The sequence below is a fragment of the Cervus canadensis genome, chromosome 30, assembly GCF_019320065.1.
Source record: "Cervus canadensis isolate Bull #8, Minnesota chromosome 30, ASM1932006v1, whole genome shotgun sequence".
Lineage (NCBI taxonomy): Eukaryota > Metazoa > Chordata > Mammalia > Artiodactyla > Cervidae > Cervus > Cervus canadensis.
The window spans coordinates 12,939,043-13,011,131 of NC_057415.1; the positions used below are offsets into that span (position 1 = coordinate 12,939,043).

Genomic DNA, 72,089 nt, shown 5'->3' on the forward strand with positions numbered 1-72,089 from the left:
ACACAGAAAAATAAAACCTATAAGGGAACAAAAATAAGGTTGGCTGTAGTCTTCTGTGACTACAGCCAGAAGACAACAGAATGGTATCAAATCTTTTCAAAGAAAGTGAAGAGAATTTTATGTCCAGTTGACTTTGCAGAGCCTTGCAGCCAAAAAAAATAAATGGGCGTGCGTGTGTAGGCTCAGTGGCTTCAGTCGTGTCAGACTTTGTGACCCCATGGACCGTAGCCCACCAGGCTCCTCTGTCCATGGGATTCTCCAGGCAAGATTACTGGAGTGGGGTGCCATGCCCTCCTCCAGGGGATCTTCCTGACCCAGGGATCGAACCCGTGTCTCCTGCACTGCAGGCTGATTCTTTACCCAATGAGTCCTCTGGGAAGACCCCCAACCCAAATAAATAAAGTTAATTTTGATATGATTCTTCTTTAGGTGGAAAATGTCTTCAAGGAATTTGTTTAAAAGAAAAGCATACAGGTGTGCTACTTTCGAGCCCTCTTCTATCTGGGAACGCTTGCCCAGCAAGCACCCCCAGCAGCCCTCCCTATGCATTCCTGCCCTTAAGTCTGTGCGGCTCCTCTGCACACTCCCAGGGCTTGGCAGGCGTTGGCTGTCAGTGACCACCAGACAGACGAGCACGTGGAGATGCAGCGTGGGATAAAGGGGCGCAGAGCTGTACCGCCCTTAATCCTTCACCTGGTTTCCTCACGAAACCTAGGACTCTCATTGGAAAGTAAGGTGGATAAAATTACAGGTTGAAATCTTGATTTTATTTCAAAATGATAATCCGAGGCATGGTTCTGACCACTTCTGAAGGGCTCGTGAATTAGAGAAACAGTTCTGTGAAGGCTCCGGTCAGATCTAAATGATACCAATCAAACTTGTGATTGGCAGAGACAGCCTCTTTAATCATCAGGGATTTTAAAAGTCATCCACCCTGATTTCGGAGTATCATAAAAAGTAAAAATTACTTTTGTCATTTTTCCTTTGCAAATGTTTTTAGCAGCAAACAGGACTCTTGTTTTCCTTACTTCATTTTTACGATCATAGTAGTTATATGTCAATTTAAAATTAGAGAGGGAAAAAAACTAAAAGCCCTTCAGTGGCACTGCTCATCCGTAGGAGGCTCACATAATAGGTGGTAATTCATGTCCATGTTATCAATTCTACAAATATCAATAAAATAAGGTTTGTAAATCGTAAATACAGCAGTAGCAGTTCACACGTTTGACACGCTTTCACACAAGGATTCAGTTGACAACAATAAATATAATTTCCCCTCTTCAAAACAAACAAAAAGGATTTATAAAGGAAAAAAAGGATTCATTTACTTGGAGTTTATCAGCCCACTATTTTTAGTGTGCTTTGAAATAATTAAAAAGCTTGAAATTGTATTCAATGAATACTGGCCCATAGTTACATTTTTTTTTTTTTAAAACCTGTCTTAAATACATACATCATGGCTTTCTATTGAAATCCTTAAATCTATAGGGATCTGTAGTAGGTAAGACTGTATTAAACATTTTTTTCCTCATTAACAATTTCATTAAGTTAAAAAAAATCTGACATTTCCCTTAAATGTTAAGTTGAAGCCTGATCTATGCTGCTGTGTCCTGTAAAATGAACCTAATTTTCAAAGTGAATAGGAACGCCTGAGTGGCCATTTAGAATGCGGCATTTTCCTTCCCTCATGATTCCTGCTGGGTCCTCTTCGCTGAGGCTTTTCCCTGAGTCATATATTTACTGGAAAGGCTACCTAGAGGAGGGGAAAAAACAAAACCCAACATAAATGAAACAGGCCTCACTTCATCGTAAACGCTATACAACTACTTCTTACGGTTAGTATTTACAGAAACTTCATACTCGGCACTTGTTTTGAATCAAGTCATCTGGCTAGATATGAAAAGGTATAACAGAAGCCTCGTCATAGTCTTTCTAAATGCAGATGAGCTGCTAGAGTGACGTCACGTTATGACATGCACGCTCACCTCATACTGGCACAGAGGCCAGAACTTTTTAAAGCTCTGCTTTGCATCTGCAACCAAACAGAATAAACTCCAAAGAATTCTTTGGTCAGAAATAAATATCTCGTGTCATTACTCTGCAGACATGAAGCTGTGAGTGGTGACATGGTAGCCATAACTTATTGATTTAAAAGAAAAAAAAAAAAAGGAAATTTATTGTATTTACAGCTGAAGGACAGAAACGAGGACTGCTAATTACATGCACACCACAGAACAGTTAATAGATTTTGTTCTGAAGTCAAAACAAGCAGTTCAATGAAACAAGGAAATTGACAAATTCTTAAGTGATCACTTACAAGAAAGTAGTATCTAGCAAAGGATATACACACATTGATTATACACATTTCAAACCAATGGTGGAAAGTATGGATTGTTCACTAACTGGTATTGTGTCAAACAAGTAATTTTGGAAGGAAAGGGATAGATAAGTTTCCTTCCTCACATCATACCTTTCCTCCTTACCTAATTTCAAATGAATTATAGAATTAAATATGAGAGAGTCAAAGTGTAAGAAGTAGTGAATATTTTGGAGTGGGGAAAGAGTTTCCTAAGTATACTGCATTATGCTTTACTTATTAAAAGGGCTTTCTATTCTTAGCACTAAAGAAATTACAAATTCATAGAAAAAAGACAAACACTAATAGACAGCTGGTGAAAGAAAAAGCAACATATGAAAGAGAAAAAAAAGTATGTAAGTAGATAAAAATTAATCAATATCAGTGGGTAATCAAAGAAATGCAAAGTAAAACAAGGTATCAATTCTTAACCACTAACTGCTGAAGGAAGAGCAGAAGGACAGCTAGGTGTGCAGAAATTTTGCTAACGGAATATTCATATAAACCACAAAAACCTTGTAAAGTATGCAAATAACACAAATGTCCAGAACTTGTGATATGCCTAATTATAAACACAATAACATATTAGGTATGCAGAGAAGGATAATTAATAACATGAAAAATGAAGGTTATAAATCCTCATGAATAGTATTTTCATTAAAACTAAAAATTAATAAAAAAACACATTTGAAAAACACCACTAATCAAATATGTATTGCCTCATTTTGGTTATCTGTAAAATGAAGACAATAATACCTATCCCCTTGGAGTTACTGTGAAGATTAAATAAATTAATATAGGTAAAACAACTGAACAGTACCTGGCACACAGAAAGTGCTCAATCAATGCTAACTATTATCATTACATTGATGTAAAAAGATGAGAAGATTTTATCTCCAAAACTGAAATAATAGTTAATGCTTTAAAATGGGACAAGTATAAATGGCTTTTACTTTCAATTTGTCTAAACTATACTTTCTAAAATGTCCAAAGTCAACTTATTAAGTATGCAAACAAACTTATGCCCCCTCAAAAGCAAACTTTCCAAAGCAAGATATCCTGAGAGTCAACTCACAGTGAAAAATCAGTGATATGGCAGGAAGAATCAAAGCACTCTATGAGTATAAATACTATATTCATACCATGGATTGTCTATTGGTCAAAAATTGTCTATTGGTCAATGTCTTTGACATTCTAAACTTCATGAAATACTGAGGAAAGGCTTTTCACTTAAGGGACAAAAATTTACATCAGTACCTCATATTCTACATACAACCAGATAGAATAAAGATCTAAATAAGAAAAACAAAGCTTTAAAGCTATTAGAAAAAAAATATAGATGGATATCTTTACAACTTCAGGTGAGGGAAAAATTTCTGAAAGACAACCCTAAAATCATGAATCACATATCCATGAAAACTAATCACAGAAAACCAATCATCTAATTATCTCAAAATTAAAAACTAAAGTGGTACAAGGCAAGATATACTGGAAGAAAACATTTAGAATGTATGTAATAATAAATACATGGTATTCACAGCCAGTAAGCATATAAAAAGGTGCTTAGCATCACCAGAGTAAAAAAAAAAAAAATATCCATTAGAACACCACAGTATTTTTTCACTCATCATATTTGTATGAATAAACACTGTTGATGTAAGTGGTAACTGTTTCAGCCAATTAGGGGGTATGTGACAGTATTTAAGTTGAAAAGGCACATATGCACATATGAAAATGCTCAAATACTCAAATCCTATAGAATCTCTCAAATATGCTCAAGAAGACACACACAAGAGTGTTCACTACAACACTGCTTATAACAGCAAAACACCAGACATAATCTAAATGCTCATGTACTAGGTGATGTTTACATAAAATATTCTGTATTCATACGATGCAATACTGTAAAGAGACTAAATCCATATACAACATATATAAATTTCAAAATCATTGTTAGATATAAAAGGCAAGTTGTAAAACATTCATATTACACAGTGTGAGTCATTTAAATTTAAAAATTCACCAAGGATACGTATATTAAAGTATATACATGTTAAAGGATACATATTAAGAGTTTAAAAAAGAACGGGTACCTGAATTCTTATTAATAATAAATGACTGAAAAGAAAATATGAAAAAATAAGGCCAATTCTCTAGTAGATGAGTAGTTGTTATATTATTTAGATCTTTAAAAAATTTTTTGCCCAAATGTTAAGAAACAGTTCTAAGAATACTTTTAGTTTTATTACTTATCACTTAAACATGTAGTCCCCTGTATACACACATACATATATATATATATATATGGGTGTGTGTGTATCTATGTATATAAAAATCTCAACATACCTGAAGAAGCTTCATGTAAAAAAATTCACACACAAAAAGATAAAACTATGGGACTTCCCTGCTTCAGTGGTTGGGACTCTGTGCTTCCACTGCAGGGTTTGATCCCCTGGTTGGGAACTAAGAACTTGCATGCTGCACGGTTCGGTCAAGAAAAAAAGATAAAACTACTATAAATAAAATATGAATTTTTATGTAATCTGGGGGAAGAACATGAAATTCTTAAAAATGTGTAAGCATGACTTGAAACTACCATACAGTTGGCTAGCTCAAACTACTAAAACAAATGTATCCATGGCAAAATAAATCATAAATGAGGTTGAAAATAATAAACTGGTGATGACGATGGATACTATAACATATTTGACAAAGCATGAATAAATTTCTAAGTAGAAAGAACTAAAGACAAAAATGAATACTCAAAAATACCAAGATGTAACATGAAGAAATACAAATGAAAATGTGGAAAATTGTTAGAATTCAATGGCAAGAACAGAACTTCAAGCAGACTGGCAAAAAAGACTATCCTAAATGAAGCAAGGGTATGGGAAAATTGTGACTGACTCTCTGAAACTGTCCACAATCACAATGTGGCATTATTGGTATCGCTGTCAAAATATGGTTACTTTTAAACCTATTATTCTCCTAAGTGGGAATTTATCCTGAGGAAATAACTAGACAAATATGCAAACTGACATTGCAGTGTTTTATATAGACAGTGGTCTTCAACCTTGGGTACATGGTATTAAGCTATTCCTGAATAGCTTAAGAGGACAAGTGAGTAGAGTTTTGAGAGAGTTGACCACAGTGCTTCAATTTTTATCTGAGTTCTTTTTGAGAATGTCTTTGTCGCCCAGGTTTTGGGGTGGTTCTCAGGAATCATACCACTTTCTCTTTACCCTTTCACAAGACAGAGAGAGACACGTGTGTTATAACCATTCACCTCTTAATGTGGCACATTACCCTAAGTGAAAAAGAAAAAGCCTTGGGAGGCAGAGAAGCACACAAAATGCTGGGATCTGTAGCAACATGTGAATACACCTAATAAAAACCCAAATTTTTAGCTTTCATAAAATTAACTGGTAGTTGATAACCATCAGAATAAGTTCTGATGATACGATTTATGTGATTTTTTGGTGATTTGATTAAAAAGGAATGAAAACAACTGAGTGGCACTGTTGTATCTTCCCTTCCCAGACTCCAAGACTTATTTCTATTCCTTGTAATTTGCTATTATAAAGACTAATGAGGTTTCACAATGTTTATGAAGTATAAAACAAAAGATTAGGAAGAGAAATGATTCACTGTTTCATTTGTACATTAAGTAGTACTACTCTGAAAATAAATGAATGCATGGGATAAAAGTCTCATCTAATTAAATGAAAGTCATTTTCAGTAAGTAAACATAGGAAGCAATTTTTAATCAAAATTTGTAACATTGGTTTTGGTCAATTATATTCTTCTAATAACTATAAACAATTTAGAAGACATTTTTACACTTTGAGATTTAACAAAAAGCTGAAAAATTCAATTTATATGAACACTTTTGCGGCCAGTCAATAAAATGCTTGAAATATATATGATAAAAATATATCATCTTAAGATAAAATTCCATGGAAGTGAAACAAAAGAATTCAAGGAGAAAAAAAAAGATGTAAAATTTCTGCAATAATATTTATATTTCATTTGATACATTTAAAAAGACTGATTTAAAAGTTTTGTTTTTAAAATGCCAATATTTTCCAAAAAACCTCCAGAAATTACATGTTTTGCAACTATGACAAAAAACTAAGATGTCAACTTAAACACATACAAGGAGATATATGGGTGGTTCAACATTTTGGGAGCGAGTATGCAAGCAAAAAAGTTTTGAAGACACTGATATAACAAATATTTGAAAAGCACTAGTTCCATTAATAAAGAATGGTTAAATACATAATGTATGTTCATATATTGGAATATCAAGAAGGGTATGAAAAACAATAATCTATATATTCACTGATAATAAGATCTTCCCATATGGTTTTCAAAAAGTGCTTCTATTATTTTAAATTTACTATCATAAAGACCACTGTGCTTTTGTTTTTTAATAAGTAAGCTTTAAAATCCTGGTCAAGGAAAAAAGTATACATTATCATAAAGGAGAAAAGATATTCACCAATCTCTTATAGCATCTCCAATATTTAAGATTTCAAACCCTTGGATTAAAATGGAATAAACAAAGACACAGAGGTAGTTTCTTTTGAAAAGTAATTTTCTTTCCAAAAACAGTAGAGGATTAAGAAATAGACAAATGTTAGTTTCTTGAGATTCTCATACTGAACAGTTTGTGACTATGGTTCTTCAATCTCCACATACTCTTTTGTTAGAAACTTCTGTTATATATTTGTCCTAGAAGTCAGACAGTCAGAGCATAGTTGGAGACTTTCTGTTAACTACAGCAGTAAGAGTAGTATTAATTTATCAAGTGATGTGTGCCAGATACGGTGTTAAGGGCTTTACATATATGAAACTAATCCTTACAGTTGCCCTGTGAGATATTAGCCCCAATTTATGGACAAGGAAACTGAGGCAGAGAGGCTCACTAACTGGACAGAGGTAATGGAGCTAGTAAATGACTGGGTTGGATGTCAAGCCAGAGTAAGTTTGACTTTAAAGCTCATGTTCTTGATCACTCTCCCACTTTTCTTTACTCTGTCAAAATGAGTCCACCTCTCATCAATGAAACTTACTGAACATCGAAGGCACTGTCAGCTGTGTGTATGTGAGGGAGGGAGGAATCGAGAGCAAGGAAACTCGTGGGATTTCCCATCTACTGCTGTCTCATTTGAGAGTCAAGAACTGTATGTAGCTTAGTGGAATGGAGGAAGTATCAGGAGAGGAAAGAGAACTTGGATGAGAACTCGGATGTGGGTGGCTGCTTTAACCTCAGCAGCACAAGACAGATGGTGCTATTGCCAATTTTATAAACGGGACACCCGGAGCTCAGAGGAGCTCACCTCTTTCTTCTAAGGTCAATTCAGCTATTGCCGAAGAGCAGGGGCTGTACACACTAGCAGGTTCTCCTTAGGAAACCACCCACGCATCACAGATAAAGTCTGTGAAAAGGAAGAGCTTTCTGGAAACTTAATCCTACTTAATGTTGAGACATTTCACATAACAACATACATAACTTGCGTAAATTTTTCATGGATAAATTTGACAGTATTAATAGTTGTCATTAACTTCAAGAGTTTATTAGAAAAGATAAGTTTTAACCACCTATAAATTTTTTTTTTCTGGTAGAAAGCAAACTTCATTTATTGCAATAACTTTTTTTTTCTGTAGTAAGCTTAAGTTTTATGGTTATTAAAAAGATTTATAAATATGTAAATCTTTCACTCAGAAGATAATTTACTGAAATCCTAACCTACTGTCAATTGGTATTGCCATTTCTAGGTATATGTCTAACATCTGTACTTTTCCCCCACTTAAAAATTTTACTTTCAAGATGCATAAAATCTTTAGCAGAAGCAATGCTGACAGATGTCCTGCAGGACACCAAATGCCATTGGCGCCCACCAGCAGAGGCTCTCACAGCATCAGGTACTGTTTTAAGTGCTTTTGCATAGATTTTGCAACCGTCCTACAAGGTAAGTATTATTACTATCCCATTTAACAGATGAGGAAACTGAAGCAATGTAGGATAAGATCACAAAGCTACAAATCACACCATGCAATCTGACGGCAAAGCTGGTATTCATAAACATCTTACCTTTGACAAAACAAATCTCAACTAAGCAAGGACCAGTATTTTCTTAAGTAAAGTGTTCTGGAAATGCCTATTCAAGGCTGAAGCTTGTAAAGGCAACAGTCTTTTCGCTTCTTTACATCTGGTAACTATGTGACCTTCAAACTGCCCCACACTCTCCCATCCACTCTCATTTGCTGAAGGAGTCTGTCTCCCATCCACTCTCATTTGCTGAAGGAGCTTCCAGAGCAGCTTGTCAATCTCCTCATCCATGTTTCATGGCCACTCCCACTATCAAATCCTCTCAGAACAGACCCCATTCTCATTTCGCTCCATTTCATTTTGAGGGTTTTCCCAGTAGAACTTTTCTTATTTTTAAGTCCATGCATTCCACTGAGAACAATTACAAAACCTTCCCAGGAAAGAGCTGCTCTTGCCTGTTCTTACAGAATCTCCTATGTCTTCACCTTTCATGGATACCATGATCCCCTTTTGGGTAAGGGTGGTAATTCTTTGAAGATTTCTGTTTCTCTTTGCGACATTCTACCTCAGTCTGATTGTAGAGAAACTTGATGCCATTTCAAATGGTTTTCCCAATCATTAAAAAAACACAACTGTAAAGTATTCACATATTATAAAAATAAAGGCCTATTTCTAAGTAGATCATTTTATATACTTGAGATAATTCATCTTGGTACTAATAGAAACAGAAGTACTTAAATAATTTAATAATTCAATTTATTTTCCTTGTTAACATTCGAAGTAGAGACAGCCAAATGCCCTTCACCTGGAGCTTCGTTAGCTTTCCCAGGGTGAGACCACTGCGCCCTGGCTTGTTACAGCCTGGGCTGGGACAGCAGGGAAGAGGTCTATCTGCTGCGGGGCTGGGGAGGCTGCCAAGGTTCTGGGAGTGCTCTCTCTCAGAAACTGACACCTGATGGGACAGACGGCTTGGCCTCTTCATTCTCTATAGCTAACACAGGCATAGCTCCAATCTACAAGCAAACATTGTTTGCACCTTAGCAATAACATACAACACGTAAAAGCTGACCACAAAATCGGCGGTTTGTTTTACAATATATATGAAACTGTCAGGTTTTATCAATGAAGCTTTAAAATGTCAAAAACTTAACTTTTCTCATCAACTATACAATCAAGTTAAAAAGAGTACACAAGCTCTATTTCTTAAACAATTTCCCTTCTTTAATCCTACTTTATTGAAAATTAGAGCAGAGAAGAGAAAGAGATATTAAACAAAACTAGTTAAGTGTCTAAAGGCCAGCTGTTTGCATCATGTATTATAGTTTCATCCCCTTAAAAAAAAAAAAAAGCTGAAAAAGTGATCCATTATATGTTAGTTACTTTGATTTTTCTTTTACCCCTCAAATTTCTCCCTTCTATTTCAGGATTAAAACACCAAGAAAGGCCTTCATAGCATCCTATTTTCCCCTCCCTTTTAGCATCTATCCTTGGGCCTGGGGGGACTGGGTAGGGATGGGGGCCCTGGCACAGAGCCATAGCTGAGGTCAGGTACCCTACAATTCTTTCAGCACTTCTCAGTACAACTCCCTACAAGCAGATTTTTTGGCCCCCTATTTCAAAGAAATGACTCTTTTCAAAGTCACAGTGAGGGACTTCTGTGTTGCCAAATAAAATGCTGCATTCTCAGTCCTCGTTGAACAGACCTATCAGAAGCAATTTGCACAAAGCCAACTGCCCCCTCTTTGAGGCACTTTCTCCACTAAAGCTCCATTAAAAGATCAAACTTGCTGCTTCTCCATCCCTACTGTTAAACATTTTTTTTCTGAGGGTGTGTGTCTGTCTCCTTGGTTTATTTTGCCTAAGCCTCTACATGCTTTTCTCTTTTCTATCTGCATGTATTTCCTAAGTGATTGCAGTCAGATCCAGGGCTTAACTACCATCAATTACATACTGATCATCCTCAAATTTTTATCTGCAGACTGGACTTCTGCTCTAAATGCCAGGCTCCTTCCTATATCTACTTGGCTATTCAACACCTCTACCACAGTATCTAGCAGGTCTCTTAAAACTTATACATTTAAAGCTGAACTCTACTTCTCCCCATAATCGGTTCTTCCTGATGGTTCCCCAGCACAGGAAATTCAAATTTCACTCTTCTAGCTGCTCAGAACAAAAAAATCAGTGTCACCTCTGAGTCTCAAAATCTCAGCATTTTCTGTCATGCCTTATCATCCAACTTCATCAATGATCATGTCAGTGCGACCTTTAAAGTCTCCAGAACATGAGGAGGCCTCACTTCCTCCATCCCTTCCATCCATGTCCAAGCTGTCCTCATCTCTTCCCTAACTATAGAAGGAGCCTCCTTGTTGGGTTTTCACCCTTGCCTCCTCAGCAGCCATAGTGAACCTTTTAAGGCAATTCAGATGACACCATTCCTTTGCCTCCAACAGCTGCCCATCTCACGTAGAGAAAAAAACCCATCCCTCCCACTGCTGAAGGGGTTGTGTGACCCACCGCCGTGTACCCTGACCTCACCCCCAGTCACCCTCTTCTCCCTCATCCGGCTTAGTGTCGCCACTCGGGACAAAACTGTTTTCAGCTCTGTTGTAAGAGTCTAAATCCAAGTTCTTCTCGACTTGCTTCTCCCTTTCACTTTGATTCTTTGCTGAAATATTACTTTATCAGAGGCTGCCTCCTTCCCAACATTCTCTTTTCCTTTTCCTTCTTTATATTTCTTAACATCCATCGTCGCATGAAATATGTCTGTCTCTTTTCTGACAAGAAGGCAGAGTAAATGAGAGAAGGGGCTTTTATCTTCAGTATTTAGGCCCACACACCGCACTTGGAGGGGGTGGGTGGGTGGGAGGTGTGGCTTAATATTTGTTGAAGGAACCAGTAAATGACATAGTTGAGAGAGAGTGTTCAGGCACACGATTACTTTCTTTCTTTGGTGGCAAATAATCTCCATGAGAAGAATATACTGCTGACAAGACAGTGGCAATTTCAAAGCAGAAACAAAAAGTGTAGAAGAGGAACAAATAATTAGAGACTATGGTTCCTATTCAAGGATGGTGTAGAATCACCTAGAACATTAAAAAAAAAATACAGGCCTAAGCCTAACCCTCGAAGAATCTGATTTAGGAAAGGAAGCTAGGGGCAGGGCAAGTCTATTTTTAAAAGCTCCCCAAGTTATTCTGATGTCCAATCTCTGTTAAAACCACTTATTTAAAGGAAGTGCCTCAAAAGGCATGTGGTACGCTATGCAGTAAATAAAATAACACACATTTGTTTTTTTAAAAACCCACATACCTGACTGGGGACTCAAAAATATAGATGTTTTTTGTTTCTTTTGGTCTTCATGTAAAAGCACTGCCTAAAAAACGAAATAGACTGGTTTACAAAGTCGAAAGAACAGCATCCGAAACAGTCTGAAAACTGTAACCAAATCCAAGGAGAGCTGAAATTAGGCATGTGGGTGGCAGAACTTTGCAAGTTAATCGACAAGCAAGACACACCTGCAGGACCCCGAAAGGCACGCCCGGCAGCTGGCGCACAGCAAGCTCCCCGCACATGGCACCTCGGGCGGGCAGAGGAGCCGCAGGACCTGCCCGGGCCCTCCCGAGCACCTGGCCCAGAGCTGCTCGCACTCACGGAGTGTTTGCGGGAGAGGCAGAGATGGGAGGGTTTCCTGCTCGGGTCTGAGCTAGGTTTACCTGAACAAATGTGCCAGCTGGTCTCAAAGGGTTTTGTGAAGAAGGGGATCCAAATACACAATCTGATTTAGACAGACCTGAGAAAGAAATGAGCACTTTTTGTTCCTACTTTAAATTGAAAACAGTGGCCCTGTTTCAAATTTTCACAGAAAGATTTTCTGTTGAGGTGACAGAGCTCTACTCAAAATATTATGTGGACAAAATTCTAATGTATTAGAAGAAATGGGACGGAAGAACATAATCTTTAGACAGAAGCTGATTATTTTTAATTGCTATTGGAGGAAATTCACCATACTTTAGCCCCCACTCCTCTTTTACTTCAATTTAGTGTGTGTGTCAGTCACTCAGTCGTGTCTGACTGTTTGCGACCCTATAGACTGGAATTCTGTGTGTGTGTGTGTGTGTTAGTCACTCAGTCGTGTCTGACTCTTTGCGACCCTATGGAATTCTCCTGGTGTGTGTGTGTGTGTGTTAGTCACTCAGTCGTGTCTGACTCTTTGCAACCCTATGGACTGGAATTGTGTGTGTGTGTGTGTGTGTGTGTGTGTGTGTGTGGTAGTCACTCAGTCGTGTCTGACTCTTTGCGACCCTATGGACTGGAATTCTGTGTGTGGAATTGTGTGTGGTGTGTGTGTGTGTGTGTGTGTGTGTGTGTGTTAGTCACTCAGTCGTGTCTGACTCTTTGCGACCCTATGGAATTCTCCTGGTGTGTGTGTGTGTGTGTTAGTCACTCAGTCGTGTCTGACTCTTTGCGACCCTATGGACTGGAGTGTGTGTGTGTGTGTGTGTGTGTGTGGTAGTCACTCAGTCGTGTCTGACTCTTTGCGACCCTATGGACTGGAATTCTGTGTGTGTGGGTGTGGGTGGTAGTCACTCAGTCGTGTCTGAGTCTTTGCGACCCTATGGACTGTAGCCTGCCACGCTGTTCTGGAATTCTCCTGGCAAGAATACTGAAGTGAGATCCCTTCTCCAGGGAATCTTCTTGACCCAGGAAATGAACCAAGGTCTCCCGCATTGCAGGCAGAATCTTTATAGTCTGAGATACCAGGGAAGCCCCTCCTCTCTTTGTTTTACACTATGACTACTTGATTTAATACAAAAACATGGCAGTCTGGAGGAACCAAGACTCTAGTATTTTCTGTATGCTTGATAATACCTCATCCCTGTTCCAGGACAGCCCCTGTCCCTCTTGATTGGCTGCTACCCTCTAGATGGCCAGGATTATGGCTCTATGTTTTAAAAATTTTGGTAGGATCTTAGTTCTCTGACCAGTGATTGAACCCGGGCCCACGGCAGTAAAAGTGCCAAATTCAAACCACTTGACCGTCAGGGAATTCCCTACTTTCACTATTTTGAGAGCTTCACTTATTTTGTTTACTCCACTTACTACTGGCAACTTAAAACTTGCTACTAGCTAGAAAGAGAGATCCATCCAAGCTGGGGGAGTGCAGGGGCATCCCTGCACCACTTTGTTGTACCAAAGAAGAAGGCAATGCCCATGTACTTCCTGCTCTGAGTAAAAGCAGACAGTGAGCTGTTCTGAAGGGTAGCCTACAAAAGGAATTTTGATGAGACTGTATTACATCTTATGTATATATACTGTTTACAGTTTCCTCATCTGTAACTGAGGATATCAAAATAATACCACAGTTAACGGGGCTCTGGTGAAAATTAGATGAATTTACCCATGTAAAGTACTTAAATAGTGCCTGACCCACCGAAAGTGCTCAATGCCTGTTAGCTATTGCTTTTATTTTAATTTCTTTTAAACATTTTACCCTTATAATTATAAAACATCATTTTATTCTGCTATATGTCCCTTGTGAGGGCAATAAAAGTTTGAATTCCTTAGAAGTAGGACAAGCTGAAGCAGTATAAACATTTCATAAACATTTACATTCTATTTTAAAATTAATAATAAAACAATTTATGAACTTACTTTTCATATAAAGCTTATTTAAAAAAATAAGGATGGCTGATCTAAAACTTTCCTATCTTAAAAAAAGAGATACTATATTGCTGATATGGTATCATAAAGTGGAAGAGAGGTATCAGTGTTCCAGGAACGACAAGGACTAGAGTGAGTGTTTTAAGGAAGCTTTCAGTGCTGACGTTTTTATGCTGTCCATAAACACTTAACAGTTGAGGACGTGAACAGGGTCACTACTTTAATCAAAAACACTATTTCTCAGGTTTCCATTTTTATGATAAATTTCATCCACTTTCACAGGTTTGTTCTGAGAAAAAAAGTGAGAGTGTATAAACTGCCTTGTAAACGTAACTTACCCTCCCCGCTCCAAGGTACCCTTACTTTTAATAGTCTGTTAAAAATATGCCCCAAACGGATGCTTCACCCATTTCATAGAAAAAGCAAATTAAGATCCGACAAATCACAGGGGCAAGATCTATGGATGACATTCAACTATGGACAGAAACTACATTTTCCCTCATTGTAAGAATAAGCATGCTCACTGAAGAAAATGATGCAATGCAAAGGTAATTCTCTGCAGGCAGAGGCACCGCTAACGGTGTCACCCTTCTTCTACTCCGCTTTTTAGGCCTGTGAGCACATGTGTTTAAACAACAATAGAAGTGGCTCCTGCACACAAAGTGTGGTGTCCTGAGATCACTTCAGCTAAGCCTACCCACGGCTCTTCCATTTCAAAAGTGCACATACTGGGTTGGGAAAGCTCAAGTAAGTGGTAGCTTGTTTTCTGGTCAATTAGGTCAGCGCTAGTCCCTAACCTTTCCGGTACCAGGGACCATTTCATGGAAGACATTTTTTCCATGGACTGGGTGCTGGGGGCAGGGCGGTGGTAGTTCAGGAGGTGATGCAAGCCATGGGGAGTGATGGAGAGCAGCACATGAAGCTTCTCTTGCTCACCCACTGCTCACTTCCCACTGTGCAGCCCGGCTCCTAACAGGTCACAGACCAGGGCTGGTCCATGGCCTGGGGGGTGTTGGGGACCCCTTTCTTAACTTTTTAAGTACTGGGGATTACTAGGTCTTCAATTCATTGATAATCTTATCTGAAAAGTCAACCAAACTTATAAGAGTCAACCAGACTGATAAGCCTCTTAAAAAACCAGGAGTAAGTGTTTAAAAACACATAGAGAATTAGAAGTAAAGGTGGGGGAGGTGGGTTTACTTTCTGAAAAACAAAATCTTATCCAGTAAATAGATCTGTACATATAACTAAAATAGTTAAGAACTCTAAAAAAGAGATTTCCCTTGAGATGTGAGTGCAAACATCAAGGCATGATGGGCATCCATACCTGAAGAGCCTTTAAACTGAGGGCATTCCTTTTTAATGTGCCCTTCTCGTCCACAAATAAAACAACGTTTTTCTCTTAAGTCTTTGTCCTCTGGTCTCTTCCACTTCTCCACTGGTGGCCTGAGGATTTTCTCTCTCCCTGGCTCAGTGGCTGCCCTCGCTGGCTTGGCTTTCTGAGGTGTGCACTGCATGGGTTTATCTTCTTTTGTTGACACCTCTCTCTCTGTGTACTTGTTTTGAATTTCTTTATCTTCTTTGCTTTTTTTGTCTCTGTTCTCAGGGTATCTTTGGTTCAGGGTATCTTCCTGATCTCGCCGTCGCCTCACTCTGTAGAAGATATAATACTAGTAGGAAAAATCTGAACAGAAACCTAACAAACTATTAAGACCCCTCCAGGTTTAGGAGACAACTAGATACAGAAGGCATCAGAGGGAAAAATAAGAATTTAAGTCCATCTTCTCTGTTACCATATTTTTGACTGGGGGATTTCTGCAGAAACTATCATCTGTGGCATTAATACATCTCTGGTCAATAATGTGTTAAGAAACACCCTCAGAGCTTAAGGGTGTAGTTGTTCATTTTCACAATTATTCTAATGCTGTGAAACCAGTTTTTGCAATTAGTGGAACTTCTTAATTTAATACCTACTCTGGTACTGATGTAATAAAACTCAAATTACCTTTGGACTGATTTCTTAAAACTTTCTGGCCCACTAGCATTCTTTACTAGCACTGGAAACTTGAGATATAAAACTTTAGGTTCACAATGGAACAATGGTTACAAGGAGCTTTGTGCTCTTAAACTGTCAAAATTATTTCTTCCTTGCCCTATAGGATCAGTGGCTACTATCTGAATAAAAAATAAAGTAAGAAATAAGAGCCTTGAATTCCAGATGGTGATTTAAGTACCATGTTTTTAAATGAGAATATTATCGTCCACTTAAAAATACCACCACCACAAAACAAGAATATGTCCCAAGCAAGCAACCAAAAACACCTCCCTCTGCCCTCCTGAAAACATTATCAGAAGAAAGCATGATGACCAAATCAAGTAGGTCACCCCAACACACAATAATTATTAAGAATTAAAATGCATACAAGTGAAGGGTCCTATAGTGCAGTATAGTATTACTGAGTCTCAATTCCCACACAGTACACCCCAGTTATTGTACATCAAAAGTATAACTGAGATCCTTAAAAAAACCCCATTTTACTTTTCAATGACTGAAATGATTCTGGACTTCTCATTGCTGTAAAATGGAGGAATTTCAGTTTCCTCTTCTGCTCTTCCAGCCTTGTTGGAAAGCGTAATAACCAAATGGTCACGGGGTGATGAGGGACGTGCCCAAAGTTAGGAAAAGGGACGAGGCCTGGAAGACTGTCTCCTGTACACTCAAGTTAATCCTAGCCATCTGACTTAAAGGCAGGTTTTAAATCACTTCATTTTCCTTGTAAAAAATCTCCAAGTTATCTGAGAACTTCTGGGTTTAATATAAGTTTATTTCCTGGTACAAGAGAATCTCATTTGAAAACTGGTGCAGTAAGAAAATAAAAACAAAACCACCCTTTTGAATGTTCACTTACTTTCTCCTCATAGGACAGTCCTTCATGAAGTGTCCGATTTTCCCACAAATGCGGCAACATCTATCATTTGGGGCCAGCTGTCCTTCAGTTAGCACATCTGGATCAAAAAAGTACTCCTAGCAGAATATAAATACATAAAAACCTAAACTACTAATAACAGATCCAAACACAAAAACTAACCAGTATCAATCAGGGATCTTATATCTCAACATTGATAAATCATTATTTTTAATAATTATTATTTTATTGTTTAAATAAAAAAATCTAAAACCATTAAGAGGTGTAATTCAGGATAGGTTTACCTGAATTCATTTTGGTTCATTTCTTTTCACCGTGCAGAACACTTTAACCCTACCTTTTTCCCCAGCACAACTCTAAATAAGAGCATTACATATGCCTGTGAGTCAGCTTCCTAGGATCTGGGGAAAACTGAGGCCAGGTACAAAAACTTCATTTTCTCATAAAAACAAAAGGCTAAAACCTAAAAAGAAAGAAGCTATGTGTTGTTGCTTTGTTGTGGCTTCTGAAGGAAGTATCAGAGGAAAGGAAAGACAATGCCTGGATTCTAGCCTCCTTACCACTGACATGAAGCTGGGTGCCAGCAGAGGCGGCATCACCTGGGGGTTTGCACGACATGCAGTCTTGGGCCCCACCCCAGACCTCCTGCATTAGAATCTGCATTTTAACAAAATCCCCAGGTGATCTGTTAGAACAAGTTTCAGAAGCAGGGTGTAGAAGACTGCCACAGCAATATCTAGCAAAAACTAGATGCAGAGATGTAATCAAATGCTGAACATGCTTACACACCTGATAACTTAAAGTTCATTTAAAAAGCCTTAATTAGGAAAATTAATGCAGGAGAAAAACCCCTTTATTTTTAACACACAACACTCTAGTTCCTAGCCCTTTCCCCTTTTTTCTCACTAAAATGAATTTTTATAATGTAATTTTGTTTTGCTTTTATTGAGTGTGGTTCCATAAAAACCTGAGTATCAGGTTATATGAGGACAGATTTTTAGCACAGGGAGCACTGTGTCTCTCCTAGCTTCATTAAGGTATTTATTATTCTTTGCAAGCAGACTGGAAAATTTAGATTTTCCTAAATCTAGGAAAATCCACCCAAAGTTCACTTCTGGCTATCTCTCCCCATGCTGTTGACAAATGACTTCAAAATAGCTATGTTTATGAAAAGGCTTTAATTGTGGCTAGACTCACCAAACTTTGGAGTATTTAGGTTATTATTGAAGTAATGTATACAAATTAGGTGCTTAAAAGGCTTTTGGAACTAGTTTTTTGGTATTTCCAACAGACACTTACCATTTTTGAGGGGTAGTCCTTTGGAAATCCTTTGACTGGAATCCCAAATACTCTTCTCCCATTAATAAATGCTTTCATTATAAAATTTGTCACTTAGAAAAAAAGAGTAAAGTTTCAATTAAATGGATTAACAGGAAAAGAGAAGGCATTATTATTTATAAACAAAGCAAAACTTACTTTTCCTTGATAATCCGGCTCCAAGATTATGATTCAAATCAAACGGATCTAAGTAAAGAAAATTAATGAAAACAAAAAAAATATAAATAGGAAATACCACTATTTATACATTAAGTGAAGTCTATATAACAAAAAGAAAGTGTTACATACTTAAAAGTATTAAAATAAGTGCGTTTTTAATGAGCTTCAAGTCTATAATACAGCTAAGTACTATATATTTCTAAATATATGGAAAGTTTTTCCCAAAAAGTATCCATCAAAAATGAGGATACTGCTTTATATCTGAATTCTTAGAGTCCTTCATATTATGAGAAGGTGCTTTATTTTCGACAACAAAATACTATTTGGAAAAGACATATTAGTCTGATATCACCAAATCATACTAGTTTTAGAGGCATATAGAAGCCACAAATATATTTAAAACATTTTACCACTGAATGTTCCTGCTAATTAACAGCCTTACAAAAAATCATTTTGGAAAATAAATTTATTGGGACCTCCCTGTTGGTCCAGTGGTTATTAAGAATCTGCCTTCCAATGCAGGGGACTAAGATTAGATCCCTGGTTGGGGAAGTAAGATTCCACATGTTGCAGGGCAACTAAGCCTGTGTGCCACAACTATTGGGCCCACACGCTGCAACTACTGAAGCCCTGGCGCCTGTGCTCCGCAACAAGAGAAGCCACCACAATGAGAAGGCCTTGCGCTCTCTGCAACTGGGAAGTGCCCTGCAGTCTCCGGAACTAGAAAAAGCCTGTGCATGGCAACAAGACCCATGCAGCCAAAAATAAATGAATAAATAAATCTTAAAAACAAAACAAACAAACAAAACCAAACCAAAAACAAGCAAAGGGCAAACAAAACAGAACCTTTTTCGAGGCTCATCTACTACTTAGGAAAATGGAGGAGGTATACGGTACACGTAAGAGGAGTAAAGAAGTAAAAAGAGGCACCCTTCTGGTTGTCTTGTTACGCTTCTCATGTACAGTAACTGGGGTATACCATTTGGGATTCGGACCCACTATGAGTTTACTGGAGAGAAGCGCCCTTCACTCAGTTTGACCTGCACTAACACTTGCTGTAAGGTTGCCTTTCTAGAAGGTTTGGCCACGCTGTCCCCTGGTGACTTCTGTGTGTGCTGTGTGGAAGTATTTCTGGTGCTTGCTTGCTGTAGCAGAGATACTACAGTATTAGTTACTGTACAAACACTGCAAACTACCACCACTGAAATTTCTCGATTCTAGAATAACTAGTCAGAAGTCTTCCTTCTAAGAGAGCCTACTACTAATGGCTCATTTATAAATAATGTAAAGTTAAAAGCAAAAGGTAATGAGACTTCAAAAATTCAAAAACAAATTAATAATTGGCAGACCATAAGAATCCACTGTAATAATGGAAAGGTTTAAGACAAAGTTCTGTTTTTAGCTATGGGATACTAAAAAGTTACAACCATATCCATAATCCATGGTCATCTGAATTTAATTTTGTGGTCATCATATTTTAATAATGTAAATTAGCAGAAGTAATGACAATAGCACAACCTAAAGTAACACGTTTTTCAGGTGATTATAGTTAAAAAAATTATAGAAGACTAAAATCAACAAAATATTTCTTAAGCATTTTCAATTGCATTTTTGAGCATTTAAGCTCTATTTTGTCTTTAAAATTAAAATCTCACAAATTGATCATTTACAGGTGGAATCTAAAAAAGAAAACAAACAAATGAATATAACAAAACAGAACAGACTCACAGACATAGAGAACAAACTAGTGGTTTCCAGGAGGGAAAGGGAAGTGTGGAGGGGCGAGACGAGCTATGGGATTCAGAGACACAAACTACCATGTATAAAACAAATAAGCAACAAGAATATACTGTACAGCACAAGGGATACAGCCAATGTTTTATAACTTTAAATGGAATATAATCTATAAAACACTGAAACACTATTTTGTACACAGGAAACTAATATAACATTGTAAATCAACTATACAAATCAATACTGAGCAACCACTGAAAATAATCTGGTGTACAGACAGAATAGAGGATCAGAGTAAAACCATTCAGTGTAAAAAGCAAGTCTCAGAATAATGACCACAAATATCTAAAAGAAAAAAGTGTATGTATATATATAAATTTATCTGGGTACATACAAATATATATAAAGTTAATACAAAAAATCTACAATTATAAAAATTAAAATCCCCCAAATTGGAAATAAACAATCAAATACAAACACAAATGGCCCATGAATCCTAGCATTCAGCATGGGCGAACTAAATGACAAATTTTTGAAGCTGGCTTATCTCTATAGCAACCTTATTCTCCAGAACTTGTTGAACAAAGATAAAGGACTTATTATGGTGAACAAAGATTTTTGGATTTGTAAGAAACCCCACATGAGGGCATCAGTCATTAAAAAAAAAGCAAACAGATCAGTCTGCCTGACATGGACAGTAACAGGGCAACTGCTAGGTGCATCCTGATCGGTGGCTCAGGGCGGCTTGGGAAGATCTCTGCAAGGACCAAGAATACCCTCATCAGTTCAATCTCTATATTCTATTCAGTTTTAAGTTCGATTTTATTAGTACCTTCAATAACAATGTATTTTGATGTCCACTGTTTCTTAAAAGTTGTAAGCAGACTTTTTCTCCTGATGCTAATTACATGTTCTTTAAAATCAAATTCCTCTGTGTAGAAACGAAGAAGTCCCAACCACAGCTGCCCAACAGATTCTGTATTTTTTCCATATTCTGGCCAATAGTTGGGCTAGAAATAGAAGGAACAAGAGATATCATGCTCTATAGTAAAGTGTTAATATCAATAGTCATTTGTATCTTAGGGAATAAATCTGGATTTATTTTAATTAACTAGAGTTTAAATATATAAAAACAATTATAAAACTTTTCTATTTTAAAGTATCATTTACATGAGTTTATTAATCTCTACCCTATGACCCAGAGACAGAAAGTGCTCTGGGTTTTAAATGTCAAACCTCAGAATGCATGTTTGTGGAAGAATCTAGAAATAAATTTTAGAGCCTTGGTGACACCTAGTTATTATACCTCTGTACCTCAAGAGTTTTTCTAAATTCTGTAGGAAATCACAGAGCAAATTATTTGTTCATTTGGAGTAAAGCTACTTAACCATTTTGAATTATTAGTCAGTAAAGAAATCCTGCATACAGTTCCTAGAAACTCACCTGGCTTAAAAAATATTTTCAACTTCAAAGGAATCATCTGTATATGCTATTTTTCTTTTTTACTATCGCAATATAAATATAACAACTGATAATATAATCATTGACCATCTACACTACAGCACAGTATAGCTAACTTTCAGTCAAGGATGTAAAAAATCTTTACTATTAAAATACGTACCAGTTCATCTATTTGATCAAAAAAATAAATATTCCAGCCATCAACAAATATTTCAGGTTTCTTTTCACCTTTGTATATCTGAAATTAATTTTTAAACTATTAGTATGGATTACAAACTTAGCGCATTGATACAAAAACTTGTAGGAAAATAGTAAAAATTTTAACTACAGAATCACAGAATTTTAGAGAAGGAATAGGGCTCAAAAATCATCCAGCTCTACAGATGACAAAAATCAATTTCCTTTACTAGTACCTCCTGAAGGACAGGAATAACTGGTGGATTCCTCTGCTGAAGAAAATATAGCACCATGAGCGTATATGCGTATGACGATAAGCTGCCTCTAGAAGCATCACCAATATCGCACATCTGGGGGTAAGGAAAAGGAGGAACAAAGGAAAGATCACTAATGTCTCCTGCTACACTTGCAGCTATTCTATTGTCACTAAAAGTAAGGTGCTTCTAGAGAGCACTAATATAAAAATCACACTTTTCAAATGCTAAAATATGTCAACAAAACCAAATAAGACCAACCAAAAAAAAAAAATCAAAAAGTAAAACAAACCCCAACAAAGTTGTGGAACTATCAGCCACAAGCAGTATTAGATTATCATGTAAAATTAAGGTAACATTTAGTTTGTTCAGTACAGCTTCTCAAATAGTTGCCTATGGTTCTTTAAAAATATAGGTGTATGTTTTCTTTTTTTTTTAAATTGAAGTATAGTTGGCTTACAATATTAGTTTCACGTGTATAACACAGTAATGCAATTTATTTTTATAGATGTATACTCCATTTAAAGTTATTATAAAACAGGGAACTGTCTGGTGGTCCAGTGTTTAGGACTTTCTGCTCTCACTGTGGAGGGCCCAGGTTCTATTCTTGGTCAGTAAGCTAAAATCCCAGAAGCTCTGCGGCGTGGCCAAAGAAAAAAAAAGTTATTACAAAACAATGGCTACATCCTCTGCGCTGCACAACATACCCTTGTTGCTAATTTACTTCACATATAGTAGTTTGTGTCTCTTAATCCCATAACATCCCTGTCTTCCCCACTGGTAACCACTAGTTTGTTTTCTACATGACTGGGTTTGTTTCTTACATTTTCAACAAGATTTAAAGATGTAAAGAAATTTCCTGAGGAAATCTCAGGAGGAAGCATACTTACCTTTGTAAATACTTTCATAGTATAGCACAAATATTTCACTCTGGGATCAATGGCTGAGTAAGCAGATAAGAGTCTTGTGTTATGAAGGGCCTATTAAAAGGGAAATTATATAACCTTAAAAAAAAGTTTTAAGGTGAAATATTCTGAATAGGTTTACAGTGTAATTCATTTTTAAGATGAAGACATTTAGACTGAAACTAATATTTTTCCCCTACAGAGAAGCTTTACTAACTTACTAGATGAGAATTATAAGAGACATCTAATCTCAGGCCACCTTAGTCTAAACATTCCTAGAAAATACGGGCTATAAAAATAATCAGTTCCCTTTAATTCAACCTAAGATCTGTATCCCTGCCTATTATTCATATTAAACATCCTTAGGGGCCGGAGAGGTTTCAGAGAGCCTTGAAAACAAACCAGGTCTGAGACCAAAGACACACACACATACACCAAAATGAAACAAAGTTCAAGCCAAAAAAACCCAAAACAAAAAAGCACTTGCCACTCTGACCTCATTTTTAATGAATACTAATGTTTACTCAATTCTGTTATATCCCCAGTCTGAGAACACTGCCAGACACTTAGTAAGCACTAGTAACTACTAAAAGAATGAACAGGATGAAATGAATGGCTTAATTTTACTTAAAGACTGAGTAAATTAAGAGATACTTCTTCCCCTTAATCTCCATAAAGAAAAAGTCTAGGGAAAAATCTTACCAATGTGTTATACAAACTGATGTCCACTTCCAGACCGCTTCTCAAATGGAAGAACTTCACAATCGGCACCTTTGCTGTTGTAATAGGCAAGATGTTTCTCAGTCCTAGGTTGGGAAACAAGATAGTGTCATTAAACCCAGCAGCAGAGGGTATAAGTTGCTCTCATGTTAATGTTCCAACATAGAATGAAGTAAACCTGGCCTTGGCTTGTCTCAGTGAGTCACCAAGACTAGTCAAAGAACTGTTACTAACAAACATGATTCTTCTGGCAAAGTTTACATTTGTTAAACACATGAATATCTGAAGTACAAGAATCAACAAGGCAGCCACAGTGCTTCAGGAACACACTGGATCCTGTGTATGTGTGTAGAGCTGCCAGTCTGATACACCTCAAAACAGGAAACTACTACAGAATCTGGACTAGGTGCGCCCTCCCTGTTTTCTCTGTATGACCACACACATTATAGGAAGAAAAGCCGTACATCGTATGTGTCATCATCTGAATGCCCATCATGCAGCTAGAAGCTATGTCAGTATAAGAAAAGAATCAGTGTCAACAGGAGAGGAGGATATTGCCTCATCTAGGTTCTGAAAAACTACAGGCAGAAAAGAGCAGGCTGAGGGAACTTAGCAGGCAAGGAGAACTGCACAGGGAAGGGGAGCTGCCTGAAACAGAACGACAAGCTCGGGGAACTTCCATGGAATTGTGCAAGCGCCAGAGTGGACTTGAGGGAAAGAAATAACGAGTAACAGGAGAAGTGGCAAAAACTGAGAAGAGCCCAAATATGGAAGAAATATATCCTTGGAGGCAAAGATGCCAATCAACTGGCAAAATCTGGGAAGAATCACTGACCACTGGAGGTACCCGGAAGAGAGACAGGATGACCATTATAAAAATTGACCTGGGCCTGAACTATAATGGTGGCATGGGAATGAAGAGAAGCAGCAAGACATGTTTGAGAGCACCTCTGACTGGACGGGTTGGGGAAGAAGAAGTAGGGGAAAGGAAGGCTATGACAGAAAGAACATTCCCTGAACACCCATATTCCTTTACAAACATTACCTCCTAAGACCATTCACCCTTACCCAAAAGATGACACAGACCCAGAGAAATGAACATGCTTAGGAATATGCAGTTGGTGAACTGTGGAGTGGGAATTCAAATCTAGGTATGTCTGACTCTATTGAACCTAGTCTGCTGCTGCTGCTAAGTCGCTTCAGTCGTGTATGACTTTGTGCGACCCCATGGACTGCAGCCCACCAGGCTCCTCCATCCATGGGATTTTCCAGGCAAGAGTACTGGAGTGGGGTGCCATTGCCTTCTCTGTGAACCTAGTCTAGGACAGGCTAATTATCACTTCATTCATTTCGGTGATTCCAAGGATGTCAATGTCAATAACCAAGAGAGAGGATGTAGAAGGAAGAACAGCTAGTGGCGGTTGTAGCAGAAGGGAAGTGGAAGAGAGAAAGATGTGTTTATTCTGGGTGCTGAGGTCCGAGTTCCTTTTGAGAGAGTTAAATGGTGGCATCTAGAAGGACAGATGACTAGTGATCTGGAAATTAGAAAAAAAAAAGTATGCAGATGAAAGGAATTTCAGCAGAAAAGGTCTGCATGGGAGACAGAAGTCGTCTAACTTATACTGATGGGGAGAAGGGGCAAGGGAGCTCTACTTACTGAACACTCAGCAAGTCAGGCCTTGTACTGTAATATATTATTTTTCTTAATCTTAAATCCTATTATTGTTTTTTCTGCTTTACAGATGAGAAACTGAGTGCTTATGATGAAGGTGAGTGACTTTTTGGAATCACACAGCCAGCAAGCAAGGACCCAAGATTTAAAACTAGGGAGTCTGATTTTAGAAGCCACCATTAATTACTTTGCTATGGTGGCTTTAAATTAAGTTTCCTTTTTTTCCCCATCTCCTTCCTAGATGGAGAAATTCTAGAATTTGCCACTGTTAAGTCACCATTATGACATTTATAAACCTGTCCTCTAGGATTTATTCACAGTACATCATTCTGGCTCCTATTTTACCTTTCCAATAGCTCCTTTTTCAGTGCCCTTAATTTCTACACTTATAAATTAAAGCTTGGTCCTCAACCTCTCTCATAATCCCACAGAACTGTTTTATTCTTGGCCTCTTCCTTCAAGGTTTTCAATACAAAACTGCTTCATTTTGTTCTTCAATCTTAACTGGCAACTCTATGTTCTAACTGCTTGCTGGACTGTTAACTCTTAGAGATTATAGCTTCATGGCAAACTATCACTCCACACTGCAAACATTCCCATTCCCATTTCTTAATTCAGATATCAGCCTGAACCCATACTTCCTACTTGCAGGTTCTGATTCTAGGAAATCTCCCTTTGGAATCTCTCATATTCTTTTCCTTTTAGGATCACTGGCATCTGGTTAAGATCCTTCTGCCCTATCCCTTAGACTGTATCTTCCCTAAGAGCATATAAGCTGCCTAAAAAGTTCTGCTTTTATTGGGTTTCTTCTCTCAAACACAGTTCACATTTTCCTACTAGTTCCCACTTGAAACTCCTCTCAAAATGTATCAATCTTCTCATTGTCCTACAAAATCAATTACAGTGATTCTCATAGTCACATCCATGCATCTTTGGAATGACTTCTCATCTTATCCTTTTCAAATCATGTTCATCAATATCATGAAATCAGAACAAGCCCATCTCTTCCATGAACCTCCCCTACCCAACTCTTTCCCCAAATCTCTCTCTCCTCAGAAGTTATTAATACTTACTGTAGGCTCTACAAGTCATTTTAATAAATGAATACCACCATACATTGTTCCATACACTGTGAGAGTATCTTACCTTTGAGATCTGAAAGTTGTCAAAGGAAAGACCTGTAGACTTATTTTTCTATCCTACCTACATGCCCAACACAGGAGCACATAACAAGCACCCAATAAAATATGTGGGAAAACTGCTTTCTTAATCATCACTTTCTAGCTATTATTCAATTTTTGCTCCATGCAATCTGTATTAATTATAATCTGTTTATAAAAGTCATTTTTAGTCTAAAAATGACCTATTTTTAACATGGTTCATTCTTAGAAAGTATAGGTTTTTTAGGAGAAAGTGAAGTGATGTCTGCAGCTTAATCTCAAATGGTCCAGAAAAAAATTATGAGGAAGCAAGAGATAGGATGATAAATCAAATGTGGTAAAATGTTAACAACTGGTGGATCTGAACGAAGGGCAGACAGAATTCTTTGTACAATTTTTGCTGATTTCCTTTACATTTGAAATTATTTCAAAATCAAAAGTCAAAACCTACCTCACTATGAAATACCTAATAGTCATGGCAATGTAGCAATCTAGTTTCTTTGCATAATCTTCAATAACAAAAATAAAAGAGCATACAGTTTTGAGAGGTAAAATTCCCAAAATGTTTATTTCAATGACCATAAAAATTGTATCAAAGCACATTAAAAAAATACTGATGCTCTAGGTTACTTTTCACTAGGAATAAAACAAAATTAAGATTTTTTCCCCCCTGTTGTTTAAAATCACATGGTATCCTCTTTAAACTCTTGGAAATCAAAAACGCAAATAAAAGGGGTACTCCAGGTGCATACTTTGTGTGTGCATGCCCATGCTGTGGATTTAAATCTGCTCTTGACTAAGATATAAGAAAGAGTTTTATGGATGGTTCATAGATTTTAAGTTTCACAAAGGCAAGGACCACATCTTGTTCACTTTCAACTCTTAGCACAGACGTTTGATGTACCACATTTTAGAAGACTCTCACTGTTAACAGCATCCACAGCTACCTCTGACAAAGAGAGGCAGAGAATATGTTAATGGCATTTCAGCTCTGTGCACAATTACAGAACCTGTACATTTTGCAGCTGCAAATACTTGTCTAGGGTCATGCACAACTTGCTGAACAGCTCCAAGTACAATCCATCACCCCAGTCCACAGCGCTTTCCACTATACTTCACATCACAGCCAGCAACCTTTACCTACACTTTGATTTACACTCTGTTGATAAGGCAAAATGATTCCCAAAGTTTCCTGTGTGGAGAGTATACATTTTGTCATGAAATAAAACCAAGGCAACAATACACATACAAATTATAACCAATTCCTCAGTTTTTCATACTTAACCACACTGATGTTTTTCAGACACCAATGTTATAAATGTTATAAATGAGCCACTACACTATTTCAATCATTTGTAAATTTTAAGTATGCAAAACACTAATAAAAAAGATGAGAATATTTTTTAGATAAAGCTTATAGAGGTACCTGAATGCTTTTTGAGGACTCTTGCCAATTCTTCAATAGTTCTTACACAGTCCAACCCCTGTAGCAAAAATAGCACAGATTGACTCAAAAACAGAAGACAGGTTCCTAACCCTGTTTTGGTTTCATTTCCTCCAGAAATAACAAAATTAAATTCAAATTGTTCTACATTCATTTTTCTTTTTTAGGTGAGCATTAATCCCTACACATAGGAATATATTCCTAAGGATATGGAAACCCTCATGCACCCTACTTACTAACTGCTCTTAGAGCAGCAAGAAAGGCTGAAATCAGTGTCCCTGGAAAAGTCTCTGAACCACCGAGAACCTCCAATTTTTCTCCTTTATGTGACAGAATTAATAAGAGAGCTTCTGTGGCCTATCTTATTCATTCTGGGTAGGTCTTCATTATAGCTTAATTAAGAGCTGATGAACTGCTGTGGGGAGTGATTAAGCTCAGATTATTTCTCCATAGGACTGGTCGAACATATAATGCACAAAAAGTTATACAGCAAATATGAGTAACATTTCAAATATTTAAAAACATTTGGGCTGACCTTTTAAACATTAAGTCCTTTTGTTGGTTAGTTGGTTATATACTTCCCAAAATTTGGAATTTAACTTAGAAATGCCCTCACAACTAGTTTATTAATCATGTAAAAATTCAATCTCAATGATGTATAATCAGGTCATTCACATATTGGACCCAATTGTCCTTATCCACCTTATTCACCAAAGTCACGCCAGATAACTTGTGGCTATTTTCTCAAATCAGATGCATCCTCAAGGGACAAAACCCTGAAACTCAGAAAAGGCATAAGAAGATCCAGAGCAACAGCAGCACCACTCATTTGGATGTGCAGTATTTGGACTACTGTTGTAAATAAGAAAGGGGATGGATTTAGTACTTCTTAAACTTTATACCTTTTCACAGTATTTTATATTTGACAAATACCATCAAGGTTGGCAAACCTTTTCTGCCTTGTGGGCCACATGGCCTGTTGCAAGGACTCAACCCTGGAGTTCGAGTGAAAGCACATGCAGACCACACATAAACGAAAGGGTGTAGCTGAATGCCAAAAAACTGACATTAAAAAAAAACAAACAGGCAGTAGGCCGTAGTTCACTGACTCCTGACATACACTGATCCAAGCTGAGGTGCACAACAATCTCCTGAGGCAAGGCAAATCTCATTTCTGTATTAGAGATAAGCAACCAAAGACGGACAAGTCTGTCTTGAATCCAGTTTAGCACCCTTTTATCCCTGTGCCATGGGCTTCCCTGGTGGCTCAGCTGGTAAAGAATCCGCCTGCAATGCGGGAGACCTGGGTTCGATCCCTGGGTTGGGAAGATCCCCTGGAGAAGGTAAAGGCTACCCCACTCCAGTATTATGGCCTGGAGAATTCCCTGGAGTGTATAGTCCATGGGGTCGCAAGAGTCAAGACACGACTGAGTGACTTTCCCTTTCATCACTGTATCACACTGGCTGCCTGCTAAAACTTCAGAGGAAACCTTATGTGGGTGTATTTATGCACCTGCGTCAGCCTAGTGGCTATGCCAAAGGGACACTGGAAAGGCTAGTTTGGCTTTCTAGAATTCCCAGATGTCACTTTCATATCCAGTTTGTATGACAGGTTGGAAGCACAAGCCTCCTCACATTCACCTCTAAACTTCTAATGTATTTATTTGGCCAGACAGATTGTGCCAAATGGCATACTCCATATGACACACCCTGATAAATTCAGAAAATACCATGCTGAATTGTGAATCAAGATTGTCAAAACACATGCGACAGCAAATGCAAGTTTTATGTGGTCACTGTACCTCAGCAGTTTCAAGTCCGTTAATTGTCATGCAGACATCAAGGTCACTCTGTTTGAACCCAAATCCATTTTTGGAGGAGCCAAACAAGCTTAATTTAGTTCCTGTTAGAGATATATGAAAAGTAACAACCAACCTGAGTACATTTAATTTTCTGACCAAAGCAACTCTCTTATGAATCAAAAATACTCAGTTATTAAGTGTTTTATAATAACCTCATAATAATTATTTTTTTATTAGCTAGTCTTTTATTATAGATTACTTCCTCTCAAAATTTACTATAAATAAATACAAGCTATAAAAGACACGAAAGATTATCAAATGTCACTTTATTCTTAGATGCAAGGACATTTCAAGGAAAATGTGGATCACCTAAGCACACTTAATAATGTAAGCTTACTACTTTCTAAATAAATTCACTTTTTAGAGGTCTGAACCTTGACTCTCAACTAATAAATGAAGTTCACATGTATCTGCTAAGTGAAATACTACTACACTGCAACTGTCTTCTCTGTTGTCATAACTAGGACTGGATAGACCTAAAACCATCCTAGGAGTATCATAAAACAAAGAAGCCCTGTCCCCACCATCACTTGCAAGACTGCTTTCTTATGCTCAAAATTAATGTTCTTGTAACACATGCACTCGTTCTGAAGCAAAGCAACTCTATCTTTCTTTTCTTAAAGCTAAACAATTATTTACCTGGAAACTCCTGCCTTATGAAATTTTCTAGGTTTTGCCGAATATGTTCACGTGCCTGATCTTCTAGAACAGTTGGAGAAAAATCCTCTGTTTAAGACAAACAGATACATTCAGAAACAAAGATTGTTCACATTCTCTGAAAAATATTTTTCAATAAACCTAATTAGCTAAAAAAACACAAAAACCAACCAAACCCTAAATTTTGTGTCTTCTCAGTAGACAGTATTAAGCAATGTATAATAAAGATGCCTTTTTCAATGAGTCTATCACTAAGAACTATTCCTGAGATGGAAACCAGTCTGCACAAGGGTTCTGTTCCTGGGTTTCACAGAGGCTCAGAGCCTGAAAAGGCAGAGGGTGAACACAACAGTTTGTGAGTATATATTTATACATATATATAAAACACATTTTATATGTGTGTATATATATATATTTTCACATATTCCCCCCTAAGGAGAATAGTTTTCTTTCGTCACTTACACCCTCCAGAGATTTAAAGAACAAAACCCTGATTAAGAACAAGTGACTTATGACACAGACAGACATCTTAACATGCAGCAGTGTGATGTGTCATAATCCTCTCCTCTTAGCAGCTGCATGCCTCTCCATCAAATGGTTTTCCTTGTAGAACTTAAACCTCTGCACACCAACACTTCCCCAAAGTGATGTTCCTTAAAGGTTATTGAAGTGAAGTCACTCAGTCGTGTCCGACTCTTTGTGACCCCGTGGACTGTAGCCCACCAGGCTCCTCCGTCCATGGGATTCTCCAGGCAAGAATACTGGAGTGGGTTGCCATTTCCTTCTCCAAAAAGGTTATTAATTAGCATTAATTAAAAAGTATTCTAAGTTCAAATTTTGGAAATATTAGATAAAAGAGTTAGTAAATAAGCTTTTAACCTAAACATTTCCAGGAGCCTTTACTGTGCTAATAATATGCCCTGAGAATCTCTAAGGGAGGAGGCAGGATATACAGTTATTCCCCCTTGACCTTTGGAATACTTCTTGTTACTAAATACTATTAATGGCAGGTACCTAGAAAAGCATTTCAGGGAACACCAGTCGGGAAATGATGGTACTCCAATCGTAAGACTTAAAAGATTCTCCTTCCCTGTCTTTCTTTAACAAGTATTTATTGCATGTCCCAAGTGGATACACAGAGTACCACGGATACAACAGAAAATGCAAAAGACAGCCTGGATAATGTAGCTAATGGGTTAGTGAGTCAGATTAACTCTTGAGAAAACATCAATTTAATATTTTGACGAATAAAAAGAAATGTTAATAACTTACTGTAACACTGAATGCAAACTTGATCTAAGATATTTGAAAATTTGGGTGTTAATGGAGGCAAAGGTTCCAGCTGGATTCTTTTGAAGTCTTCAGGACAGTCCTTCTTTAGATGACCCTCTCGTTTGCATAAACTGCAAACCACTGTAGGAGACTGCAGGAAGATGGCAAAGCAAAACAAGACTTAAATAAAGGAGCCTTGAATCTTTTTTCCAAAGTACACATTCTCCACCTCACATTCCAAAGGAATGAAAATATAGTGGCATGGCCGCTCCAAACTCACTCAGGAGAAAAAGGCAGTTATTTTGACTACCAACAGCATTTCTTTTCTCCTCTGCAAATTCCCAAGAGATTAATGACAGCAGCAGACCTAGTGGCTGCTCGGGAGTGACCCACTACTGAGACGGGCGGGAGCCCTGTTTGAGTACATGAAACTCCAAAGTACATGCATTAAAGCTCTTTCAAATCTCCCAGTTCCATGTATAGGAGTGGCACTGATTACCTTGCCTTTGGTGAAGGTGAGTTTACTAAATTCATAGAAGAAATCAGACTGGTCCACAGTTGAATTTTCCTCACACATACTTTCTTCTTTAAGGCTGATTTTATTAAGTTCCATTAGAAGATTTCCATCTACATGGTGTTTTCCACATTCTTTCAAGTCATCATACTTAGTAGATCCATCTAATTCCACATCCTCTTCAGACAGGGCATCCTCATCCCCTGATCCAGTGAAGGTGTTGTCTAATTCGTCTCCATTAGCAATGTCATCCTCATCTTCCCTTCGGGAAATGGAGAGCCTTGGTTCTTCTTCCTCCTCCTCATCCTCCTCTTCCTCATCAGAGTGAAGGATTCCTGATATCTGGCTCTGTCTTGAAGGGGTAAAGTGGCTTACAGCATCTCCGAGTTCACTGGTACCTTCTATGCTTTCTTCATCAATATCAGCCTTGGCATATGAAGTAGGAAATTCAACATACTCTTTAGCTATAGGATTTCTGAAGCCTTTTAGATCCAAATTGGCATCTTTCTCCTTATTTCCTGGGCTGCCACAGGTGACAAGCATGCCACACTTGCTACTACTTAAAGCTTGATCATCAGCAGTCAAAGGATGCTTGCCTTCCTTTCCACTTTTTTCTTTCTTATTTTTACTTCCTGTTTCTTGATGATGTACTTCAATGTCCTTAGAGTCACTAGAACTGACTCTTGCCTTAATATAGTCAGAGTTTTCCAGGTGGACACTGATGTGTGAGTTTTCCATTTTCTCTGCTGATGGGCTTTCAAAGTTTTTAGCAGTCTCTTTAAGAGTAAGTGGCTGTGCCTTGCAGGTGTTTGCAGTTGAACTGGCAGCACCAGAACCTTGAGCCAAAACTGAGTTTTTGAGTTTATCACCTTTCGCTTGTACCTCTGGATCATGTTTTGCTATTTCTTTAGAACGTTCAGAAGTACAGCTGACAGTACTCAGAGGCTTTGGAAGGCTGGATTTCATAACTTTGTGTGGAAGAGCAAAATATTTATATGTTGTCCTTAAACAATGAAGTATATATTCAAACACAGGTTGATTATTTAGGGTCCTTGCCACATTTCTTTTTACAGAGTAGGGATCTGTAATAAAAAAAAAAAATCCACTACTTCACACATTTCTATTTTATGTTTTAAAAACCAGCCTGCTACACAGATAAAGACAACAAATAAGTAACAGTACAACTTATCATTTATCTTATGTGCTTTTTTAAAAAACTGGGGATGGGGAATAAGAAGATACAGTTTTAAAAACAAAAAGAAATGCTTTCTTAAACATCTGCTCTATGAAGAGAACCCATTCTATTCAGAACCATTACCCCTTCCCTACTCTGTGCTGTGACTGTGGAGGTTAAAAAAAAAAAAGTCATCAGTGTGGCTCTCATGCCCTCGGGAAGCGGGGTCTTCCCTCTGGGCGCTGCTGAGTGCTCTGCCTCCCCGCTCAGCCAGGCCCTGCGGTTTGTAGAGCTTACCTCCACTCTTCTGCCCTGGGAAGCCCCATCACTGAACTGGCTGGACTGAATTCAGGGGCGAGAGGGAGGCACCAGGAGGAGACACCACTTCTCTCAATCTTTTCTCCTCCCCTAGAACTCCAGCAGGTTAGGCAATTGGCCAGAAGAGCTGAGCCAGAGAAACTGCAGGGGAGGGTTTAAAAATGTGAGATCCCCATGACTGCACACAGAATTTATGCAAAATGCAAAAACCCTCTTATGCAATATAAGGCTTGAAAAAAATCAAGCAAAAATAAGAAAATTCCATTTAGGAGGTTCTTTAAATTATTTGAAGGAGGAGAATTAAGATTTCTAGAGGGGTTTCCATCTCCTGACTTTGTAAAGCTGATAGGAGCTCGTCCATTTAGAGGAGTCTACAGGGCACACCGGTATGTCTTTCATATAATGGTTTCAGCTAAATAAGACTTAACTCATTTAAGAGCTAAGTGTTTTTAAAGAGAAAAGGTGTTTTTATGAATAAGTTCTAAATATTACTGCAGGTATTCCAAAAATAAACTCTCCATGGAGAGAAATTTAATGAAGAATGCTGTTTTTCATGAGAAAAGGTATTTTCCTCAACCTCTGTAAAACTAAACAACATCAGTAACAATTCATGAAAGGACTGAATCTAAAGATCCAGAAATGAGAAGAGCGAAGAGGAAAGGGGGATTTACATGTCACTTGGAAAAGACTTTTTAAGCATTTAAAGTTATTAAGCAATTTACAAAGAAAATAAGGACACAGACAGCTATGCCTTTTAGTTGCATAAGTAACTAAAATTTTTAATCACAGCACTTAAAAAACTCAGGATGAACAATTTGGTCCCTTGGAAAGATCTATTGTAACACATGCAAGATTCTCGCTATCTACTTCACCTTTGGGGTCAGGCCTACCTTACATGTAGAAGCTGAAAAAAGACTGAAATAAAAAGCATGCTGTTAGACTGATACCTTAAAAAAAGGGGGGGTGGGGTTGGGACTTAAAGATAAATATTTTGAGATACCTTCAATGGCAATGCGTTTTTTGGGCCAATCCTTTGATTCACGAGATATCGATTCTTTGACACGGATACTTATCACTAAATCAGCCAAATTAAATTCTAAAGCGTAGAATCGGAGCAATTCCACCCAGAGCTGCCCAACTGGTACTGAAGGCTGCTGTTTTGAATCAAATATTAATGATACCTATTAACAGCAAAGAGAAAATACACAGGTTATTTCAGATGGCAGTACAATCTGAAAAATTAGAGATCTTCAAGCATCAAATTAAATAAATCTGAAAAACCTTAGCAAAGATATGAATCGGCAGTCTATCTTGATAAATCACATTCTAGGTTCTATTTTGATTGTGAGAAAACAGCATTCCTTCAGTGAATTCTGGGGTTAAAGTTATGTGAAAATCTAGTCGGTATCACAGGAATAGGCAGGCAGCACACAAGCAAGCGGCATTTCTAAATCTGACGTCTTAAGGGCAGGTGGAGAGAACCGTGCTGCCCTGCTACTCCTCTCAGCTCTGAGTTCTCCCTGCTCCTGCCGCCGGAGGGCGCCTTTACACCGTTAGACACAGAAGCGACTGCAGCCGTGAGCAAAGAGTAGAAGGAAAAACGCTCCTCTCACGTGCTCTGAGAAGTTACATTAAGTTCATTGGTTCTTCCAGCAGCAACTGATTTTAAAGTCGAATAAATAACCCTTGATATCAGAAATACAAGTTTTCCACTCACAGACTCATGATGTGACATACTGTGATGTAATACAGTGGAAAGTTCAAAGGACTTAGAAAAAAAGAGGGTCCAAATACTGACTTTGTCACTTCACAGGTTTTGACTGCTTCGTGACTTAACTTCTTCATTCTTGGACTGGCAGTATAGCTCAGAAGCGAGAGAACTGGCTTTCGAATGGGACATGCTAAGCTTTCAAATCCAGCTCTTCCATTTACTAGCTGTGTCTGATCCTGGTGAAGGTATATAAGCTGTCTAAGCCTCAGTTTCCTCATCTGAACAATGGGGATCATAGTACCCACCTCATAGGGCTGTTGGGAGGACTGAGTGAGAGAGAGTCTGTTAAGAGCTTAGCACAGTGCCTGGCACACATGTTCAAAAAATGGTCGCTATCATTATCTGCAGAGTAGGGATGATACCACCTATAACACAGGATAGTTATGAGGATTAAATCAGAAACAAGGGAAAGCATCTGGCAGACTGGTTGCTGTCTGTATTTTTTCATTTAGGTATAGTCTTTTTAAATACAAGAAATCCATATATCATTGAAACCATGTCACAACTGTAAGATGCTCTTAAGAGGTAATTTAGTTCAACTCCCATATGCTATAAGAGAAGGAACTGAAAACCAAAGAGCTTATGTGGCTTGCATGGCAGAAGAACAACGTCTCCTGATCCCAGGCCAGTGCTCTTTCACCAGACTATGCAATGGCAACACTGTCCAGACCTCACTTAATTTTAGAAGTGGCAGCATGATTAATCTCTCCAATTAGCATTCAAATGCAAAGATAAAAGTATTTAACTGGTCTTTCAGCAGTAGCCTTTCCTTCTAGGGTATACAAATTTGCTTCCAATTGCACTTTATTATATCAAGCTTCAAAATAAGTGGTGTGGTCACAGATTTATTCAGTAAATCTTAACACAAACATTCTGTGAAATAAGCTAAGAGTCATCAGGTGGATTTACAAACCAAACCTGATTAAAAATGTAGTTGTTTTGGTCCCACGAACAACAGTTGAGGACACAAAGAAAACTCCAGAAATGGAAGGTTCCATTAGATTTCACTTCTTTATCCATATATTCAACATCTCACTGAAATGACTTCACAATATCATAACATGGAACTTAAGAGACCTCTGACATACATAGACTAGCAGTACTTACACTGTTGTTATTTTTTTTAAAAACATAGAGAACACTGTGTTTTTCAAATAAAGTAAGAGTACTAGCTAGCATTTACTGAGTGCTTACCATATGCTCGGCACTGAGTTAAGCATTCTATAAATCAATGACCCTATGAGTAGGTACCAATATCATCTCCATTTACAGGTGAGGAAACTGGGGCACAGAAAGATTAAAGTCACCTGCCCAGACACACAGCTAGAAGTGGGTGAGCTGGGATACAAATTCAAATATTCTGGCTCCATAGTCTGTGCTCTTAGCCACCACTGGAACCCCAAATAGACAAATGACACAAGGGGTGTGTTCTGGTGGCAGCTCAGGTAGGGTGCCAGCACCATTCTCTTCCCCTCAACAAAACCAGGAATATGTGATTCACCAACATCTCCCCAATTTTAGGCCAGAGTAAACACGGACTACAGGAGTGACATGACCTGTTTGTGAAGAGCTGGGATTAGAATCCCAGTCTCAGAGGTATTTTGTGGATATTATTGTCATTTTACCCCAAAGGGATATGGGAAAGCTCATGGAGTCAAGGACTGTTTACCAATTTGGGTTAGAATCCTACTGTTACATTGCTTAGATTTTTGTTTGAAATTCTAATGGCAGCTCATTTCTAGTGCATAAATTCTCCTTCCCAATACTAACGGTATGAATAAGGACAAGTATACTACCATAGGCTTATTCAATGTTATTTTAGCAATATGAGGTTAGTTAACTTTTCTTATATTTAAACCTCATAATACCACTTAAGACCTAAGCTCTTGGAGGATAGATAGGAACTTATTTTTGAATTCTCAGCCTCTTTCACAGCACCTTACACAGAGAAGAAATCATGTAACTGTGGATTCAATGATTTCAATTTTACCTTTTATTCCTTGTCTATTCAAACTGAACACACTAGAAATTAAACAGTTATGAAACAGTTAAAGATAGCTGATGAAAGAAGAGAGGAAGACTAACTCATAAACTCCACAATTAACACTGAATTAAAAATAAATTATAAGACCAGGCATGAGAGAGAACAGACCTGTCCCCTTTTAATGGCCATTTCCTTTGGTGCCTCCTCTTTTGTTGAGTCCACATCCCCTGCAACATTATCAGTGTATTCCCAGACCACAGAGTTGTTCTCAATTTCTTTAAGGTTGAAGTTTCCTAATTTGTTTAGTGAGAATCCTTCAATCTAGGAAAAATTAGACACATGTTATAAGGCAGAAATGATTTTAAAACAATCAGAGCGTATTAATCCTGGAAGAAATGAAAAGTAACAGTTCACTGAAAATATGAAAGGCATCTTTTATCAAAAGATTATCTTTGAGACATCTGTAAATTTAAAGAGAAAAAAATCAAGGTTTTGATTTGCAAAAGAAATGGTGATTTTTGGAAATAGTGAAGTTAAAGTCGCTCAATCGTGTCCAACTCTTTGTGACCCCATGGACTATACAGTCCATGGAATTCTCTAGGCCAGAACACTGGAGTGGGTAGCATTTCCCTTCTCCAGGGGATCTTCCCAACCCAGGTCTCCGGCATTGCAGGTGGACTCTTTACCAGCTGAGCCACAAGGGAAGCACTTTTGGAAATAATTTTTTATAGATAGTCTAACAGATCATGGCCTAGGCCTAAGGCCATGGTTCTGGTGTAAAACCATGTAGGCCCAAATCTCACTCTCTTCGGCACTAGCTGTGAGACCTTCAGTAAGATCCTTGTTTTCTTCAGGTCTCAGGTTCTTGTAAAAAGGGGTAACACTAGCAACTCCTCAATGGGATAGTTATGGAAAAAATAATGGACATAAAGCATTCAGATACAGGGCATGGTATATAGTAAGTGCTCAATAAACATAAAGTGTTTCTTTGGACATGGTTAAGATGCTAAAGAAAAGCATAGGCTCAAAAGGTCTAAGAAATGTGGAACAAACTTGAACAGACTTCTTTACTGTAGGTATAGTGGGATTTTTCACAGCCTTTAAACATGCTAACATACATAATGAATTGTGGGCTAGGGTATGACTGTGGTAGCCTGATTCTCCAATGTATTTTCACATTAAATGGACAACTTCTGTGGTTTACCTGACAGCAATCCTAAACCGTAAGACATCATGTTGCTCCCCTGCTCATCAAAGTTTCCTTCTAACGCAGGATGAAATGTGGTCTTTTCTAGGGCCTAGGTGGGGCTTCCCAGGTGGCTCAGTAGTAAAAAAAAAAAAGAGTTCATCTGAAATGTAGATGTGCGTTCAATTCCTGGGCTGGGAAGGTCCCTGGAGGGAGGAAATGGCAACCCACTCCAGCATTCTTCCCTAGGAAATCCCACAGACTGTAGAGCCTATAACCCTTAGTAATTGTTCTGCAATTCTTAGATATTCTGTTCCATTTCTTATTCATTCTTTTCTTCCTCCTTGCTTTTCAGTTTAAGAAGTTTCTATTGAGTAAAGCTTACTGATTTTTTTCCTTTAGAGTCCTAAGCATATTAAGTCATATTGTTAAAACTCCTGGTGAGATAATTCCAATGCGCGCTCTGTTTCTTCAAACTATGACTTTGCCTTTCAGTATGCCTTATAATTTTTTTGTTGAAAGCTAGGTAAAACCCTGTGGTGTGGGGTTTTTTCCCTCTATCTGCCTGGAGTCAGGCAACGTACTGTTTGTTGTAGCTGTAGATGTCAGCGGGCTATAACTTCTGTTGGTATCCTTGTTTTTGTCTCTTCTACTGTTTTTGGGTTTCCCAAGACACTTCTTAAATGAAATCTTTCTACTGTAACCCCATTATTACACAGGAGGCTGAATGATGTTGCAGTAAGCTGTGGAGAGAAGGGAGACATCCTATGGTCCTATGAGGTCTCAGTCTTTCAGTGAGACTGTGATCCTGGGCTGTAACCTTCGTGTTTCTCAATCCTGTCAATCTGAGGTGAGACAGGGAACAATAGAACATTGGAGTCGGCTATTTTCCCTTGCCCCAGGTCAGTCAGACCCTGAAAAAACTCAAGGTGGTTCAGTTCAGTTTAGTTGCTTAGTTGTGTCCGACTCTTTGTGATCCCATGGACTGCAGCACATCAGGCTTCCCTATCCATCACTAACTCCCAGAGCTTGCTCAAATGCATGTCCATTGAGTCGGTAATGCTATCCAACCATTACATCCTCTGTCATCCCCTTCTCCTCCCACCTTCAATCTTTCCCAGCGTCAGGGTCTTTTCCAATGAGTCAGTTCTTCGTATCAGGTGGCCAAAGTATTGGAGTTTCAGTTTCAGCATCAGTCCTTCCAATGAATATTCAGGAGTGATTTCCTTTAGGATCTCCTTGCAGTTCAAGGAACTCTTAAGTCTTCTCCAACACCACAGTTCAAAGCATTAATTCGGCGGCGCTCAGCTTTCTTTATAGTCCAACTCTCACATCCATACATGACTACTGGAAAAACCACAGCTTTGACTAGATGGATCTTTGTTGGCAAACTAATGTCTCTGCTTTTTAATATGCTGTCTAGGTTGGTCATAGCTTTTCTTCCATGGAGTTAGCATCTTTTAATTTCATGGCTGCGGTCACCATTGGTAGTGATTTTGGAGCCCCTCAAAAATAGTCTCTTACTGTTTCATTTCCCCATCTATTTGCCATGAAGTAACGGGACTGGATGCCATGATCTTAGTTTTCTGAATGTTGAGCTTTAAACCAACTTTTTCACTCTCCTCTTTCACTTTCATCAAGAGGCTCTTTAGTTCTTTGCTTTCTGCCATAAGGGTGGTGTCATCTGCATATTTGAGGTTATTGATATTTCTCCCAGCAATCTTGATGGGAGAAGCACTTTGTGCTTCATCCAGTCCGGCATTTCACATGATATACTCTGCATCTAAGTTAAATAAGCAGGGTGACAATATACATCCTTGATGTACTCCTTTCCCAATTCGGAACCAGTCCGTTGTTCCATATCTGGTTCTAACTGTTGTTTCTTGACCTGCAACAGATTTCTCAGGAGGCAGGTAAGGTGGTCTGGTTTTCCCAATCTCTTTAAGAATTTTCCAGTTTGTTGTGATCCACACAAAGGCTCTGGCATAGTCAATAAAGCAGTATATGTTTTTCTGGAACTCTTGCTGTTTTGATGATCCAACAGATGTTGGCCAATTTGATCTCTGGTTCCTCTGCCTTTTCTAAATCCAGCTCGAACATATGGACGTTCATAGTTCACATACTGTTTAAGCCTGGCTTAGAGAATTTTGAGCATTACTTTGTTAGCGTGTGAGATGAGTCCAATTGTGGGGTTGTTTGAACATTCTTTGGCATTGTCTTTCTTTGGGACTGGTATAAAAACTGACCTTTTCCAGTCCTGTGACCACTGCTGAGTTTTCCAAATTTGCTGGCATATTGAGTTCTGCACTTTAACAAGGAGGTTCAGTTCAGCTGCTCAGTCGTGTCTGACTCTGTGACCCCATGAACCGCAGCACTCCAGGCCTCCCTGTCCATCACCAACTCCCGGGGTTTACCCAAACTCATGTCCATTGAGTTGGTGATGCCATCCAACCATCTCATACTCTGTCATCCCCTTCTCCTCCTGCCCTCAATCTTTCCCAGCATCAGGGTCTTTTCAAATGAGTCAGCTCTTTGCAACAGGTCGCCAAAGTACTGGAGCTTCAGCTTCAGCATCAGTCCTTCCAATGAACACCCAGGACTTATCTCCTTTAGGATGGACTGGCTGGATCTCCTTGCAGTCCAAGGGATTCTCAAGAGTCTTCTCCAACACCACAGTTCAAAAGCATCAATTCTTTGGTGCTCAGCTTTCTTTATAGTCCAACTTGGCTCTGGTAATACTGTTTCCCTTGAGGGCAGGCTTTTACTTTAGACAGCAGAACGTTCTAGGCAATGTCAAATTGACCACTTTTTTCCTGGATAGAGGATTTTTCTTGGATCTTTACCCTGAGGAACCTGGTGGGCATTTCTGGAGATAAAACTCATGAAATGAGCACCCTATGAATGGGCCCCCTGCTGTTTTTCACCTTCATGCTTATCCAAACAAAACTTCAAGAATCACGGTTTTCTTAGCCTGGTAGTGGTTCCAGTGGCAGGATTCTGTTCCTGGGTTTCTGCTCTGACAAGTTACATATCTGCCTGTCTCTCCAATTGGGGGCCAGTGGTTTTCTCCATGACCCCACTTCTGAAGGATCTAATAAGAGTTGTTGATTTTCAGCATGCTCAGCTTTTTTCTTTTTGTGAGGATGGAGCGATGACTTCCAAGATCCTTATATGGTGCACTGAAGTGGTCAACAGTCAGTCAGAGATGTGCTGAGTTGCCAGAATTAAGGGTTACACTTCTCTGTATTTTCCTTCTTTGTTTTTTTCCCCCTTATTATTTGGTGGCCCTAGTTCCTCTGCCCAGAAAGAGGAGTGGCTTTTCTACTAGTAAAGCCACTGAAAAACAGGAACTCACTCTGTGTTGGGTCACTTGCTTAATTTTTGGCTTCTCTCTAAAGTCTGTCTGAGTTTGTTCAGTCTCCGGAGCCTTCAGGTTGTTATTTTATGTGTTTTTTTGAGAATTTACAGCTGTTATTTCCAGAAGGATCACTTGTTTACAAGTTCAAGCTTCCATACCGTAAGTGGAACTTGACTTTCTATTGAAGGGGAAAAGGACTACATCTGTTCTCCTGCCTTGTTCTAGAAGTTACACATGATCTCATTTCAAAATTTCTCAGATGAGTCTTTCCCCAAAGCTCAGAGATTAAACAACTTGCTCAAGGTTACAAGGATTTGAGTGGCAAACCCTGGGTGACTCTCAGGGCTGCCAAACTTTTAACACTTGACACTACTCTTCTTTATACTGTATTATCTGGCATTCTTAAAGTGAAAATAATTGTTTCCTAAAGGTTAAGTTTATATAATCTAAAATAAAAATGATTCAAGAAAATATTTACTAGGAGACTAGTAAAACATTGTTGTAGGGGATAAAAGAGGCTAAGAAGACAGGGTTACATCTATTCATCATTCACAACTCACATATCAGTATTAAAAGAAAATAAAACAAAAATTTTAATTGGGAGTAAAAGGTCAGAAAGACAGTCTCCAACATGAAAGAGATCTAAGTAGGTTGGGAGAGAATGACCAAAAGATTTTTGAAAACACAGATCAGAGCACAGAAATATGATAGTCTAAACTTCTTGACAAAGAATCTAATCTTATTCACCCATGTATTACTTTCAGGGCTTAGTACAATGACTAACATACAGAGTGATTTAAAGATTTTGAAGAAGTTAATGGTTTGGATACTTTCATACACATCATTTTGAAGTTTTCAATAATTTTCTACAGAAACAGTGATATAAAATATCTGGCATGAACAAGGCACTGAACTTCTTTTCTGTCACTTGTTGTATATTTTTGATTAATACTCTAGCGGAAACCAGCACACCGATACCTGACTAGTTTAAAAAGGTGAAAACTAAGATCACTTTGGGTCAGGCAGTAGTCTACCTTATTTGATATATACAGTTCAACCCAGTGTTTGACCACTATATACTTGTTTTTGTCATTAAAATTTTCAATAAATAAAAGGCATAATCAAAACCAAATTCTGTCATCTTAGAGAACTTCTAGTATCACTGCCAAGGAAATAATACACTTGGCTATAGGCAAAGGTATTTATGCTTCTCTTAAGCAAATCCTGAGGAGACTCCATCACCAGAAAAGAAGCACTTTTTTTCCTGCATCTTCACATCAGTGAGAGATGCCCACTTCAGAGATGATGAAGACACAAGAAAAGGCAGATTTTACTAAGACAGCAGTGATATGGCAACACAGCCAACCTCTTCTCAGACATTTTTTGGCCCAGGAGTCCAACTGGTTTGGTTGTATCTTACAGTCCTATCTCTCTTGGATCAAAGTGAAAAGAAAACTTCAAAGACTTTTTCAAAGACTTTCACATCAGACTTAGGTCTGGTGAAAAGGGTTATTTGTCAACTAAGGGTTGACTTTGTTCTCTCACCCTTTTTTTTTTTTCATGAGGAGAACAGACTGGCAAGGATACCCTGAATTTTTTAACTTCAGTACCACAAGCACAAAGAGAACTCCCTTTAGGCAACTGGGTCGCAGCACAGCAGACTGCAATTCCTAAAGCCAGGACAGTGTTTCTGCTTCAGCCTTTTTCATCTCAGGGCCTGCCTGATAAAGGTCCTTGCTTAATTCTCAACACATTTAGTATAAAGAAAAAAATTCCCTAAGATCTTATTTAATATATATATATATATATATATATATATATATATATATATCTCCATAGTTAAGAACTATGGCTCTGGAACATCTCCTCCTTAAATGATGAGAATCCTGCATATGGTAAGAAGACACGTAGTTAAAATACTGGATGTATCACAGGAAGTTTTACTAAGTGACACTTTTTATAAAATAAGGATACACATAAGACTTTTATCAAGGAATTTTACCTAGGGATTAAAAGTGAGGATTTCAAGAGAATGAAAATAACCTCATTTTGACTTTGAGATGGCTCCTTCTTAAATCTTACTATTTAAATAAATCAGCTCAACTTTAATTTATCCAGAAAGAAAGAGTGGTCACCTTACTGAAGTCTTATTCATCTTAAAGATTACAGCAAAATATTATTTAAGAGGTGACTTCTAAGTTCTGCATCTTGTGGTATGAGTAGCAATCTAAGCACTTATATTTTCCTTTGTTTCACAGGGAAAAGGGTAGAAAGAGAACAAAAAGACCAGTAAAAGAAAGTGATAGTGAATTGAATGCTTCCTATGGTCTGTCTGGAGGTGATACATAAATTCAAAGTATCAAATTAAAAAACTGTACCCAAAGAAAGTGTGTAGCAAATGATAATGTAGGTTCACATTCTCTTGTCTTACAAACCTCAAGATCATGTGCTCCATAAATTATGTTTCTTCGATTTAGAAAAGTAACAGTCTCCCTAGCAGAGTATATGGCAGCATCTTGTAGCCAAATACATTAATATTGCAGCAGTGAGAGGTATGAATTTTCATAATAATATGATAAATAAATTCATGTCAGTTCTGGTTAGGTTTTTAGACTTTGAAATTATGCACAAGGGATTGCGGCCCCATAATAAAATCAATATCAGATATATAAGCGAAAAATGTTTTATACCCATGATCCTAGATAAACAGGCAGAAGGGGTTCTTTCCTCTGTTGAAGAAAGAAAACGGCCATCAGAGCAAACACATAAGGTGGCAAACCTCCTTCTTCAGGGCGATCTATACTGCAAAGCTATAAATAAGAGAAAAGAGGATAAGCATTCTTTTGTACCAACTTGTCATTTATGCAATTTGGTCTAAAATCTTTTAATTCATTTCCATTTATCACGTGATTTAGTCTTCAAAATGAAACTCCATAATGACAAAATACCCAACTTCCTTATACTTATGTTGTAAACACATATTGTGGTTTTCAGTGACAGTTTCCACTTCCACTTTTTCATTTTGTTAACTAAACTCACTTGTGAGAGGCTCTAAAAATCTATTCTTTGACATCCATGGTAAATCTATTCACTTGGTTCAAAAACTTGTTAATAAAGTCAAAATAATGATTCAATCCCAAATGTAAGCCAAACCTGGAAAATGCATGCTTTGGTCAGAAACATAATTAGAGGAAAGAAAGCAGGCAAACCAATTAGCACTGGCAGAAAATAACAACTTAGTGATGAAGTAGGAGGCTGCTTTCAAAGCACAGCATATTGTGATTACCAATTCACTCAATTAAGAGTGGGGCATCCTCTGTCTCTGTTGCATCTTCGGACTCAAGCAACAGGAATTGTCACTGCCACGTCCTAATCCATAAAGCTTTTGGCTTTTTTCTATACAGAATCTCAAGTTTATAATTTTGATGAGACCTTACATTTTGGAGAAATGTTAGATGCTCTCATGTTCATCTGAGCATTTCATTAGGATACCATGTTTAAAATACTGTAGAAATGTAAAGCAAGATCAGATAGTGGCTTTCATTTTCTGGGAGTCTTTGGGTATATTACTGGGGCTTCCCAGGTGGCTCAGTGGTAAAGAATCCACCTGCCAATACAGGAGATGCAGGTTCGATCCCTGGGTTGGGAAGATACTTGGGAGGGGGAAACGGCAACCCACCCCAGTATTCTTGTCAAAATTCCATGGACTGAAGAGCCTGGAGGGTTGCAGTCCATGGGGTAGCAAAGAGTCAACATGACTGACTAAGCATGGGTTTATTATTGGATGGTATAAGAGGCTTTATCTCAACTCTCCTGTATCTAAGACTTACTTCAGGAAACCAGTTAAAGTGTAAACTCATAAGCCATAACTCAGATTTGACCTATAAATCTAATTTTTAGTAAGTATCATAAATCAATGATCTTTTGAATAATATGCTATAGTCAAACAGAAACAGTTTTTCTTTCTATATACATTAGAATTTCTAATACTCAGATGCCAACTCTCTTGATGTCTGTAAATACGCATCCAAACATTCAAGATTAAATGAACCATGTAAAAATCAAAGTGTACTGCTTATGCATATTTAGAATGTATTCATTCATTTAAAGAACTCAAACCTACCTTTGCCCAGTACCTAAATGCAATCACCAGAGGAACCAGCTTTGATTCTAGTTTTCCAAGGGCAGTTAAATGATTTGTTGTCAGACAAGCATTTTCATTTCCTGCACTCACTTTACAAAGAAGACCACTGGTTGGGGGTAGAGGGTGACAATGGGAAGGAAAAACAGAAAGATAAAGTGTTATACAGATATCAGGTTTCTTTTACACCACCACCAACTAATTTACACTGATAATAAACACCTTAAAAATGAAAATAAAAAACTCATTAAACTTTTATGGGTCATTTAAATAACTGGCTTAAAAAAAAGATGACGCAGCTATTTTCTGGGTAAACTTTATTTTGTAAGAGCTAAAACTGTCACGTTTTCTTATATTAAAACAGCTTTTTAGGGGAAAATGCAAAGAAGTGTAAAATGTTTCAAATGGGAGTATGAATTCATCTTAGTAGGAGCAAAAGTGTTTTCCCTAGCTGGAGGAATCTGCTTGATGGTGAATCATTACAGCCTGCACACCATCCATCTACAGTGGGAATGGGAGTGTTTCCAGATGGAGAGAGAAAGCTGGGTGAAGTCATACCGACTGTTTTCAGTACTGTTTAAACTGCTGCTAAAAAGAAGGGCAAATAAAGGTGATCAGAGCAAGTAACTATTTGACAGTTTTTGTTTTTTTTTACTGAAATGGATCAAAATGCTTCCTTTCTATATTTTTTCCTTTTAAGTAATTTTCTTCTTTTTAAAATAAAACACCTTTTCCTCTTGGGTTAAACACCAACAGTAGAGGGAGAAAGCTAATAGTAAGCTTATGAAATTAACCACTTAGGAGCTTGTAATTCTAGAAACTGGACATTAAGATGTAGTAAAGTACAAATGCTTTTGGCAAGCTGATACTTAATAAACAGCTTAAAAAAACAGAGACCTCTGCTTTTCTTTGCACACCACCACTGGCACTCGAGCATGGAAATCTGCATCAACATCAATAAAAGAGTCTGGAAAAAGAAAAGAATATGACACAGATTAGTTAATTAAGCCTTTGTTCAAAAGCACAATTAGATAAAGTACCAGTACCAGCTGTGCATCATCTGTTGGGTCTTTCGAAAGACCATTATGAAATAAAGCTCTTAAAAGATGATTATGAAATAAAAATGACTTGAAAAGGAAAAAGTATTACATTCAAGAATCAAGTAATCACATTAATTTAAAACCCTTATTTTTAAAAAAAAGCCCTTATCTTATAAAATTAATGTCTGATTAGAAATGGCTACATTATTGAACTAAAACATTTAAATGTTAGGTCAGTAACAATTATAAATACGGATAGGACAATAAAAAATAAAATTGCTGCAAAAGCTACTAAAACATGTGGGGTCAAAATACATACTGAATGAAGTGAGAAGAAAAGTTTAAACATTTCATTCAGTCAGAACAAAAAGGATGGGAAAGACTAATTCAGGGATGAGACAATTGAACCAGGCCTATGGAAAGCACACAAGCTGTCAAGTCCCAGCTGGACATTATCTGGACATATGATAACATACCTGGGAACAATTATTTGTTGATTCATTAATCTGAATTGAGTCACACTATTATTCATAAAGTATCAATTTGAGCCATGGAATACAGATTTACATCCTTTAGTTTCAACCTCAAGAGTAAATTTTACATATTTTGACTCTTATCAGTCTTAGGCTAGGGCCTGTATAATCTTTACAAATTGTGATGTTATCACAAAGCAAAAAGCTTTACTTACAAAATAGTTATTCTGCATAGTAGAACAACTAACAAGACTCCAATTAACCTGCTAATAATTCATGGGCATTTGCTTTAGTTATTTGTTTGGCTATTACTCATATAAGTAAATCAAAAAACATGACTTCCTATTTTCAAAGCTTGAGAAATAAGATATATTCAAATTATAGACAAAAGAAAAATTTAACAACAAAATGTGGAAAGAATTTGGCCTTACCATTGTTCTTTAAACATTCTTGGACAAGTAAGAGAACATCTGGCTGAGACATCTAGGAAATAAATCAATGAATACATCAAATAATTTATAAGTACTTTGGCTTCACTGAGATAATACACAATCATCTGAAGTTACTCAAATGCCTTTCCAAACCAGAAAGCACCTTACTACCTGAGTAAAGGAACTAATCATTGTGCTATGTGCACACAGTCGGACACAGAGAGATGAGCACTGAAAGATGACGACTGTGGGCAAAAAGAGACTGACTACTCAGTTAACTCCTGATTCACTAATTCATGAGTTAATTAGCCTCTCAGCAAATCTCCGAGTTGTGGCTAGAAGCTGTCAACCTGTTAATACTATACTACTGTTCTGTGAGACTACTTCAACAGATTGCTTACTGGTGTCCACTTCTGTCTTGCCTTTCTTTAATCCCTGCTACACAGGGAACCAAAACCACTCAAAACCATGCATTAGATCCAGTCCTGACCCTCCTTAAAACTCTGTCTGGCTACTTAATGTCCTTAGGTCAAAATGAAATTCCAGCTTCCTGTATTTTGGGATCCAGGCTACATCTCTATCCTGATCTTATGCTCCACTTTCTCTAGGTCCCTTCACAGCCCTAACAATTTTCCCTTTAGCTCCTTGAACAGGCCACCCTCAATGCTTGCAAATGATGTGCCTTCAAGCCAAAACACTCCTTCACTCTCCATCCATTTTCATCTTTTAGAGTTCAGCTTAAATGTTATCCATTCAAAGGGGCTTCAGGACTGCTTGTTTTCTGTCACAGAACCTTGTTTTTCTGAATTGCTCTTATTATAATTAATTATCTATACATAATTACTTATCTCCTTCACTAGGTATGAATTTCATGAAGAAGTAATCATATTTTTTTTGTCCTCTAGAACCTAGTGTAGTGCTTGGCATATCACACCAACTCGAATGAATGACATGAAATCAAAATAACTGCCGTGCTGGTAAAATATTAGAATTTAAGGTTAAAAGAAAAGTAAAATCTTGGTCAACTGACCAGGTAGCTATAGCAATTGGGGATAGCAAGGAATGAGAGAGTATGAAACAGAACATCTGGGGGAGGAGGTCAGAAATCTTTACTTCTATTTTTAAGCAGTAACCCAAGTAAATGGGCATAAACCATTTGCAAACTGGCCTGCAGGAACCACCAGTAAGGAAATGAATAACCTACTAAAGTGCCTTCCAGTTTTAAAGTTCTGACTCATCAACATCTTTCTGAACCATGTTTAAGCCAGAAATCTAGGCTAGGTGCAGTTCTTCAAAAGTGTAATTATTTTTACAAGGTGGGTGTATGTAAGAGGAAACTCAGAAACAAATGGAGCTTGCAGGTCTTAAATGTTTATATGTATGTATATGTGTATATATATATATATACACACACACACCCATTTGAAATCTGAAATCCTTTGCTGCCACTGCAAAGCTGAATTGTCAAGATAATTTAATCTTTTCAAGTTAATAGAGCTAAGTAATGCCATCAGATTCACATGGTTTAAAAACCAGTGTTTTAAAAAAAAAAACACACCAGTGTTTGAAGAAAGCATGAAAGGTATGTAGAACAAGAAGAAATACTCTTTAAAATTGAAGGCACACAGAACATTAAAAAAAATTTTCAGGAAAAAATAATACTTTTAAAAACAAAGTAGTTTTAGGGGAAAAAAAATTACACTTAAACTGTCCTTAAACATCTAAAATATAACCACATATAGCTCACAAATAGAGAAAAAAAAAATAGAACTTCCATACCACTCTGAAAATTCTACCATTTATTTTGTACTTACGATGGCTGGAAATTGAATGTCAATGTTTATATCCGAATTTTTGAAACCAAATCTGCTACAGGATGACCCATATAATCTCAGAGAGCAATCTAAAAAAAATTTTTTTAAATAAATAGAAGTCATTTATAAAGTAAAATTTCTCAATAGTTAATGCAAGACACTGCTATTTCAGAAATGGAACCGTCAATTAAAACTACACACAAAAGAAAAACAGTGTTCAAGTCTGGCACAATGAAAGGACAAGAATGGGTGACTCTTGGCTCTTGCTTTCACTGTATTTTATTTAAAAGGGAAGACTGCATTGAATGTAGTTTACTTTAATAGCCACTCTTTTCATACAAGTTGTAAAATACATTAATACTTCCTTTATTACTTCACATTTTGCAGAGAAAATACTAGCTGAAATGATTTTTAAAATATGGAAGTCAAAAAGAGATGTCTAACTTTGTCATGTTTATAAACTTTGGAGTACACAGAGGAGTTAATGCAAATACTTCATTCAGCTTTTTGAAAGCATACATAGGTGGAATTTACTATAAAGATCATGGTTCAGTAAAACAATAATAAAAATCAGCATTACATTACTTTCAATATGAATACTCGTTATATTATGAACAAAAAGTTTAATTTAACATAATATAATCCTTTCAGGAAAACTTTTAGAAAGTGATTATAATATCACTGATATAACTTAAAATGTTAGGCAAAAAGTGAGTCACTCTTTAGAGGAAGATGGGTGTATGGGTACTACCTATATTTATTTTATGGCATTTTCCCCCCAATGTTTTACTACTGTTGGGCCAAAAAAGGGAACTTTGTATCTTTTTTCTTTCCCAGGTTAAGTCAAGTAATTTCTTTGGGTTTTAACAATTTTTCCAAGACAAAGTACACTCAATTTTACAATGGAAATCTATGACAAAAATCAAAATTACAAATGACATCTCAGGAACTTGTCTACATCAAAGATGAGATACCTCATATAAGGAAATGAACAGATTCTTGTTCTTTATTTTTCTGAACACAAATATATGAATATGAATCATATACTATATGAATATTTCAGTAAAATGAATAGTTTGATGGGTAATACAATGATAAATTCAAGTAGTGATTTGATTTCAACCCTGGCTGTGGATCAGAATCACCTGTGGAGCTTTCTATAAAAAAATAGTTTTTCATGGCTCCATAGACATAACTTGGAAACATCAATTCAACAGTACACAAAATTTATTATAAAATAGTTTTCAAAGCTCATTTTAGATGGTGCAATTCTTTTAAGCTTGGTCAAACAGAACTTTTTCTGAACAGAGATAACTTGAAAATGACTCCAGGACACTTTAACTCAAAATATTCTGTCAATGTACATAGGTAGAAAGGTGTGGTGATCATTTTGTAATGTATAAAAAATATTGTTATCACTATGCTGTACACCTAAAACTGATATACTGTAAGCCAATTATACCTCAACTAAAAAAGGAACTGAACTTAGAGATGGAAAATAAATAGAAAGGTAAACAAAACATATACACAAAAGTCCCATGGTGCTCTAATTAATATGGGACATGTAGACAAACACAATGAAACTCACAATGAAGACAGATGTAAAAGTCTTTGCTACCCTAGGGTAAGCCAGGAAAAACAAAAACATAAAGAGCTTCAGTACAAAAACATAAACGAAAAATTGAGAGCTTCAGAACATGGCAAATTGATTTCTATTAGGCAAAAATTAACTAATGGTAAGAAAAATGAATGGGGTATTTTAGGTAGCTAAAAAGAAAAACAAATCTAGAAAATACCTGGTAACTTGTGTTGGAACACACTTTCCATGATACGTTTAATTTCTAGTCTCTGTTCCAAGTTCTCATTGTGTAAGCCAAACTCCTGTACCACTCTGTCAATGGCAATACCAATTGCATTTATCTGGGAGGGTGTAGGCGGGGGTAACGTGGTGAGCAACTCTTCCTCTTGCTTCTCCTTTTAAGATCAATGTTGAGATTAAAAATGACTCACACCATTTTTACCTTCTACCAGTCACTGAGACAACACCCTGTACAGTACTCTCGAATATTTTTCTCAGCCCTCCTTCTCCCTTTAGCTGTGTTAGTCTTCATCTTATCAAACATGCACACACTTCTTTATGCACATAAAATGATAATAGAGGGAAGGGAGGAATAAGGAAAAAGTGTAAGGAAAGAACATTAGAAACAGCAATGGCAAATTATTTGTTATTACTGGCATAAGGACACATATCTAGGTCCTAGCATTGGCTACATCTGTCCTGATACTGTCCTAAGGAAATTCACAAGACTACCCAGCAAAACCTATCTGACCAGTATAAAGTATTCTGGTTAACATAAATTCAGCAATATAAATAACCAAATTATTAGTATCACAGTCTTAAGCAAAGTCATAAAGATGACAAGTAATAACAGACAAACATATGTGTTTAGGTTACATTATACTTACCTTAATGTTTTTCTTGTGCCTCTTCTCTTTGATATGTTTATGAGCAAATGCAATGGATTCAATTAAAACATCACAAAGTTTGCAGGTGTACTTTGCTGAAGGGTAGTTTCTTGGTCGCTACAATTTGAAGAGATTTACAGACATGTATATATTTGCATATAAATACGTTATTTATAGAGACATGTAGAGAGCAAGATGTACAGAGACAAAATACAGGTAAACAAAAGCTGGCCAAAAGATGATTTCCTATACACTTATTAAATTGTTAATAAATTACTGTCACTATCATTACGCTAATGATTGTTTTTTACAAGAAATTCTGAAAAAAAAAAAGGAAACTTTATTAAATCAAACTGAATATCACTTTTGCCCTATAGTGCTTAAATACCAAAGTAGGATATATAATTCATTAAAGCACATGTTCCAATTACTAACATAGTTTAAACCAAAACAAGGATTTTAACTAACAAATAAAGCAGTTACCCTTTTCAGCCTGTCGATACAGTCTCTTTTCAGCCGCTCCTCAGCCTGCTGTAAGCCCAGCAGCTCCTTCGTTGAAAGCACAGACTCATCGATCACAGGGCCTTCCAAGTCTCCATCCTGTTCATTTTCGTCATTTCTAGTTCTCCGTGGCTTCCGAGGTCTGGACCTCGGCTTCTTGTTTTCTTAAGTTAGGGGGAAAATATTATTGGCAATACAGAATAACACCACTCCCAAGTCCAAAGCAGAGCTTACATATTTATTCATGAAATCACGTGATAGCTGAATGACACCTGAACGCAGAGCAAAAGGGAAGGTACACCTCTCCCATGGATAAAATGCTTAACTGCTCACTAAGCACCTCAACATGTGGATACACTAATCCACAGAAGCCATCTTTTTGGAAAACAAAAAGACTTCTACTTCAACCATATAATCTGATTCTATCATTTCTTCCTGGTATACTGCTGAGCTTTTTCAAGCAATAGTAAAAATTATGACTTGAAAGCAAGTACATCAGTAATTCTATATTTAATAATTTCTAATATACCTGTAAGGATACTTGGTATTCTAAAGAAAACTGTCCACATTTGCTTTCATTTTTTGTAAGTATACAACCCCAATGGAGTAAAGATGGACAGTATATCTCCAAAGAACTCAGAAATCAACTTCATTCTTTATCTGGAGTGAAAATCCATTACTAAATTGTAAATCGGGCAATCATAGAATTGGGCCCTCCCCCACATTAAACTCAAGAAATTGAAGCCAAAATTTTATTTACTGAAGACAACTATTAACCATTTTATCTTTACTTTCATTTTAGCTTCTTTGATGAGCCTGCACAGAGAACATTTCAAATGAAAAAACAAAAACAAATTAGCAATGGAAATAAAAGCTTTCTGCAAGTACAGACTAATTCATCTGCTTATAAATTCTGCTGTTAGTTCTACAGTCCTTATAACTGATAAATGAATCTGTTCCTTTTTTAAGACTCAGGACTTTTCAACTTCAGTAAAACTGAAGACGTTTGTGCAATTCATCTACAAAAAAAAAACAAAAACTGTTCTAAATAGCTTTGGTAATTTCCATCAAGTTCTGAAAATGAAGTTGCTAGTACCATATAAAAGTAAAATGAAATTCATTTCCTCAATTAAAATTGTGATTAAGTGGACTGAATAGTTTTTAAATGGCTTACCAAAAATTATTCTCTGAAAATATAAACAAACTGAAATGCTCTGCATGAAGCAGCTGCCATGACAGGTTTTCAGTGGAACTCATTACTTGTACAGCAGGTACAATGAATCAGTTGATTGAAAAGAAATTATGTCAGGAAAGGGAGGTATGGGATCCTTAATTTAAAAAAAAAAAAAACAGCTCTGAAGGAAAAGCAGCACGCAATGTACTCAAATACCCTGAGATGAATATAATTAAATTCTGCAAACAGCTTCAATACTACGATAAAGCAGCAATTAAAAGAATAAAGAAGTATTAGGACAAACAGTTTTTTTTTTAATAGGAATCAAAATGGACCAAACAAAATAGTAAAAGACAAATAGTTAAAATCAGTCTATTGCTTTTTAACACTTCCTCTATTCCCAACTAAATTAGCACAATCTTTTAAAACTTCACTGTTGGTTCACCAAAACAAAAATTGATATGGAACCAAATTCCTTTTTTCACTTCTCTCTCTCGATCACAAAGGCTTCTCGATATATTTGCTATATAATTTTTCCAGAAAGAGTGACTTTAATTTCTCCCCAAAAGTACAGTTAACTTTACAAAGAGAAGTGGAGGGCTGCAGAGATTTTGCCTGCTGATGACAACTGCAGCTACCAATATTGACTATTTTTTCATGCAACAGATGCAACATAGGTACCCTAGGTGGCTTCAGATTAATCCCTAAAGTGATCCTATCATGGATGCTAATATTATCCCCAGGATACAGATGCAGAAAATGCTGGTCCAAGAAAGTAAGTACCTTGTCCAGGCACACATGACTAAAGCAAATAAAGGGATTTGAAGCAGAGATTAGAGCATGGATGGATTTCTGAAATTCATCTAACAATACAAGAAAAATCCTTTCTTGTAGGAAAGCTATTCACATCTAAAATAGATTAGAACTCCCTTTTACTTTGTAAAATAAACAAACAAATAAATTAACCAGAACTGACAAGGTATACAAAATCCTAAACTGAATTTCATAGGCCTGCATGGTAAAAACAGTCAAATAAAATCTCATTGGAGGGAATCGAGGAAGGCAAAGCTGGGTATCGCTAAAAAAAATTTCCATAATTACTTAGAGGAAGACTACCTGGCTCCTCCCAGGCTCTAGGTAGTAATATGAATTCTCTACATACAGTATTCCAAGTTTCTCATATTTTATTTGAATATGGTCCATTATTCCACTTACAAAAGATACATGTATTTGAATGGATGTTTCCAGCTAAGATCATTAATGGCACTGTCCCAACTATATTAAATTGGCAATCTAGGATATTTGAGGAATGAAGTAGGTAGGGGCAGTAAAGTGAACTAAAAAATACAAAGTTAGTATCAAAAAACAAAGCAATGCTATGATAATTTTCATTATATCTTTTCATATCATTTAATAAGAACCTTTGTTATTAAGGTATAAGTTTAAGAAAATTTCAGTTCCTTTAATGAGAGCCTTTTAAGGATACTCTGAGTATAATGCAAAGCTTATACTATAAACTGAACTTCTTGCTACAGTAAGTAATATTATGCCAAAGCTTAACATTTTCTTTGTGAAGATTTTTAAAGGATAAAAACTGAACAGTCCTTCATTTCCAAACTGAAAGCAAACGCCTGTAATTTCATATAGAGAAAACATCAGCGTTTTGGATTGACTTCAACAAAAAGATAGTGAAACTGCAGGTCCCATTCAATATCACTTAAGGTTTCCTTTTAAGACTAGACAGGAATACAGAAAAACAGCTTTCAGTCTCTTGTAATATCTATCTGGTGGCAAACTTTTGAGCTGTAAACCTTTCCTTTTATAATGCTGCTCAAAATCAACCTTTTCTGAAAGACCAACAATTGATAACTAAATTAAAATGTCCATGTCCCACTTGGACACAGTAATAAAGAACTACTTAAATATACACAAACTTCGAAAGCCCAGAAATTATGAATACGTGTTCATTTCTCTCTGTCAGATTCCAGGTCAGTGAGGCCGAGTTCATGGCCAGAGCAGCACAGTACATGACTTCAGTCCCACTTCCTCATCTACCACTTTGCGTAAACAAGTAGGAACAAATTTAACCTCTCCGGAGACACAGCTACCTGCTCTGTAAAACTGTGATTCTACCTTTGATATATCATGACAGCGCTGCAATTCCTTCAAGTTCTTTTCAGCTTAAAGATTTACAAGGCTGTTTGATCTTCTGTTTCTCTGCTACATGGACAAAATCTATTTGTTTTTTAGAAGAAGGGATAAATAACAACTTTGGGGCAATTATCAAGCATAGGGTGCTTAGAATTGGGTTTTGGTTTTACTGAAACTAAAAGGCAAAGCTTTTAACTGAATTTCCGACTTTTTAACCAATGCTTTTCAACCTGTTTGCTAGGTTCACTTTTGAGAAAAAAAAAATCTTGCACTCTCCTCCTCTAGACATTGATACTTCACACAAAATATGTGTATCCCTCTGTACCAGGAGATACATGCAATCTATACTATGCTTTTATATCAAATACGTTTTTTTTTAAGCTTTACATTCTGTCATTTATATTATGGAGACATACATAATTTCAAGTACAAAATTACAATATATAATTTAGAAAATACATACATACCACTCAGAAATTATGACATATCCCTAGGGGGATAAGATCACCCTCTTCTGTAAAAAGCACCAATGGGAAACATACTTTTACTAAGGTAAAAGGAGCCTTGTGGCAAAGTAAACTTTTAAAGGAATCAATATATGCAGTGTGTTGAAGCTTCCCAAATAACAGGATTATCCTTAAAATAATCACATTAAATAAGCCAAAACTATGGAAAATTGGAACTGCATTGCTGAAAATAATAAAGCTCCTCTGAATGAAAAATAAGACATTGCTGACTTCAGGGTTGTAACTTGACAACTTGGAAACATTACCAGGGCTTCCCGCTTCCATTTCTGACATGGTGTCCAGGTTTGTCAGCTCTTTATGAAATAGTCGTCTTACAGTTCTGCAGCTTCTTCCATCTTGCCACCTATATCCATCGTCACTTTCCTGAAAAGAGTCTCTTCTTGGTCGGTTTATAACAGGGATTCTAGGTCCAGGTTTGTATTCTCTCCAACTGTCTGAATTACTGGCAAGTTCATCAGAGAGCCATCTCTTACTCTGATCTTTGTGGTTGTCATTGAGCCAAGCGGGTTGACTGTAAATTGGGTTCTTAAATGCATATGGATTGCTAGAAACAGCATACGGTCCTTTTCTGGGGGTATTCCCATAGTTTCCTGGTGTTACTTTTTTTTTGGGAAGGCCTTTTTCCATTTTACTGCTATGGCCTTTAGCATAATCATCCATTATTAAATAATCTTGTTGGGGGTGACCCCTTCTGAAATCCTCATCATCTGTAGTCCCTCGATCTTTAGGACGCCTCACAAAATAAGGTTTTGTGGCATCTCCCATGGTCTTCGACTTCAGTTTTCTTCCTCTTCACCTGAAAGAAGGTGTTTTGGAGAAACATCAAACTATCAATATAACAAGGCATCATATCAAATTCACAAAATATCACACACTTACTGTACAGATGCATAAAAGCCTGCAAGAAACCCTTTTCCTAATTTCCATCACACTCCAATAATCAGTGCATTATGTTAGAACTGGGAGGCTTAGTTTTATAATATCTTCATAGAAATTAGTACTATTTAATATGAAGATGAAAACTAAATCTTTCTTAAAAACTATAATATTAAAAAATGTCACTCATACCAAGCTGGTTGGCATTTACCTATATAAATAAAGCTCTTTTCTTCAGAACCTTGGCCCCTCCCCCAAAAAACCAAATATCTCACCCCGAGCCTATACTTCAGAGAACTCCCCAGTCTTTTAAAAAACAAGCTGGCAATTACTTTTAAATGTTAATAGAGAGTAACCGAAACTTTGTGGAGGCAGTACATCTCTCGACTGCACTTTTCAGTCCCTTCTCGGTACCCTGGGGCCTCGGCTCCACTCGCCACTATACAGAACGACAGGCTCCGATCGCTTGGGCTACAGAGAGGCTGGGCTTCCGACCAAGGCTCCGCTCGGGTAAGAGGGGCTGGCTTTACGACCAAGGGACAACTCCCGGTATCCACCCCAGTCCTCATTTCCCCACCCCAAACAACTTCGGTTTTGTCATGAAACAGCAATTCTCCCTCCTCGATCCCCAGGTGACCGCCCCACCCCCGATCTGCCTCAGTCTCCATCCTCTGAGTGGGAGACCGAGAAACAGGAGGCGTCTCCGCACTCCTGGCCACGAAACCACCGCGGGGACCAGGAAGCAGGAAGTGACCTGCCTCCTCGATGGGGTTCCGGGGTCTCCCCCGGCCGGACAGGGGCCTGGGGGCGAGTGCCTCCACCCCGATCCCTTTTTCTCCAGTCCCCTAGGGGTTTGATACAAAGTGAAGGTGCGGACTCAAGCCAGAGAGCTCAGTCCTCGCCGGCCTGGGGGATCCCTGGTCCTCGCAACTGAGGCGAGGAGGCCGGCAGAGGATGGAGTCAACGTACCTCTCGGGCCAGGCCCGCCCTCAACTCTGGAGACCGGAGAACCCACAGGAGAGCCACCCCGGACGCGAGTCTGAAAGGGACACAGCGGGAAAGGCGCCCAGGAACACTCACCACCTCCGCCGCGGCCCCCCGCCTCTTCCTGTCCCGGCCGGGCTCCCTCTCCGTGTTTTCCTTCAGCCCCACTTCCGGCGCTCAGCGCTGTCTCATTGTGCGCGATTGGGAGCCGGCGCTGCCCCCGCCCGAGCGCTCCGTCGCGCACGCCGGAAACGCCCGCCTCACCCGGAGCCCCGCCCCTCCCGCTTCCGCCGTCGCAGTGGCTGTTGCGCCCGCGCGTTTTACAGGGTGTCGGGGGTACGGTCGGGTTCGGGGCTTCGGCTATTAGCTCTTGTTCGCTTGGAGGTGTACTTACCTCGCTTTCTCTTTCTCCTGGATCTCGAAAGCACCGGGAAGGCGTGCGGAGGAAGCCTCTGGTTCTCCACGGGGAGACGCGGAGCTCGCGGTCTGGGCGCAGCAATACGCCTGGGTCGGCTCGGAGGCTCGGCTTTATCCCTGGATGCTTGGGGTTGCCTGTGGGCAAGTTCAGCCTGGGTCTGAGGCTTCGTAACGCTTGCTGTTTTTCTGATAATTCGAATGATCGTTTCTGTGAGATCTTAGTTACCGACTCTCTAGAAACACTAACGTTTAAGCGTCTCCTGTTCACCCAGGTCTCCGTGAGGCTCAGGGAGATGCTTCCTCCCCACCCTCCCCCCACACCCCGCCCGCCCCGCCTCCGCCTCTTAGATTGTTTTAGTTTCTCTTAAAAACAAAATCTTGTTTTGAAAAAAATGTATAATCGCACAGAATGACCAAGGAGGGCATTCATACGCGAATTTTTGAACGGAGAATTTTTTAATGCAATTAGCGAACAACCTGTATTCCTTTTTTTCCTCTGTCTCTTCTGTTGAGTTTACCTTCCCTGCTATCTGCTGCGTTATAAATACTTTGAAAGCCCCGAGCAACTAATTAGGGAGTGTCTAGAAAATGCGACAGTTTTGATTTATCGCTTTTTAAGGGCGTTTCAATTTAAACCCATGAGATTCTGTTGGGATTATGGTCTTAATCCCCAAACGTTCTTAGTAGCTGTTGCCAGGCACTGTTCTGAGTGCTTTACAAATAATTACTCATTTAATCCTCATGACAGCTCCACTGGGAAAATATCATTATCCCCATTTTAAAGGTGGGGAAGGGGTACTCTTCTGCCCCCTTCTGATGCCTATGTCAGAAGCTTTCTCTATCTCCTTTACACTTTAATAAAACTTTATTACACAAAAGCTCTGAGCGATCTAGCCTCGTCTCTGGCCCAGGATTGAATTCATCTCCTCCGGAGGCCAAGAATCCCACGTCTCATCGTTCAGCAACAACCTTTCATCTTGGGGGCTCATCCGGGATCCTTCAGGACAAGATGGGCCTGACAATCTATGTGAGCCTACTTCTGCTGACTCCAGAAATCCTGAGTCTGCCGTTTGATCCTCAAGACAATGCCTTCCTGTCCTGGGCTCACTCCTATGCTGCATTCCACAATCGGTCTAACTGCTGGGTCTGCGGAGCACTCCCCTCTTCATCAGTGGAAGTCGTCCCATGGTGGACATCTCCACTTCAAGGAAAGGACTTTCTCCAAGTCTGCAGATACCTTCAACAATCGCATGTGATGCCTCTTCTTAAACTGATGACATCTAACAACCTTAAGATGGACTGATGTAACTATGGACATAATGTGACTTTTCATTTTGATTTTAACTTGGTTTAATGACTATTTTGCCTTACATCTGTAACTGTATAATGGGGTTTTCTAACCGTCTAAAAGCTTTTAATTTACAAATAGTTGTCCGAGCTCCTATGAGTGCCACAGCCTCCTCTAACTATTACTTGGAGCCCCTGGATCAGACATCCTCACTATGAGGATTAGGAGAATATGTTGCCTCACCAATTTAGGGACAACGCCCCTTGTCAGCTCAGAAGCAGTTATGGAATGAGAACGACGCCCCTTTTCCCTAGGCAACATAATTCTCCTAGAAGAAAAGGGGGGAATGAGAGAGTCATTTCCTAGGCAGGTTGATAAGAAGTCTAGGGGTCCCCAAGGAGAGAGAGGTCTGGGATATTCAAGGAGGAAGAAAGGACAAACTTTTTTTTACTTTTTTTCCTCTACATTCCTTAGGATTATATAACAATAATGTATCCTGCCTGAGGACAGTCTTTGGATTAAACCCTCTGGCTAATTCTGTTATCTTAAAACAAATTATGGGAGTAGGTCTGGTCTTTACAAGGATGTATCCTGCCTGAGGACAATCTTTGGATTAAACCTTCTGGCCAACTCTGTTATCTTAAAATGTAAATTATGGGAGTGAGTCTGGTGAGGTCTTTGCAGCCTCCAGACATTCTTTGGATTCATTGGAGAGTATATAACTCCATTGCTAATACTAGCAAAGGGGGTACTCTTTTGCCCCCTTCTGATGCCAATGTTAGAAGCTTTCTCTATCTCCTTTATACTTGAATAAAACTTATTTCACACAAAAAAATAAAGGTGGGGAAATCATGTTTATGGTGAAGTAAATAGAGCCACTGGAATCCAGTCACTAATAAGGCAGTGTATTCTTAACCACTGTCTATACTAAAGATGATTTAAAACAGGTAGATACAACTTTCGTATAATGCTTTTTCTAGATGCTTTGGTTCTGAAAATACCTGACATGCCAAGGATCTGACAGGCAGACAGTGACCTTTTATAAAAAGTCCAAAGGGAGTGTTATGATACATGACTGCATTTATTACATGGGCCATCACACCTAGTCGAGTAATTCTGTATGGAAGAACTGGTTTAGGAAAAGTTGGTCTTGACTGTTTCGAGTTCTGGAGGAGTAGTAGAGGATACATCTTTTTAAGGGTCTAAAGTATTTTTTATTTGCATTTTTAAATTTGGTTTAATTACTTTGGGGATGTCTATGGAGGGAATACTGAGTTTCTTTGAATTTTTGAGGGCTTCCCTTGTGGCTCAGCTGGTGAAGAATCCGCCTGCAATGTGGGAGACATGGGTTCTATCCCTGGGTTGGGAAGATCCCTGGAGAAGGGAAAGGCTACCCACTCTAGTATTCTGGCCTGGAGAATTCCATGGACTATATAGTCCATGGGGTCGTAAGGAGTCGCACAGGACTGAGCAACTTTCACTTTAAATCTTTGAGGTGATTGCTTCATGGTCCAGATGTGTTTCCAACAATTTGATTTAGCATTATGGGCGCTATCTGGTTTAGAGGTCATTAACAAATTGCAAAGATCTAACAAAGTCTCCTGCTTCTGCCTGCTGTAGAATCTCTTAGGTAAATTATTCCAGGATCTTTTATTTATGATCTAAGTTGTGTAAAGTGAAAGAATTTTATTTCCAGTATGTGTTTTTAAACCTTGGGAAAATTGGTGAGTTGGTATATGTGAATAATTAAAACCTAGACTGTACTGTTCCAGAATCAGCCATTTATTTAGGGCCATTCATCCTTTTCATTTTTTATATGTGAAAATAGTCTCTGTTCTCAAAGTGTTGAAAAATACAGTAAAGGTACAGAATGTCCTGAAATTGAAAATTTAGGACTTTGCTTAGATGAATGTACTCCTCCCACCCCCCCACCCCAAGACCCCCCAAAACTGAGCTAATCTTACCCTGGGCTCTACTTCACTCTGGGAACTATGGGGAAAAATTTTTAAGTTGTCAGTTAACATTATCTCAAGTCTTTGCTAAGTCACATCTTTGATGATTTGGTTTCTTGGATATATGCCCCATATTTCATTTCTTTCTCCACTCCCTTTGCATGCCATGTGGGTGTGATGATCTGGAGTCAGAATGATTGAAAAGAAGTGTCCCTGGCTGCATATCCACAAGCTCTTTCAGGGGTTTTCTTGCTTCTCTGGTCTTTTCAGTCTCTGTTCTTTGCCTTGTTGCTGGGTATCTGATGCTGAGGTGTGATACTCAGGGATGCGTGGTTAGTTCACCCAGCTTCGTCCATCTCCAGTGGTTTGCCAACTTGCACCCATCCTGCACTTGATGGCATCATGCATCTCTCCTGAGATCTAGCTGCAACTTCCAGGAGATATTCAGTGTTTGTGGTCAACTACTTCTTCCTGTTTGGCTGTCTCCTGGCTGCTTTACCATCTGTCTTCCTTGGTATCAAGAAGAATCCAGAAACATTGACTCTTCAGGGATACATGGAATCTCAAGATATGCCTGAAAGTGCCAATTTCAGCTTCCTCTGCTTGACTTTAGGTTCCCCACAGCCCTGCTCTGCCAGGGCTTTTTTTTTGGTTTAACTTCCCAAGAGGCCTCAGCATTTACTGAATCAGGAACCTGAGAATATCCTTGGCCTCATATACTACTCCCTAGAGCCTGCAGCTCTCCCATTGCAACTGAAAATTGGGGGCTATCTGAGGCTGCAGAATTTGTCTCTAGGCCATCTTCGTCTTTACAGACTCAACCCACAAAAGATATCAGGAAGCTGCTGCAGCTCCTTGCCAACCAGCCCAGCACAGGTGAGTTCCTTTGTCCCAGCACTGGACACCAGGCAGTGATGGAGGGAAATTAGCTGTATCTTCAAAAGGAGATAGAGCTGGTTGGTGCGTGGGTCTTTGGCAGTGTTGGTGATAAAAAGATGGGAGAGGAAGAAAGGAAACTGCTACTGACTGACTAACCACTGGGCTAAGCAATCAGTACTGTGTATCTGATTTCTCACAATTCTACAGTTCCTGAATTATGCCAGGAAACAGGTTCAAAGGGTAAAGTCATAGGTGTATAGTAACATGGCTTAACTGGCCTGTTTACAATGTGACCACAACCTTTTAAGACTTTAGCACTTAACTTTTTTTTTTTTTTTTACTGTACCATGCACGTGTTTCTGAATTCTCCTTCCTTAAGACCACTCTCTGAAACTGCAGTTCAGAGAGTTCATGTCTTGGGCCATGGCTCCAGCTCTGCCTCTACTTTGATTTTTGGTAAATTATCTTCCCTCATGGTCTTCAGGTTCCTTGACTGTAAGCACGAGAAGAAACGTGATGCCAAACATCCAGTCAGTATTCTTGACTAACTGTGAACAGCTCAGTTCTCATTAGTAACTAATTTTGGATTTTATATACATATATATACTGTGCATTTTAGCATAGATAGATAGGTAGATAGATAGATAGATAATGACTTGTCTTTATTGATTATTTTAAATCTATGAAGATTGCATTTATGTACTTTGAGGTTTATTTTTAGATTATCTTCTATTTATGATATCAAATTTTTCTCTATAGTTGTGATATAAAATCTTTTTTTCAAATACATGAGTTTAAAAAATCTTATCCATTTAAAGAAAACTAGTAATAATTACTGAGGGATGTCAAAAATCATGAAGACGATATACATATGATTGAACTTTGGAAAGCATTGGACCCAGTGATGGAGAGAGAAAATGCCCAGAATTAAACACTGAGGCTGTCCAACATTTAGACATTAAGAAAAATAAGAGAAGCTGATAAGACCGAAGAAGGAAGAGAATCAGTGATAAGAGGGCTTTTAAGAGAGTGTAGTGAGCTGCTCTGGCCTGATGGATGCCGAATGTACCCAAACTGCTACGTCCCCTTGGGAGCGGGGGATCCCTAACCAGCCTAGGTTGAGACATTTCCTAACGTCGGGTGCTGTGCTATGTTGTGCTTAGTTGCTCAGTCCTGTCCGACTCTCTGCGACCCCATGGATGGTCCAGGCTGCTCTGTCCATGAGGATTCTCCAGGCAGTAATACTGGAGTGGGTTGCCATGCTCTCCTCCAGGGAATCTTCTCATCCCAGGGGTTGAACCCAGTTCTCTTGCATTGCAAGCGGATTTGTTACCATCTGAGCCACCAGGGAAGCCCAATATTGGATGGGGTTAACAAAAATTTCCTGAAGCAGTCCCTGCCAAATAACATCCACTGCTTTGCAACTGTCCTGTCCTGGACCAAACAGGTGGAAACTGAGAAGGGATGGGAATGAAGGGGATGGGAAAAGTAGTATTTAGAAGTCAAAGTTGGTGGAAGTGTGGGAAAGTTTTGCAATGTAGTGAGAAAAATGAAGCCTAAATTAGGATTGTAGCAACAATAGGTAAGGATAAAGTACGGCTTGAAGAGTAGTCTTCATTAAAGAAAATGGAGTAGAGTTTGATTAAATAAAAATAGTAAACAAAAAATATTAAATGGCTCTAATCTTGAACTGTCTTATTATTCTTTAACTGTTGTACTTTATCCCCTAGGCATGAAACAGTCTGAAGTGATTATCAGGGTGGGGCTGCCAGATAAAATACTTGAGACATACTTATATTAAAACAATTGCTTGTTTAGCTGAAATTCAGACTTTACTGGGTGTCCTGTATTAATTAATTTTTTGTTGCTAACTTTGGCTGTCTCCAATATTTTCAGGAGGCTTTCTGCTAGAGCTTAGACTCTAGGCAGAGATCCACCAAACTGGAGTTACTTGTTGTCACATTTTCTTCCTTTCCTGCTCTTCCTCTCTTCTTCCCTCTGTACATATATATATTCTTTAGCTGAACCATTTGAGAGTTAGTTGCAGCTATCTGGATGCCTTGGCCCCCAGACTCAGCATATATCTTTTAAAAGAGGATATTTTCCTATGTAACCACAATGCAGTTATCACTCTCAGTATTACTGATGTAACACTACTTTTTAAACATGCAGTCCACATTTCAATTTCTGCAATTGTCCTGGTAATGTCCTTCAGTGTCTTTTTTTTTTTTTTTTTGTATTAAAGATTTGAGAAAGGATCATACATTGTATTGGATTTATTTTCATGTCTCTTTAGTATTCTTTATTGTAGTACAGGTTGACAGTATTTTCTTCTTCTTTTTTTAGTATTTCATTTGTAATATTGATATTTTTGAAGAGTCCAGTCCCATTATTTTACAGATGTCTTAAGTGTTTCCCCGTGCTTAGACTTAACGTTAAACGTTTTTGGCAGGAGTGCTATATAGATGATGTATTACACATCTTGAGTGTCACAACATCTGAGTGATGTATCACACATCTGAGCGTGTCACAACAGAGGACATAAGATGTGAATATGTCCTCTTAATGATAAGTTGGATTATTTGATTAACGTGTTATCGACTGTTTTTCTCCATTATAAAGACTCCTTTTCCCTTTGTCATTAGTAAGTTGGAATGTGATGGAATACTTTGGGCTATGTGAAGATCCTGTTTCACTGTATTTCACCCAATGGTTTTAGTATCCATCGTATATTACTGTGGTGGTTATGAAATAGTGCTTTTCTATTTCTGTCATCTCTTTTATGTTTATTGGCATTCTTCTCTAAAGGAGGACTTTCTCTTCTAGTCGCTTTAAAATTAAAAAACAACAACAACAACAACTGTGGACTCATGGATTCTATTTTATTTAGTGTGTTATAATCCATTCCTGTCCTTATTTACCTTAATGCTCATATTGTCCCAAATTTGGCAAGTGACAGCCCCTTAAATGGGTTCTTATATCTCTGACATATCTTGCTCAGTTTTGGGTACTTCCTTAATTTCTGGCCCAAGAAAAAGCTCCATGCTTACCTTGAAATTAGGAATTTTCCAAAGGGCTTGGAGAATGGTGTTTATTTTTTTATTTTTATCTTTTCTTCTTCTTCTTCTTTTTTTTTCCTTCTTTTGCGGCTGCAAGGCCCGCTGGGCCGCTCTTCCGGAGCAGACAGGCCCCACGCACCCGGAGTGCTCACCCCTCGGGCCTGTGGCCCCCGGACCTCCCCCCGCCCGTTCCCTGGCCGCCAGCTGGCCCCAGACGGCGCCTCCCCTACCTTCGTTCGCCAGGTCCGCCATTTTACTTCCTTAAGCCCTCCCACAAGGCCCCGCGCCGGCCCGGGCTCGTCTGCTTTCTGCCCGAGAATGGTGTTTAGAAAACACGCCGTGGGCCCCCTGTGTGCTCATTGCTCTGGAGTGAGACTGCTTTTAGGTCCTCTCCATGGACAGTACTAGAAACACTTAAAAATCATGAATTCATAATGATGCTGTAATTGATACCCAATCTGATAGAATTCTATCTCCATTTCATATTTTTATCTTTGTTCTCCCACAGTGAACTCCCTGCTTCCTCAGAACATCACTGTTTACTCATTTGCTTATTTCTACAATATACACAAAACAGTTTCAGAACTGCTTCATCAATACCCAAAACAAGCTTACCTAATAAAGGTCAAGGTTTTTTTGTCCTTAGAATATATCCCACTGAAAGTGTTTAGTCAGAATAATTTGTTATGTTCAGATGTTTTTTGTATTCTTTTTTCTTTGCAATTGTCTTATTAACTTGGTTATAATCAAGCTTATTCATTTGTTTCACTTTCAGGTCCTCCTACCCACCCATTCTTGTTTATTTATTTTTTTAATATATAAAATGTTAACATGGTTCAAATTTGAAACTACATAAAAATTATATTTGGACAGGTCCTGTCCGCTTTCCATCTCTTCCATTTCATTTCCCAATCCCCATAGATAATCAGACTTGTTTCCTGTTAATCTTTTCTGTTTATTTTTTGTAAAAAGTAGTGATACATGTACCCTAACATTCATTGTAGCACTATTTACAATAGCCACACATGGGAGCAACCTGAATGTCCATTGACAGATGAATGGATAAAGAATATGTAGCATACACACACACACAAACAGGAATATTACTCAGCCATAAAAAGGAGATAATGCCATTTATAGTAACATGGATCAGCCTAGAGATTACCATACAAATTAATCAGAAATACTTATAGACATAGAAAACAAACTTATGGCTACCAAAGAGGAGAGGGGGAAGTGATAAATCAGGATTTTGGAATCAACATATATAATTGTTTGTTTTGTTCTAATTGCTAAATCATGTCTACCCTGCCAGGCTCCTCTGTCCATGGGACTTTCCAGGTAAGTATACTGGAGTGGGTTGCCATTTCCTTAGGATATCTTCCCAAGCCAGGGATGGAACCTGCGTCCTGCATTGGCAGATGAGTTCTTTACCACTGAGCCACCTTGGAAGGCCAACTACATAAAAAATAACCCAACAGGGTCTTACTATATATTTGAATAGAACTTTGAACAGAACTATGCTACAATCAAATGAAACATAGTTTTCAGTCTCTGTAGTTTTATGCAGAGAAGGCAATGGCACCACACTCCAGTACTCTTGCCTGGAAAATCCCATGGACAGAGGAGCCTGGTGGGCTGCAGTCCATGGGGTCGCTACAAGTTGGATACAACTAAGCGACTTCATTTTCACTTTTCATTTTCATGCATTGGAGGAGGAAATGGCAACCCACTCTAGTATTCTTGCCTGGAGAATCCCAGGGATGGGGGAGCCTAGTGGGCTGCCATCTATGGGGTCGCGCAGAGTCAGACATGACTGAAGCGACTTAGCAGCAGCAGCAGTAGTTTTATGTACAAAAGAGTAAGTTTTATAGGGAGCTTGAGGGCAATGACCTTCAAGATGAAGCTTCATTTTGTAACAGTATTGCAAAACAGTTTGATATGTGAGGTTAAAAATAACATGTTTTCTGATTTGAGTAAGTTGTGTATTTGCTTTGCAGTTTGGTGAAAGGTTAATAATAATCTACTTGGTGTTACCAAAGGCTCTCACTTTAATTCTGTGAGGTACATTGGGCAAGGGTTATTACCCTGTTATATAGATGAGGAAATTGAAACTGAGTGAGTTTTGGGGACTAATCCAAAGCCATGTGACTAATAAGTGCCAGGGTCAAAACTAAAATCTCAGGTTGTTTTGATTTCTAATTCAGTATTCTTTCAGTAACTGACGACTAAATACTGAATTATGAATTTACATACTTTGAGTTTATGTTTTGATGGTGATTCATAATTGGGAGTTTCTCCTTGTATGTTGATGGAAAGTTCATTTTAAAAATACCAATGATTTAAATGAAATTACTTGGTTAACAAATGTTTACTTTTCTGATTTGGGGTGTGCTGTTACACATTGATTGGTAGTCAGTAGGAATGATGAGAAAACTGGAAATAAAGTATAAACGTGTTTCATTTGCCATTTTCAGAGTTTCCTCGGGATTCCTGTCAATTTCCCTTTGCCCTTAATATAAAGACTGATACCATCACATGACCCACAGGCCCCAAGGAGCCTGGCTGGTCCTTCGCTGCCTTCCAATGCCATGCTGCCCATTTTCCTGGGCTGTCTTTGCCCTGGCCACACTTTGCCTTCTTTCAGTCTTCAAACCTGCCACCCCAGGGCCTGTATATGTACTCATCTTCCCAGGGTGCTTTTGTCTCCTTTCTTCACCCAGTTAATGTCTCATCACTCAATGCTCACATCAGTAAGATCATTTGTTCAGGGAAGCTTCTCTGACTTCTCTGACTGGGCCAGTCTCTCTGTTATCTTCTCTCCTAGTGTCCTGTGCTCCTCCTTTATAGGTCCCCTCGTAGTCACAATGTTACCAAAGTTTGTGCAATTACTTGATCAATGTCCGTCTCTCCCACTTGTGCACAAACACCAGGAGAGCAAGAACTCTGGTTTTGTCTCCATGGTGTTCCACAGCCTGGGGTGGTGCCCAGCACATAATAAAGAGTTCAGCCGGTACTGATGTATCAGTGATGATGTGCATGGTTGCATGCATGCATGAACCCGGACACTTCCCTCGGTTGATGCACCTCTTTCATACCTTCCCATCTTCCCTGGTGGCTCAGATGGTAAAGCGTCTGCTTGCAATGAAGGAGACCAGAGTTCGATCTCTGGATTGGGAAGATCCTCTGAAGGAAATGGCAACCCACTCCAGTACTCTTGCCTGGAAAATCCCATGGAGAGAGGAGCCTGGTAGGCTACATTCCATGGGGTGGCAAAGAGTTGGACACGATTGAGCGACTTCACTTTCACTTTTCACTTTCATCTTCTCTAGGTCTTTTTGATTTTTGCATATCTGCTCATGACATTTTGAGTCTTTAGTAGATACATGTTTGTGTAATATTGCCTCTCTAGCTCCTGATTCTGCAGGTATATTCTCTTTTGTAACTTCTCAACTCAGACATAAACCCACAGATACCATAACCCACTCATAAGCTTTCATGGATTTAGCGGCTTTGGTGAGAATCTGAAGAGCTGTCTTCCATTGCTACCCATCCTCGCATCATTTCACTAACTCTTCTTTATTTTCTGTCTATCCCAGTTTCCTCTTCCCTCCTGACTCTTCCTCTTCCACTCCAGCAGTGTAACAGGCATCTCACCCCATGCAGGATCATTTAGCAGAAGCCATGATACCAACCCACATCTGTGACCCCCTAGACCCTTTCTCAACAAAAGTAGACCTTGTGCAAGATGAAGTCTAGTACCAGCTATTAAAAGTAAGTAATAACAAAGAAATGCAATGTTGCTATGCTATATTAGAATATCATTTCTAGTCAAAGTTGAAGACTGTCCAGTGCTCTAGCCCATGGCATCTGGGGAGAGATTGGTGGAAGGGAGGATAAGAGGAAGTGAGGGTAGTGAATAACTCACACTTCCTAAGACATGCTCTTTCTTGTTGTTCAGTCACTAAGTCATGTCTGACTCTTTACAACCCCATGTACTGGAACATGCCAGGCGCCTCTGTATTCCACTAACTCCCAGAGTTTGCTGAAATTCATGTCCATTGGGCCAGTGATGGTATCTAACAATCTTATACTCTGCCATTTCCTTCTTCTTTTGCCTTCAATCTTTCCCAGCATCAGGGTCTGTGAGTTGGCTCTTCGCATCAGGTGGCCAAAGTATTGAGCTTCAGCTTCAGCTTCAGCAATAGTCCTTCCAATGAATATTCAGGGTTGGTTTATTTTAGGATTGACTGGTTTGTTCAAGGGACTCTCAAGAGTCTTCTCCATCATCACAATTTGAAGCATCAATTCTTTGGAACTCAGCCTTCTTTATGGTCCAACTCACATCTGTACATGACTACTAGAAAAATTATAGCTTTGACTCTATAGACCTTTGTTGGCAAAGTGATATCTCTCCTTCTTAATATGATGTCTAGGTTTGTCATAGCTTTCTTTCCAGGGAGCGAGCATCTTTTAATTTCATGGCTGCAGTCACTGTCTGCAGTGGTTTTGGAGTCCAAGAAAGTAAAATCTACCACTGTTTCCACTTTTTCTGCTTCTCTTTGCTATGAAGTGATAATTTTTTTAACGTTAAATTTCAAGCCAACTTTTCCACGCTTATCTGTCACCTGCATCAAGAGGCTCTTTAGTTCCTCTTCACTTTCTGTCCTTAGAATGTTATCATCTACATATCTGAGGTTTTTGATATTTTTCCCAGCAATCTTGATTCAGCTTGTGACTCACCCAGCCTGGCGTTTCTTATGATGTGCTCTGCATATAAGTTAAATAAGCCGGGTGACAATACATCGCCTTGTCATACTCCTTTCTTGGTTTTGAGCCAATCCATTGTTCCATGTCTAGTTCTAATTGTTCCTTCTTGACCAGCATACAGGTTTCTCAGGAGACAGGTAACATGGTCTGGTATTCCCATCTGTTTAAGAATTTTCCATGGTTTGTTGTGATCCACACAGTCAAAGGCTTTAGGGTAGTCAATGAAGCAGAAATAGTTGTTTTTCTGGAATTCTCTTGCTTTTGGCATGATCCAGTGAATGCCAGCAATATGGTCTCTGGTTCTTCTGCCTCTTCAAAACCCAGCTTGTACATCTGGAAATTCTTGGTTCAGGTACTGCTGAGGCAGTAATGTGCCATCTTCCTCTTGCAGTCATTTGAGCCTGCTGGAATTTTCAAAGTGGGTGTTTCTACCACCCTCAGTTCTTTCAGGTTTTGTTGCATTTCTTCATCCAAAGCTATCTTGATAAACACGTCTTGTGTTACTGTCACTTTAGGGTCTGAGGTTTTGGTGCCTACCCTGGAGAGCTTTAGTTTTATTCTGTTCCAGGTACTCATAAGAGTGAGCCTTTATCTAGATAAATCAACAACAAACTGCCATCTCACTCCACTTTCATCCATTATGGAGCCCTTTTTGTGTGCCAGGAGCTGAACTGTGGTGGTTACCTGCGTTATCTCCTTATATCCTTACAACTGCCCTTCAAGACAGACCCGACTATTATCCCCATCATATAGGGGTGGAAACTGGGACTCAGAGGGGATAGTAATCGTGTCCTAAGACACACAACTAGGAATAGCAGAGCCAGGTTATGAACCTCCAACTCACCCCAAAGCCTGTGAGCCTAAATGTCAAGCTATTTACCATGGCTGGGGGAGGAGGGGATGAGGAATGAAAACCAGTATTTTGTTAGGTCAACAGCTATGTTTACACTCTCTGTGTAAACAGTGAAATTTCCCCATAGGAGTCACATCAGAAGAGGCAGTAAGTCCTGAAAGCGCACTGGTGAAC

The 72,089-nt window shown here is 38.3% G+C and overlaps 1 protein-coding gene across 7 annotated transcripts; it reads right to left on the bottom strand.

Annotated features, from left to right (window-relative positions):
* Positions 1-745: 745 nt before the first annotated feature.
* TUT7 (terminal uridylyl transferase 7) lies at positions 746-58,917 on the bottom strand. 7 transcript variants are annotated; one of them, XM_043452912.1, is made up of 29 exons: positions 58,794-58,917; positions 57,083-57,633; positions 52,968-53,149; positions 52,485-52,601; positions 51,815-51,992; positions 50,019-50,107; positions 48,205-48,256; positions 47,158-47,227; positions 46,243-46,369; positions 44,810-44,929; positions 37,744-37,896; positions 34,821-35,001; positions 32,314-33,410; positions 31,815-31,965; positions 30,525-30,611; positions 29,826-29,926; positions 28,006-28,063; positions 23,730-23,833; positions 23,013-23,102; positions 22,105-22,218; positions 21,852-21,929; positions 21,063-21,240; positions 18,476-18,523; positions 18,299-18,390; positions 16,982-17,097; positions 15,400-15,725; positions 12,125-12,186; positions 11,721-11,784; positions 746-1,753 (listed from the first exon to the last, which is right to left on the bottom strand). In XM_043452912.1, exons 2-29 carry the CDS (start codon positions 57,600-57,602, stop codon positions 1,686-1,688), a joined length of 4,623 nt encoding a protein of 1,540 aa, XP_043308847.1. In that variant the 5' UTR covers positions 57,603-57,633; positions 58,794-58,917; the 3' UTR covers positions 746-1,685. The 7 variants fall into 7 exon arrangements, with proteins under 7 accessions (XP_043308847.1, XP_043308844.1, XP_043308845.1 ...); XM_043452909.1 differs by having other exon boundaries at positions 12,125-12,201; XM_043452910.1 differs by having other exon boundaries at positions 12,125-12,201; positions 58,683-58,825.
* Between the last annotated feature and the right edge of the window lie 13,172 nt (positions 58,918-72,089).

Bases quoted from the DNA above. Each gene is read 5' to 3' on its own strand.
- TUT7 (XM_043452909.1), bottom strand. From the start codon at position 57,602: ATGGGAGATGCCACAAAACCTTATTTTGTGAGGCGTCCTAAAGATCGA. The intron at 47,228-48,204 runs GTAAGGCCAAAT...TTCTTTTTCCAG, and splicing joins AGAATGTTTAAAGAACAATG to ACTCTTTTATTGATGTTGAT. The intron at 28,064-29,825 runs GTACAGTGACCA...TTTTTGCTACAG, and splicing joins ACGGACTTGAAACTGCTGAG to GGGTTGGACTGTGTAAGAAC.